We start from the raw sequence: 72,089 nt of genomic DNA on the forward strand, positions 1-72,089 counted from the left end.
ATATGTAATTCTCTGTGACTCAAAACTCAAAAGTGTTCTTTCCACGGTAGAAACTCAGAAGGTAGAGAGAAAAACCAGCTATTTTATGTGTATGTTGTTTTCAGTTATTATCACATTCTTAATGAATTTTCTGGAGGTCTACAATGACCCTAGATCCCATGAAATGATAAATTAAATGTGAAAGTGTGTCAAGTACTTGTATAAGATACTCCAATGTCTTCAGAATTTACAAAATTTTCTCTGAAGTTATCAAGGCAGAAAAGTGCAGCGATCATTGAGTCACGAGATATAAATTCTCTTCATAGCTGGTTCAACTAGCTGATTGATCCAATGAGTGTTGCTCTGCCTCCCCATTATCCATTCACCCTTATCCTGAGAGTCACTTCCTGATTTCCCTATCGGGAAAGATGCCTCAACTCTGAATTTTATAATTGTTATGCTTTATGTTGCAGATGGATGAATATACAAACCTACTTAAAAGAAGTGGGAATTTATTTTTTTATCTAGAGTCTTTGTTCAGGCAATCCTTCACCCAGAGTTCCAAAAATGGGAAAAAAGACCTAGCTTCTATATCAATTTTTTAGTTGCTTTTATTCCTGTGTTATCTTTACTTGATTTCCAGCTAGTAACCTAAAAACCCTTAACCAAACATACAAATCAAGATCAAAAAACAAAAATGTACAGACATAACATGAATGGCAGCTGAATTAGTTTCCTGTGGCTGCCATAACAAATTACTACAATCTGGGAGGCTTAAAAGAACAGAAATTTATCCTCTCACAATTCTTAAATCTACAAATCTAAAATGAAGGTGTCAGCAGGGCTGTGCTTCCCCTGAAGGCTCTAGAGAAGGATCTTTTCTTGCTTTTTCCAGCTTCTCTTTTTCCTATAAAGATGCCAGTCATTGGATTGAAGGTCCACTCTAGTCCAGTAAAATCTCATCTCAAATCTTACCTAATTACATCTGCAAAGACACTACTTCAAAATAAGGTCACATTCTGAGGTTCTGGATGGGCATGAATTTTGGGGGAACATTATTCAATCCACTATAGAGATAAATAACAATAAACACCAATTGCATTGTGTGACTCTCAGGACCTCATTAGATCTCTTTGGATGTTAGTTTTCTTTTCCTGTAAAATATTTGAAATGGGCCAAACAAGGGAATCTTTAAGGTTTATTCTATCCTTGCCTTCAATGAATCCTAGGATCAAAGGACAATGTCATCCAAGTGTTCAGGCTATGAGCACAAAAAATTGGGCTTTTCTAGTCATACATGTACTTATCTACAAGGTGCACATATTATGAGTTTGGCTTTGTAGGACATTTTTTCATTCTGGAGACATGAAAGATTTCTTATCAAGTCTAGCTGAATTTGGGCAATGTGTGACTCCTGACCATTTTTCAGTGATGTTCTTGGCCATGATATTCAGAAGACTGTGTGTGTGTGTGTGTGTGTGTGTGTGTGTGTGTGTGTGTATCCCAAGTAGCTGGAACTACAGGCGCCCGCCACCACGCCTGGCTATTTTTTTGTGCTGTTAGTAGAGATGGGGCTTCACCATGTTAGCCAGGATGGTCTCAATCTCCTGACCTCGTGATCCACCCGCCTGGGCCTCCCAAAGTGCTGGGATTACAGGTGTGAGCCACCATGCCTGGCCTATATTTTCTTTTCCAAAGATTTTTTAAGACCATTTGCTCTTGTCTTCTCCCTGTTAAGGATTATAGCTTTTTAAATAGCATAATGATCACTTAGCAACTAAAGAATTCCACACAGATTTATAAGATGAATCTGTTTACCAGATATATTAATCTAACTTGAAAACATTTTTTAGTACTTTATTTGCAGGATGCTTTTTAGCATAAATGTTGTTGGAATGAATTTGGCCATTTCAACAGTCTTTATTTAAATTTGTTTTATAACTAAAATAATGTTAATGAGACGGTGGTCTTTTCCTTCAAATAGAATGATAGGCAAGTGCAAGAATGTTAGAGATCAACTTGGTTGGTGATGTTTCTCTTTTGAGAACATGGACATGGGTTGTGAGTCTGCTTCATGTAATCCCAGGCACTAGGGAGGCTGAGGCAGGAGAATCGCTTGAACCCAGAAGGTGGAGGGTGCAGTGAGCTGCACTCCAGCCTGGGGGACAGAGCAAGACTCAGTCTCAAAAAAAAAAAAAGAAGAAGAAGAAAAAAGAAAAGAAATGTAACATTGTAAAATGATAGTCCCTATGGAAGGCAGTATGACAGCTCCTCAAAAAAGTAAACATAGAATTACCGTATTGATCCAGTAATTCCATTACTGGGTGTATACCAAAAAGAACTGAAAGCAAAGAATCAAGCATATATTTGTACTCCTATGTTTATAGCAGCATTATTCACAACAGCCAAAAAGTGGAAGCAACCTAAGTGTCCACTGAAAGGTCAATAAATAAACAAATGTATGATATACATACAATGGAACTTTAATCAGCCTCTGAAAAGGACATTCTGATACATGGTACAACATACATAAACCTCGAAGACATTATGCTAAGTGAAATAAGTCAATCACAAATTGACAAATATTTATTATTCCAGCTCTACGAGGTCTCTAGAATAATCAAATTTATAGAAACAGAAATTAGAATGATGGTTGTAATGGGCTAGAGAAATGGGAAAATGGGGAGTTAGTATTTAATGGGTACAGAGTTTCACTATGGGAAGAAGAAAAATCCTGGAGATGGATGGTGGTGATGGCTGCACAACGATGTGAACATACTTAATGACACTGAACTGTACACCTAAAAATGGTTAAAATTCTAAATATTAATTATGAAGTGAGCATTAACTAACATAGGCCATATTCTAGAGTATTAAAACTTAACTGGAACAGGAGGCCAGGCACAGTGGCTCACACCTGTAATCCCAGCACTTTGGGATGCTGAGGCGGATGGATCACCTGAGGCCAGGAGTTCGAGACCAGCCTGGCCAACATGGTGAAACTCTATCTCTACTAAAAATACAAAAAAATCTAGCTGGGCATGGTGGCACATGTCTATAATCCCACCTCCTTAGGAGGCTGAGTCAGGAGAATCACTTGAACCAGGGAGGCAGAGGTTACAGTGAGCCGAGATTGTGCCACTGCACTCCAGCCTGGGCAACAAGAGCGAAACTCCGTCTCAAAGAAAAAAAAAAAAAAACTTAATTAGAACATACTTAATGACACTGAACTGTACACTTAAAAATGGTTAAAATTCTAAATATTAAGTATGAAATGAGCATTAACTAAGACAGGCCATATTCTAGAGGATTAAAAAAGTCACAATAAATTTTAAATGGTATAATTCATATGAATTATTTTCTCTGACTATAATAGAATTAAATTAGGATTCTAGAACAATATCTAGAAAATCCCTCAAATATTTTGAAACTAAATACACAAGTCTTAGTATTTTATGCATCAAAGAAGAAATCATAAATGAAAATAAGAAAGCAAATTCATCTGGATGAAAATTAAAACATCTCAAAATCTTTGAGAAGTAGCTAGGGTAGTATTTAAATGGAAATTCATAGCCCTAAGTGTCAATATTATAAAAGAAGATAAATTGCAAGCCAATGGCCTCAGGTTCTACTTAAGAAAAAGAGAAACAAATTAAAACTGAAATAAAGTAAGGGAATATTAAACATTGGGGTAGAAATCAATAAAATATAAAGCAGGAAAACAATGAAGAAAAAAATGAAATCAAAAGCTGGTTCTCTGAGACATTCAATGAACTGTTAAACCTCTAGCTAGACTTATTAGGAAAAAAATAGAAAAGACACAAATTTCTAATGACAAGAATGAGAGAGGTGGTACAATTATGATAGCTCTATTGACATTTAAAAAAATAAGAGAATTCTATTTGCAAATTATGTAAAATATGTGACAACTCAGAAGAAATATATAAATTTCTTAAAAGACACAACAAACTAATGAAGTTCACTTAATAAGAAATAATAACCTGAATAACGAGATATCTATTAGGGAAATTGAATTTTAAACCTCCCCTTAAAGAAAATTCAAGGCCCACATGTCTTCACTGAGGAATTTGACTAAGCATTTAGTGGAGAAATAATACTAATTCTGTTCAAATACTTCTAAGAAAATGAAGAGAAAATTCATATCAACTCATTTTACAAGGCCAGCATATCCCTGCTACCAAGTGAAGACATTTGAAGAAAATTACAGACCAATATTCCTCAACGTGGAGGAAAACTTTCTTGTTTTATTAGTCCTGAGAGTTTATTTGAAGTAAGTCACAACAAAAAATAATAAATACTTGTGTTGTCTTGGTTTTACTTTCAGCCTGAAGTGTCTCAAGCAAAGAAAACCATGAGATAGAATAAAGCTGGATACATACGGACATAGAAACTGGTATTCTCCTTTACATCTTTCCCTTTCTTTCAATATCTTTTTCTCTCTTTATTTTAACTATTATTTTAAGTTCAGGGATACATGTGAAGGATGTGCAGGTTTGTTACATAGGTAAGCTTGTGTCATGGGGATTCATTGTACAGATTACTTCACCACCCAGGTATTAGGCCTAGTACCCATTAGTTATTTTTCCTGATCCTCTCCCTCCTCCCACCTTCCAACCTCCAATAGGACCCAGTGTGTGTTGCTCCCCTCTATGTGTCCATATGTTCTCATCGCTTAGCTCCCAGTTATAAGTAAGAACATGTGGCATTTTGTTTTCTGTTCCTGCGTTAGTTTGTTAAAGATAATGTCTTTCAGCTCCATCCATGTCGCTGCAAAGACATGATCTTGTTTTTCTTTATGACTGTATAGTATTCCATGGTATATATGTACCACATCTTCTTTATCCAGTCCATCATTGATGGGCATTTAGGTTGATTCCCTGTCTTTACTACTTTGAATAGTGCTGCAATGAACATAGACGTGCATGTGTCTGGAAGTTGAATCCCACAATATAGAAAAAGGTAACAAAAATAAAAGTGGGGTCTATCCCAGGAATGCAAGTTTAGTTGAAGATTCAAGAATCAATTAATGTAATTCATTATAATAATAGACTGAAGAAAAAAACATAATATCTTACCAATACACGCAGAAAAGTGGTTGACATATCCAACATCCATCCTTGATTTAAGTTAAAACTGAAAACTCTCAGCAAGCTTAAAATAGACGGGAACTTCCCTAACCTAACAAAAGGCATGTAGGTAAAACCTACAGCTGGCACACTTAGTAGTGAAAAATTAAATGCTTTCCCCTAAGTTCAGGAACCAGAAAAGGATACCCACTCTCATGATTTCTATTCAGCGTCGTATTAGATGTTCTAGCCAATGCACGAAGCTGAGTACAATAAATAAAAGACTTCCATATTAGAAGAAAAACTATGTTTATTCACAAATAACATGAGCATCTGTGTCGAAAAGTCAACGGAATAATAAAAGTTACTAGAACTAATAAGAGTTTTTCAGAGTCTAAAGATTTGAAACTAGTATATTAAAATTAATTGTATTTGTATATACATGCATAAATCTCAGAAATTGAAACTTAAAAAACAAGTATTTAAACTAGCAGCATAGAATGTAAAATACTTAGGGATAAATCTCATGAAAATGTGTAAGATCTATACAGTGAAAATTGCAATACATTTATTTTTTAATTATTTTATTTTATTATTATTATACTTTTAAGTTTTAGGGTACATGTGCACAATGTGCAGGTTTGTTACATATGTATACATGTGCCATGTTGGTGTGCTGCACCCATTAACTCGTCATTTAGCATTAGGTATATCTCCTATGGCTATCCCTCCCCCCTCCCCCACCCCACAACAGTCCCCGGAGTGTAATGGTCCCCTTCCGGTGTCCAAGTGTTCTCATTGTTCAATTCCCACCTATGAGTGAGAACATGCAGTGTTTGGTTTTTTGTCCTTGCAATAGTTTGCTGAGAATGATGGCTTCCAGTTTCATCCATGTCCCTACAAAGGACAAGAATTCATCATTTTTTATGGCTGCATAGTATTCCATGGTGTATATGTGCCACATTTTCTTAATCCAGTCTATCATTGTTGGACATTTGGGTTGGTTCCAAGTCTTTGCTGCAATACATTGTTAAGAGAGATTAAGTAAGACCTAAATCGATGGAAAGATACATCAGTTCCATGAGTTGGAAGAATTGTAATATGTCAATTCTGTGTACATTAACCACAAATTCAATGCAAACCAGGCAAAATCCAAGTAGGCAGATTGGTAGATATCAAAAACCTGAATCTAAAATTGGTGCAGAAATCCAAATGTCCTAATGCAGCCAAAACAACTTTGAAAAAGAAAAAGAAATTGGAAAGACCTCTAGTAAGAACAACATGAACAAATGTCAAAGTGAAAGAAACTAGAAACAAAAGACTACATGTTATAAGATTTCATTTATTTAACAGACTTTAAAAAAACAGAAACTATAGTCATATAAAGCAGGTCAGTGGTTGCACGGGGTCTAGGCATTTGGAGGAGAGAATTAATTGCAAAGGGACACAAATGTATGTTTAAAATTTTACATACAGTAATGGTGATGGTGGTTACACCACTGTCTATATTTGTCAAAGCTCATCAAATTATATATTTAAACTAATGAATTTTATTATACAGTATTATACTAGAGCTAACCAAAATAAAAGTGAAAATCTCTGTGGGGGAAACTATAGAGAAACATATACTCTTATATGTTGGTGGTAAGATTTCAGGACTGTTCAACCACTATGGAGAGAAGGTTAGTAATATCTAGTAAAATCACACATGCATATGTTCTCTGACTCAGAGTTTCTCCTTTTAGGAACCTATTCCAATGATACATTGACAAAAATATGAAATGGTGTAGACACACAGCTATTCATTGCCAACAGTCCTTTAATAGTATCTTATACCATAAATTAAAGAATAATGAATAAACAAAGAATAATACAGCCATAACAAAAAGACACAACAAAAAGTAGTCCATTCAGGTGGGTCATACTGGCCAAAGATGGAACAATCTGAGCATCGATTAAAATAACGGCTGCAGTGATTTGAAACCTATCAGTTTTGTTAAACTCCATGAGGTCAAAATGATACTTGAAATGTAGCTAACTGGTCATCTCAGAGAGATGCTATGGAGCCAACTCATTATTCTGAAAACTGATAAATAAAAGGAAAAGTACAGCATATTTCCCCCCAGTTCTGAATATACTATAACTTGAGGTAATTGAATAGTTGTGGAAAATTATTTTAGAAAAATTACACCTAAGAAATACAGAAAAGTATGATGGAATTATAATATGACTATTTTAAACCCCTCCTGAAAAAATAAATTTATTCAATTATCATTGTGGTTGCTAAAATAATTAGGTGGAGCCAGGCACAGTGGCAGGTGCCAGTCGTCCCAGTTACTCTGGAGACTGAGGCAGGAGGATCACTTGAGTCCAGGAGTTCAAATCCAACCTGGACAATATAGTAAGACCCCCATCTCTAAAAAGTAAAAATAAAATTATTATGGGAAATTCTGATGCAGATTATAACAATGGATAGACCATAGTGAAAACACCTAAATCCACTGATCAACCTGAGCATTATTAAAATAAGCAATCTGACATTGTGGGTCTCTTGTTATAATGCAGTAGGAGTATTTAGCATCACCTACAAAATATCCTTGCCAAATGTCAAACCTAAATCTCCTCAAGCCAATAGGTCTTACAAACTTTCACAAGATAATAAGAGAAACAGTAAATTATGTTAAACAAAACCATAGAGAAGTGGTCAGAAAACTGAGAATGGGAGAAATTCTATAGAAAAATGGTCAATTTTTAACAAACAAAAAATGCCGAGAGAGAGAAAGAGATGACCATAGGTTAAAAAGCTGAAGAAAACTTTAATTTCAAGTTAGGGTAGTTTGGAGCCGACCATTGCTCTTGCTGAGAAAAATCAAAACATTTGGATCACTCTCTCTCTCTTTTTTTTTTTTTTTTTTAATGTTTAAAACATCAGAGAACTGCTAAAGTAACCCAGACTGGAAGAAACAATGGTAGAGAAGTCAGAAAACATGTTTCAGCCATTAATTCCCTGGGGAAATTTAATGGTTCTGCGTATAGAGAAAGAGCCTTAGAATCTAGGTTACGCCCAGGCAAAGAGACACTGCGGAGATAAGAGAAACCAGCAGAGCATTTAACAGTTTTGTCAGGCTAGAGAGACAAAATTGCAGACATAAAGGGACAGGATCCAGGCAGGCAGTGGGTGAAGGATTAAACCTGAAACATGGCAAGTTTTTCTTTCAAGACATTTGGTGCATTCTAAATATGTACATGGTAGGAAATGAGAAGTTAGGCAGAAAATCTCTGAAAAGCAGAGTAGGTTTTCCAACAATCTCAGTAATGTAGGAATTACAGTTTAAAACCTACTAGATGGAGGGGGTCCCAACAAACACCACTGAACCTCAGTTGGAAACCTGGGAGGCCTTTATACTACAATCAAGGGTGACTGAGAGGTAAAAAAAAAACACCCAAACTGAAACCCAGTATTGACTCATCTCACACTTTGAATTAATGTGATCAGGCCCACATTGTCAGCCAAGCAGAGAAAAGACTAAATTCTTTCTGGAAGAAAATAACATCATCTGGAGTCTATAACATTACTAGGCTCACCAAAAGAAAAGAGAGTGTAAATAAAAGTCAAGAAAAATAACATGATAGAAATACACCAACAAGTGATCCCAACATTGGAGTTATTAGTAAATTACTTTAAAATGACCTTGAATGATATCTTTAAGAAAATATACATAAATTTACCAGAGCTTTTGGAATCTATTTTTTAAAAAACAAAGGTAAATTCTAAAACTGAAAAATAATAATAACTAACATTAGGAACTCAATACGTGGTCTGAGCAGATCAGACACAGAAGATGAAATTCTGAAACTAGAAGAAAGAGCAATAGAAAACAGGTGACATGATTTTTTTTGTTCTTGTTGTTGTTTTGATAGAGACAGGGTTTCTGCATGTTGCCCAGGCTGGTCTTGAACTTATGGACTCAAGCAATCCTCCCACTTTGGCCTCCCAAAGTGCTGGGATTACAGGCGTGAGCCACCACACCTCGTCCAGAAAACAGGTGACGTGAAAGAGGAAACAACTAACAGAAAATAGAGAAAACTATAAGATGGGTACAGGATGAAGTGAAATGGCAAAATATAAATTTTCTTAGAATCACAGAAGCAGAGAACAGAAAGAAGCGCAAAAGCAAAACTCGAAAAGATATTAGCCAACTCTGATACATAGAAGGAAAACCATACTGTATTTAGGCACATCATAGTAAAACTGCTTAAAACCAAGGACAAAAAGGGAAATATTAAATTTACTTAGAGAAAGAAAGAAATGTTAACCACAAAGCAATAACAATAAGACTGAGCTATTACTCTCGACAGAAATTGTGAAATTTAAAGCACAATGATACAACTGCTAAAAGAAAATGATGGCCACCTTAGAATTCTATCCCCAGTGAGAATAGCATTACTTTTTTTTTTTGAGACGGAGTATCTCTTTGTCACCCAGGCTAGAGTGCAGTGGCACGATCTCATCTCACTGCAACCTCCTTCTCCTGGGTTCAAGCAATTCTCCTGCAACAGCCTCCTGAGTAGCTGGGATTACAGGCATCCACTACCATGCCTGGCTAATTTTTGTATTTTTCTTTAGCAGAGATGGGGTTTCCCCATGTACCTTTTTTTTTTTTTAGTAGAGACAGGGTTTCCCCATGTTGGCCATGCTGGTCTCAAACACCTGACCTCAGGTGATCCGCCTGCCTGGGCCTCCCAAAGTTTATAGGCGTGGGCAATCGCACCTGGCCGAAAATAACGTTTTTTAAACTGTAAAATAAAGGCACGACACTTTCTGACAAATACTGAGGTAATTTGTCGCCAGCAGACCTTTACTAAATAAACGGTATTGTTCAACCAGAAGAAAATGATCCCATATGGAAACACACATGTGTGGAAAAGAATGAAAAACACAGAATATGTAAATACATTAGTATATGTAAAGTAATATTGACAGTACAAATAGTGGCAATAATATTTTGTGAAACTTAAAATATTTATAGAATTAAAATCCATGGTGGCAGAAATGGAAAGACGGTAGGAGGTAAATGGGGTTAAAATGTGCAAAGGTTTTAACATTAGAGAAGTGGAAAATAGTAATTTGCATTAAACTAGGGTAAGTGAAGGATGCCAGCTATAATGTCTAATAACCACTAAAAGACTATTAAAAGAAGTAATTAAGTAAATGTAGCAAACATATTTGATTACTTCAAAAGAAATCAAGACAGAGAAAAAGCAAAACAAAGCAGGTATGCCAAATAGAAAATAAGACTACAGACATAAAAGCAAGTATACCAATAATTACATTAAATGCCATGAACTAAATGATTCTATTTAACAACAGTACTTGTTAGGTTGAATTGAAAACAAAATACAACTCTATGTTGCTAAGAAGAAATATACTATAAAAACATAAATTCGAAAAAGTTAAAAGTAAAAAGATACAGCAAGAAAACAGGACTTCACTCCTACAACTTGCAAGGAACTGAATTTTGCCAACAACCATGTAAACTTCAAAAAGAACTCCAAGTATCTGATGAGAATATAGCTCTGGCCACACCTTGATCTCACCCTGCACAGAGGACACCATGCCTGGACTCCTAACCTACACAACTGTGAGCTAATACATGAGTGTCATTTTTAGCTGCTGTATTTGTGGCAATTTGTTACACAGCAATAGAAAACTAATACGTAACATGAATGTCCATCCAAAAATTAATTAATTAGTTGTGATATATTCATAATATGAAGTTCTGCACAGCAATGAGAATAAATGCATTATTGCTATATGCATTACCATGGAAGAGTCTCAGTAACATAATGCAGAACAAAATAAATTAGACACAAAAGAGTACCTGCATGAATCTATGCATTTCTAGAAAGTGCGTTTGTTGGGTTGTAGTAAAATCTCATATTTTCTTTGATAAAACTCTATATCTTTCATAAGATTCTCAAGCAAATCATGACCCCAAAAAGGCAAGGGTCACTGATGTAGATTATGTTAACTATGTACTTAAAAAAAATTAAATCAGCATAATTGCCTCAATTTTTATTGTTGATGTAGCATGAGGACAGAATGCAATTTGTATTGTTTGGTATCTTTTAAGTTTTTCTTCTGCTAATTATCATCCTTAAATTCATAAAAAAGCAACAAAGAAACTTAATGCTATGGAATTACAAACTGAGTGCAAGTGTAAATCTTTTGCAGGTTTTATCATTTTTGTCTTCAAGAAAGGAATCCAAGGCTAGGCATTGTGGCTCAGGCCTGTAATCCCAGCACTTTGAGAGGTCAAGGTGGGAAGAACACTTGAGATCAGGAATTCAGGCCCAGCCGGGGCAACATAGCAAGACTACATCTCTAAATAAAACAAACAATTAGCAGGGCAGAGTGATGTGTACATGCAGTCCCAGCCTCTAGGAAGGCTGAGGCAGGATGATCACTCGGACTCAGAAATTCAAGTCTGCAGTCAGCTATGATCACACCACTGCACCCCAGCCTGAACAACAGAGTAAGATCCTGTGTCTTGAAAAGAAAAGGGAAAGCAAGAAAGAAATCCAATGTTCTGCAATTCTTTCTTATTCCCTCCCAGTCCAATCATGAATGTGCTGTCTGGGGTTGGTCAGATTCGAGGACACCAACTAGGCCTTCTCACTGATGGGTAGAACCAATGCAAGTGGTAAGAGCTTGAGCTTTTCCTCTCACTCCCTTTGCTCTCTCTTTTCCCATGTGACAGCAACCAAGGATTGGGTCATTTCAGGAGAATTATTTCTAGCAGAGGTCAGTATCAGACATCGCGAACAAATATATTCTCATTATGTACTATCTTTCTCTCTGGTATCCTCTCTCTGATATTGACAGATGTCACCAGTTACTAGCTAGCTCAAAAAGGGATGTTCTATATAACATGCCCTGGGTTACTAACATATACTGCACCAAAATTTGTGCCTTCAATCCAGAAGTTAATAAAGTGTTACCTTGGTTTTCTTCATTCATTGTTTCTTGCTCATGCATTTTCCTCCAGAGCCTTGTCAGAGAACATGGGGATGGTCAGGTACAGGATTTTGGTATTTCTGGATCCCAGGTTATAAAACTGTCTTCATACTGTAAGAAAATTTCACCCTATTTTCTGAAAGCTGTAGGTAATACCCAACCTTTGCGTATTAAGACATACAGTCTTGACTTAAAACATATTTATTTAGGGATTGATTTCTCACTCAAATAGTTTAGGAACATTCTCACGAATTCACTTTTGGAATGAGAATATCATATTTATGTTACACTCTCTCTGAAGAAATTGCATATATTCACATAGTGCTAACATGACACAGGAACTATGTTTGAATGTGTTTGTAGAAAATAGCTTTGACATCAAAACTTGCTCTTTAAAGCCAGGAAATTCATATTCATACTTAGAACATCATAGATGGATATAAGGACAGGTGGATAGAAAATGCTAAAAAGTGCTTTACAGAGAGCAGAGAGTGTGTTTGAGAAATGTGAATCATTTTTTTAAATGTAAAAACCAAATGACCATTGCCTTAGTTTCAACTTTAGCCTCTGGGCAATTATCAAGCCTTTTCATTTTCCTGAGTTCCTTTTACTTTGCAGGGTTTCACATTCCATTTACTGCCCCAAACACATCAGCGAACTGTTTAATTCAATGATATAAGTTGTATTTTTGTATTAAAATAAACACCTTTGTCATTGATGACTAATTCAGGTAAGAAAAGCTTTTTGGTTTGGGATAAAACTCATTAATTACCTAATGACAATGAAATTCAGTCATTAGCAGGGAAAGGAAATATTTCTAGGTGTTAGAGAAATTCATTTTAAATAACTTATGCTGTTTTTTTAGGTATACTACCTTTCCTATTCTGTAATACACACAAAAAATGGATTTTTTCCTGTTACACACCATTCAACACAAAACCACACACCAAAGCAATCACTTCTTCAACAAACATGAATGCTGGGTGTCCTTTGATTCCATTCAATTCTGACTCATCTACCTGGAGATAGCAGTTTGAGGGCTCAGTCCCACAGGACTGCCGTTTCAGATGCCAAATGCAAGTAATAGGTTATCACCTGTAGTTCTAACCACTCAGCTGTGAATCAGAGTTTTTATGACCCCTTCCTCATGTTTGATTAATTTGCTAGAGTGGATCACAGAAGTCAGAGAAATATTTATGTTTACCCGTTTATTATAAAGAACAATGGAAAGGTTACAGATAAAAGTCCAGATTGAAGAGATGCATAGGGTGAGGTAAGGGAGAAGGGATACAGAGCTTCAAAGCCATCTCCAGGAACCTCCACATAGTCAGCTCTCCAGAAGCTCCCCAAACCAAGATATTTTTAGTTTTTAGGAAGGCTTCATTACACAAGCGTGATGGATAGAATTATTGGCCACTGGCGATCAATTCAACCTTTAGCTCTTCTCCCCTCCCCAGAGGTTGAGATGTGGGGCTCAAAGTTCCAACTGTCTAATCATGCCCTGGTCTTTCTGGTCACCAGCCCCAATCCTGAAGCTACCTAGGGGTTCCCAAACCTAGTCATCTCATTAGCATGACTAAAGGCACTCTTAGACACTCTGCCAGGGCCAGGCACAGTGGCTCACATCTGTAATCCCAGCACTTTGGGAGGCCGAGGCGGATGGATCACTTGAGGTCAGGAGTTTGGGACTAGCCTTGCCAGCATGGTGAAACCCCATCTCTACTAAAACTGCAAAAATTAGCCAGGCGTGGTAGTGCACACCTGTAATCCCAGCTACTCAGGAGGCGGAGGCAGGAGAATGGCTTGAACCCAGGAGTCGGAGGTTGCAGTAAGCCAAGATCATGCCACTACACTCCAGCCTGGGTGACAGAGACTCTGCCTGAAAAAAAAAAAAGAAGCAGTATGCCAGGAAACTAAACACCAAATATATACTTCACAATATCGCACCTACAAGATGGTAGATATTATGGTTTACCATTCAAAAAATAAAAATAAGCTTCAAATTGAAAACCAGGCTTATATACAATTTTGAAAAAGCAAATATCTCCCCATGAATTTTTATGGGGTGAGTGTATTAGAATTGCTGTTTCCCCTCTGATATGAATTAAATGGCTCCCATTTCAAATCCATTTTTGTGATTGAGGCATACTGGTAATGTTTTTTCTGACTCTAAATATAGTTTTATTTCAGCGAAGGCCTTGAAGTAACTCCTCCAGTCACAAAGCATACTGGAAATTTGAGTGTGACTCAAGCTCATTGTGAAATGATGTTTACCAAGTTATGATTATAAGCAAAGTTAGTTACTCTGTTATAAAGAGAATGTTGCAAAGGCTAACAAGATTTTAAAGTATAGGTTGAGTATCCTTTATCTGAAATTTTTGGAGCCAAAAGTTTTCAGAGTTCAGATTTGGTTGCATTTTGGAATATTTGCATATACCTAAGGAGATATCTTGAAGATGGGACCCAAGTATAAACACAAAATGCATTATGATTCATACATACCTTGTACACATAGGCTGCAGGTAATTTTATAAAATACTTTAAATAATTTTATTAAACATGAAACAGAGTTTGTGTTAAGCACTTTGGTATGGAATTCTCCACCTCTGGTATCATGTCAGGGCTCAAAAAAATTTTAGATTTTGTGATTTTGGATTATGATTGGATGCTCAACCTGTATATATGTATATACAGGTATATATATATATATATATATATATATATATATATATACACCTTCATAAAAATATTTTTCACAAATGTAATATAAATCAAGCTCTCTCAGGTTTTCTTATAAAACATTTTTAAACGTAGCTATCAAATGCTTCTCTGGATTAAGTAACATTATCTGAAATTTGTTTTACTCTACTACATTATTGCTGGTAAATTATGATTTTAAGTACAATGATGTTGGCCAAAATTAAGGAGCTTTATAAGAAACTGGCATATGAAATTTATTTTATTTATTCTGGACATACTGTTGAGGGTAATTCTGACTCCATTAACTCCATTAAATAGTCTTTTGTTTTTGTTTTTGTTTTGTTTTTGAGACCGGGTGGTGCTTGTTGCCCAGGCTGGAGTGCAGTGACAAAATCATAGCTCATTGTAACCTTGGAGTCCTGGGCTCAAGCTATCCTCCTGCCTCAGCCTCTGGGACTTACAGCCATATGCCACTGCACTGGACTTTTTTTTTTTTTTAATTTTTGTAGACATGGGGCCTGGCTATGTTACCCAGGCTGGTCTTGGACTCCTAGCCTTACACAATCCTCCTGCTTTAACCTCCCAAAGTGCTGGGATTACAGATTTGAACCACCACACCTGGCTTAGTCTTGTATTGTTGACATCCGCCAAAACTCACCAATCAATTGATATCAAAAAAACACCTATAATCACACAACATACACAGTTTTTTTATTTAGCTTGCTATGGCAACGGAGAACATACCCAGGGAACCATTAGGAGCATCTTAGTAAAGTGAAACTAGAAGGGGCTTCTTATGGACTCTGGACAAGTGTTGGAGGGCTCTGAGAACAGATTATGAAAGTAAGTTGGGTGCTATCAGAGAAGAGAGGCAATTCGATAATGGGTATCTCAATGATGTCCCCCAGAAGCAGGGACAATGAAAACTAAAATCACATTGTCATTGCAAGGAAGCAGAGATCACTCAGAAAAGGGGATGTGAGTCATTTTATGGTTGCAGCACAGCCTTGCCTTTGTTTAGCTAGAAACACTGTTGTTACTGGAAGCATCACTAAATTTCCTCTGACCATGTCTGCATCCATCGAAAAGAGTGGTTGGTTTTGGTTAGAACCATCACTGATTGCAAGCAGGGCACATTTTTGTTTCCTCACGAATCCAACAGAACAGAAAATTATTAGTTTCTACTACCAGAGGTGCTGGTGCTTCTCCTCAACCACTGGTTTGTTTTCATCTTATTAAGGCTAGAAATTGTAAAAAAGAGAAAAAGACTGACTCCATCCTCTAAGTGACTGCTAGAACCTCCCAAGGCAACACAGCTACAGTGCATCTATTTGACACCAACGGAATCAGTAGCATCATCTTAATTTTCCTAACTTCTTTTCCCTTTACCCAATTTTATGGCTTATTTCCATTTTTTACTTTACATGTTTTGAAAATCACACCAATTTTTTTTTAGGCTAAAGCAGAGAGTAAATAAAAAATAACTGTCAAGCTTGGATTGTCTTTTATTTGTGAGCTCAGAATCAGGATGAGAAGAAGGTAGGAAGTTGTTATGAATGTGGATGGAAGTTACGGACAATGCTGGGAAACAAGCCAGTATTAAGGACTGTACCCATTTCTAAACTGGGCTCCATCGTTAACTGCCCTTGTGACCTACAGCAAGCATTGAACTTTCTTAAGCTTTATTTTCCTCATGTTTAAAGTAGAATAATATTGTACCAATATAGTTAGGATAAAATAAGAATTAGCATGTGAAAGACTTCTCGTAATTTTACATGACAATGTATGAATATTTTGTTAAAAATTTAGTGCCAAACTCTTTGTGCACAAAAGGCATACTGTTTAAACAAACTGGTATCTACCTATCTTAGAAATTTTTATTATTAACAGATTTAAAGCCAAATATAACAATATACGCAAAAGTAGGAGAATGGGTTTCTAAATTTTTGGAAAACAATAATAGGAGTTCTTAAGATGCATGAAAGGCAACTGAATTTCATGACAGAAATAGTAAGAAAGAAGGAATAAGAAAATGTTTCTTGGCCGGGCGCAGTGGATCATGCCTGTAATCCCAGCTCTTTGGGATTACAAGGCAGGTGGGTCACCTGTCAGAAGTTCAAGACCAGCCTAGCCAATATGATGAAACCTCGTCTCTACTAAAAATACAAAAATTAGCTGGGCATGATGGCCAGTGCCTGTAATCCCAGCTACTTGGGAGGTTGAGGCAGGAGAATCGCTTGAACCTGAGAGGTGGAGGTTGCAGTGAGCCGAGATCGCGCCACTGCACTCCAGCCTGAGCGACTGAGCGAATCTCTGTCTCAAAAAAAAAAAAAAAAAAAAAGAAAAGAAAATGTTTCTTTCCTTGAAGGTGACTATAATGAAATCTTTCACTTTTCTTTCATCGTAGAAAGCAAGAATCACAATTATACAGCAATTATGCAAAACCTCCCATGCTCATAAATACTAATCTAATGAGCCCTGATTCAGATTCTAAATCATCCAATTAAATGCTAATTGGCTTATTCTCTTTAAAATGAGTTTACACTGATTCTATTCATTTCCTGATCTTTGGACGTATGAGTCTAGTTTCCTTGATTAAAAAGGACCATGGCTGGATGGTACTAATAAGAAAGCAAGCACATAAAGTATCACAGAGCCCCATGGCCAACATAGCATAAAAGTATCTATGAAGACGCAAAATATACTTTTACCATATATGCCTGGATTTTACACTAACATAAGTATTGTATCCTACAAAGAGTCATAGAGACACATTGTGCTCATTTCTATACTGTCATACTTATCAAAATTTATATGCAGTTCATCTTTGCAAATTGTCTTCAGAGACGGTTTAGAGGCAACATACGATAACCATTTTTGCATCAGACTCTCATCTACATATCAACCACACATAGCCTTCTTTTCCACAGTCACCTCTCATTCAATTAAAATGGCTCTGAATGAATGACCTTTGGTTGTTTACAAATACCAAGTCTGCCTGTAAGAGCTTAAGCTTTGCTGCCATTGAAGACATGCAGACATCAGCTCCAGAATGTGCTATGGTTGAGTTCTGCATAAGTCTCACCTGATGGGAGTATCCTCAGAGAAGAGCTGGCTGTTGCACAGGAGGCAATGCTCCCTGGAAAGGAACCCAGCTCCTATGCCTGGGAAACAGTCACATTGCTTCAGGGTCACGTTTTGAAAATACTGTGTATAGCCTATGCATAAAACTCTTGTAAAACATTTGCAAAGACACCTGATACTTTCTATTCTTAGCTCAAGAGTTCAACTCATTTTATTTAAAAGATATTAAAATATTAAGTTTGCAGAAGGCTGGTATTACAAAAACCTGATATTCAACAGAAGTAGAGTGAATTAAGATGGTAGAAGTTTGCTTCCATTCACATTCTCCATGAAGCCAAGAGACCACAAGTCTACCTAGAAGATTTCGTATCTTCCCAGGTAATCACTTTAAAAGGTGACTCAGACCAGTGTGTAGGTCTATGTTTATCTTTCTGTCCATCCTAAACCACCCCTGTGAGCAGGATACAGATAAGGAAAAGGGAAGATTGTTTCACTAGTCTGGCAGGCAAAGTCTAGATAACTGATTGAAAGATGCCATTATGGGACATAGGCTGTGTTCAGCCTACCTAGTTGTAAGGCACACGATAAGATAAAAATCCCAGGAAAGATACATTTTGGAAATCCTGCTTTTGACTCAGTTTTTCAACAGGCATTGTCATGGTGATGAGAAGAGAAAAACTTGGGAGAAAACGCTAGAAGAAATTAAAATGATGTGACATGATATCTACATAAGGTTTTCCCTGACATAGACCTTGTCAGGGGCCTTGCCAGATATTTATGACACTGTGGATGCCATGTGGTTAGTGGAACTTCCAGAGTTCCTGTAAGCCACACCAGCATCTGATCTCTGAGTTTCTATAGGGCCATGGCTAGTAGGTTGATAGATCTTGGTGATACTGAAACGTTAATACAGCCAAGGCCATTTTGGGTGTACATGTAGGTGTGTGCCTATGTGGGTGAAATTGCTGATTTTATCTCCCACAATATGCTGAGTGATCATGAAAGTAACATTTTAAATGTGAGTCCAGAGTATCAACTGGTTTTATCAAAACCTAATTGGAAAAAGTATATATATATATATATATATATATATATATATATATATATATATTTATATATATTCCACCTCTCTAGGATATTTTTGGTGTTTTTTATAATTGTTATTTTCATTGTAGTAAGAGTATTTAAATGAGATCTACCCTTTTAACAAATTTTAAGTGTACAATAGAGTATCATTGATGAATATAAATACATTATTAAAAAGATACATGTTGGTGAGGTTATGTAGAAACTGGAACCCTTGTACATTGTTGGTGGGAATGTAACATAGTGCTGCCACTACGGAAAATAGTATAGAGTTTCCTCAAAAACTTAAAAATAGAACTGCTGTATGATCCAGCAATCCCACTGATTGGTATTTATCTAAAAGAATTGAAACTCAGATTTTGAAGAGATAGTATTTGCACCCCTATTTTCATTGCAACATTATTTACAGCAGCCAGGATGTGGAAAAGTGTCCATTGATGGATAAATGTGTAAAGAAAATGTGGTATATACAGACAAGGAATTTTATTCAGCCTTTAAAAAAAGGAAATTCTGCAATGCAACAACATGAAGGAACACGGAGGACATTATACTAAGTTAAATAAATGAGACACAGAAGGGCCAGTTCTAAGCTCTCCCGGGCCTGAAAGCTTAAGTAGATGAAAAACTCCTCCCTTCTCAGGCCCAGCCGGAAGACGCAAGGCCACTTGCGTCAGCAGCGTGCGTCAGCAAGGTAGCAGAAGCAGGAAGAGAGCCAGCAAGAAGACACCTACCCTGGCAGGAAGACACGTACCCGTGAAGATAGAGAAAGAGGCCATCCAGGTACAACGTAGCAGTTACCTCAGAATAGGACACCTCCTGTTTCCAGGAGACTATAAAACCTTTGCCCCCTCCTCACTTGGGGGCTGACGCCATTAGGCCTCAGCCCGCCTGCACCCAGGCGCTCATTAAAACAGCATGTTGCCCGGCGCGGTGGTTCATGCCTGTAATCCCAGCACTTTGGGAGGCCTAGGCGGGCGGATCTCGAGGTCAGGAGATCTAGACCATCCTGGCTAACAGGGGGAAACCCTGTCTCTACTAACAATACAAAAAATTAGCCGGGCATGATGGCGGGAGCCTGTAGTCCCAGCTACTGGGGAAGCTGAGGCAGGAGAATGGCGCGAACCCGGGAGGCGGAGCTTGCAGTGAGGGGAGATGGCGCTACTGCACTCCAGCCTGGGCGGCAGAGCGAGACTCCGTCTCAAAACAAAAAAAAAACAGCATGTTGCTCCACACTGCCTTGTGTTGTCTGCTGGCGCACTCTTGGTGTTCGAACTGATACAAGAACCTTACACCAATACTGTATGATTCTTTTATATGATGAATGTAAAACAGTAAAACTCTTAAATGCAGAGAGTAGAATGGTAGTTACTAGGGACTAAAAAGAGGGGGTAACTGGGAATTACTATTCAGCAGGTACAAAATTTCAGTTAACCAAAATGAATTAGTTCTAGAGATCTGCTGCACAACACTATGCCTATTGCCATTGTCGTTTTCTTGTTTTGGTTTGGTTTGGTTTTATGCTTAATTTCTTCTTAAAAAAAATTATTGACTCAAGCCCTATTTAGCTGTCCAGGAAATCTATGGGGGAACAAAGAACTATAACACACCAGTCACCCAGTCTGTCCCCTTTCCACTCTGTTAGAGTGAGATGTCTTAGATAGATTTGATCTCAGGCTCCAATCCTGTCACTCAGTTATGCTTAGCATTCCAAGATCCTTAGCAAGACATAAACGTCCTGTCACTGTGGCTGCTACCAACCACTCTAGCTGCAACTCTTGCCTCTTCCCTATATGCAGTCTAGGTTCCAACAGTACTGAACCACTGAATTCCTTGAATTTGAATACGATTTAACACTTCCTTGCCTCATGTGACATTCTTTGGTCAGAATCCATTTCCTGGCTCTCTTTTTTGCCTTGATAATAGTAGCTGTATTCCTAGGCTGCTTATTTACATATATCTTCTGGGAAGCCTTTCTTTTTAAAATTTGTACAAATTTATGGGGTATGTGTGACTTTTTTTATGTGTTTATAGCATGGAGTGATTTCAAGTCAGGGTATTCAGGGTGTCCATTACCCCAGTACAATACGTTTTTGTTAACTATAGTCACTCTGCTATCAAACATTGGATTTATTCCTTCTATTTAACTGTATGTTTGTACCATTTAACCAGTCCTTTTCATCTTTCCCCGTCTCCCTGACTCACCTTTCCCATTCTCTGTTGTCTGTCTTTACTCTCTACTTTTAGGTGACCAAACTTTTTAGCTCCCACATATCAGTGAGAAAATACAATAATTGCCTTTTTGTATCTGGCTTATTTCATTTAAGATAATGACTCCAGTTTGATGTTTATGCAAATGACATTACTTCATTCTATTTTATGGCTGAATAGTTTTCCATTTTGTTTATGTATGCCACATTTTTGTGAGCCATTCATCATTGATGGACATTTAGGTTGATTTTATATCTTTGCTATTCTGAGTAGTGCTGCAATAAACATGTTAGTGCAGGTATCTCTTTGATATACAGATTTCTTTCTGTGAAGCCTTTTGTGATTTAACCTCCAGTTTCATCTATTAGACATCTATTATTTACTGACCAGTATCTATTCTAACAACATTATCATGGACATCCTTAAATAAATGTCTCCTACTACAGGTTTCAAGTTTGCCTGGGATTGAAGGGTTGGAGGATGTGGGACTTCCAATGCAAAAACTGGGACAGTGAAAACCAGGATAGTTGGTCACCCTACCATGGATGGGACCTGACCTTCTGTCTAGTCACTTTTGTTTAAAATATATTTCCCCCATTAAGCTTTGATGTTCTTTGAAGGCAATGTCCTCCCGTTGGTCCTTGGCATATAATACTTTTCTTGATGCTTAATAAATATTCAGTGAATGATTTTCTATTTTCAAAGGGCTTAAAATAGCTCTTGGGGTATGAACATATTTATTTTATGGGTTGTTTCCTTCCTGTTAATAGTAGCACTGTGATATGGTTTGGCTGTGTCCCCACCCAAATCTTATCTTGAATTCCCATGTCTTTCCCTTGCTGTTCTCATGATAGAGAGTAAGTCTCACAAGATCTGATGGTTATTATAAGGGGGAATTTTCCTGCACAAGCTCTCTTTTTGTGTGCTGCCATCCATGTAAGACATGACTGGCTGCTCCTTGCCTTCCACCGTGATTGTGAAGCCTCACCAGCCGTGTGGAACTGTAAGTCCAATAAACTTCTTTCTTTTGTAAATTGCCCGGTCTCAGGTGTGTCTTTATCAGCAGCATGAAAATGGACTATTACAGTAAATTGGTACAAGTAGAGTGGGGTGCTGCTGAAAAGATACGTGAAAATGTGGAAGCAACTTTGGAACTGGGTTATAGGCAGAAGTTGGAACAGTTTGGAGGGCTCAGAAGAAGACAGGAAAATGTGGGAAAGTTTGGAACCGTAGAGACTTGTTGAATGGCTCTGATCAAAATCCTGATAGCCATATGGACAATAAGGTCCAGGCTGAGGTGGTCTAAGATGGAGATGAGGAACTTCTTGGGAACTGGAGCGAAGGTGACTCTTGCTATGTTTTAGCAAACACACTGGTGGCATTTTTCCCCTGCTTTAGAGATTTGTGGAACTTTGAACATGAAAGAGATAATTTAGCGTATCTGGTGAAAGAAATTTCTAAACAGCAAAGCATTCAAGAGGCGACTTGGGTCCTGTTAAAGGCATTCAATTTTATAGGGAAGCAGAGCATAAAAGTTCAGAAAATTTGAAGCCTGACAATGTGATAGAAAACAAAAGCCCATTTTCTGAGGAGAAATTGAAGCTGGCTGCAGATATTTGCATAAGTAATGAGGAGCCTAATGTTCATCCCCAAGACAGTAAAGAAAATGTCTCCAGGGCATGTCAGAGGTCTTCTTGTCAGCCCCTCCCATCACAGACTAGGAGGCCTAGGAGAAAATGGTTTCATGGGCCAGGCCCAGGGTTCCTGTGCTGTGTGCAATCTATGAAGTTGGTGGCCTGCATCCTGGCCACTCCAGCCATGACTAACAGGGGCCAAGGTACAGCTCAAGCTGTTGCTTCAGAGGATGGAAGCCCGAAGCCTTGGCAGCTTACATGTGGTGTTGAGCCTGTGGGTGCCCAGAAATCAAGAATTGAGGTTTGGGAACCTCTGTCTAGATTTCAGAAGAGTTATAGAAATGCCTGGATGCCCAGACAAAAGTTTGCTGCAGGGATGGGGCCCTCATGGAGAACCTCTGCTAGGGCAGTGTGGAAGGGAAATGTGGGGTTGGAGTCCCAACACAGAGTCGCTACTGGGGCACTGCCTAGCAGAGCTTGAGAAGAGGGCCACCATCCTCCAGACCTCAGAATGGTAGATCCACCGACAGCTTGCACTGTGCACCTGGAAAAGCTACAGACACTCAACACCAGCCCGTGAAAGCAGCTGGGAGGGAGGCTGTACCCTGCAAAGCCACAGGGGTGGAGCTGCCCAAGACCATGGCAGCACACTTCTTGCATCAGCGTGACCTGCGTGTGACACATGGAGTCAAAGGAGATCATTTGGAGTTTTAAGATTTGACTGCCCCGGGCCGGGCGCGGTGGCTCACGCCTGTAATCCCAGCACTTTGGGAGGCCGAGGCGGGTGGATCATGAGGTCAGGAGATCGAGACCATCCTGGCTAACAAGGTGAAACCCCGTCTCTACTAAAAATACAAAAAATTAGCCGGGCGCGGTGGCGGGCGCCTGTAGTCCCAGCTACTCGGGAGGCTGAGGCAGGAGAATGGCGTGAACCCGGGAGGCGGAGCTTGCAGTGAGCTGAGATTGCGCCACTGCAGTCCGCAGTCCGGCCTGGGCGACAGAGCGAGATTCCGTCTCAAAAAAAAAAAAAAAAAAGATTTGACTGCCCCACAGGATTTCAGACTTGCATGGGGCCTGTAGCCCTTTTGTTTTGGCCAATGTCTCCCATTTTGGATGGCTGTATTTACCCAATGGCTGTACCCCCATTGTATCTAGGAGGTAACTAACTTGCTTTTGATTTTATAGGCTCATAGGTGGAAGTGATTTGCTTTGTCTTGGATGAGATTTTGGACTGTGGACTTTTGAGTTAATGCTGAAATGAGTTAAGACCTTGGGGAACTGTTGAGAAGGCATGATTGGTTTTGAAATGTGAGAACATGATATTTGAGAGGGACCAGGCTGGAATGATATGGTTTGTCTGTGTCTCCACTCAAATCTCATCTTGAATTCCCATGTTTTGTGGGAGGGACTTGGAGGGAGGTAATTTAATCATGGGGGCAGATCTTTCCCATGCTGTTCTTGTGATAGAAAGTAAGTCTCATAGGATCCGATGGTTACTGTAAGGGGGAGTTTTCCTGCACAAGCTCTCTTTTTGCCTGCTGCTATCCACGTAAGACATGACTGGCTGCTCCTTGCCTTCTGCCATGATTGTGAAGCCTCCTCTGCCATGTGGAACTGTAAGTCCAATAAACTTCTTTCTTTTGTAAATTTCCCAGTCTTGGGTATGTCTTTATCAGCAGCATGAAAACTGACTAATACACACTGTTAATAAGAGTTTAATTAAAAACCCCCAGAAACAGTCTAAATGTCCATTAACCAAATAATGTATAAGTACATGTTGAATAAATATACTATGGTCCAGTCACTGGAATAGTATACAGAAACAAAAATTAGTTGACTACCAATGTACAAAGCAGATTGATGAATCTTGAAATTATAATTTGTATTATATTTGGAAGATACAAAAGAATACATAATAAAATACGTATCAAATATATTTTAATATCTGCTAAAGGGGAAAAGAAAAAAGACTTCCATTATCAATCAATATGTGTGGGATTTTATTATTTTCATCAATACTATTACTTTTAGAAGCAGCTACTACTATTGAACATTCATTCCATGCCACACATTTAGCCCTTAATATACATTATCTTATTTGATTTTACTTTTTCAATAACTCTGCACTCTATAGGTGAAGAAACCAAGATACTGAGGTAGTAAATGCCTTACCAAGATATTGAGGTAGTAAATGCCTTACCTTGCCTTGCCAAACCAAGATACTGAGGTAATAAATGCCATATAAATATGCTGTTAGTGTTAAAGCCAGATTTCAATGCTGGTCCTACCTGGATTCAAAACTAACATTTGTTCAATGTACTATATTAATAATCCATCTAATGATCTCAATTATCTGTTAATGTGAATGCTCTTTGTGGTAAACACACTGCAGGGGTCCCCCTCCTCCTATCTCCATGATCCTTGCCTCCCAGTATTTATGTCTTTGTATAATCTTTTCTGCTTGAGTTGAGGCAGGACCTGTTACTTGCTTCTAACCAGTAGAATATGGCAAAGGTGATAGATGTCACTTCTGTGATTACATTACATTATATAGGATTCCATCTTGCTATCAGAATTATTCTGGAGACTGTCTCCTTAGGCCCATATGACAGCCCTCAGCTCAAGATAGTCTCCAGCTAATTTCCAGCAAGAAGCCAGGGCTCTGAGTCCTAGAGGCACATGGAAATGAATTCTGCCAACAGTCAGCTTGAAAGAGGATGCTTCTCTAGTTGAGCCTCCACATGAGAACCCAGCCCAGCTGACGGCTTGAGTACAGCTTTATAAGACCCTAAGCAGAGGACCCCCGCTTAATTTGTGCCTTAATTCCTGCCCTAAAACACAATTAGGTAATAAATGGGTGCTGTTCTCAGTTGCTATGCTTGTGATAGTTTGTTATGCTACAAAAGAAAATGAATACACTATCTTTTTTAAAAAATCATTTTTTCCCTCAAAGACAAGTTATGCACTTATTATGGGAGATTATTCTACATGTTTATAGAAGGCCTTAACCAGAGTTTGGAACTGGACTGCCTGCCTGATGATGTAATTATAGGAATTATATCCCAAAAATTAGTAATATTATGAAACTTGTAAGAGTACAAAATAATATCTTTGTGCATACTGCCCACTTTGAAGCTCAGTTAGTGCTACTTTGACTAGGTATGGTGTCATGCTGAGGGTCAGGTTCCAGCCCCAGCTGAGGGTTGAGGGGAGTGGGTGGACATGGGGCAGGGAGCTGGAAGAACACTTGAGAGACAGCAGGTAAATGAGACATGGCTTTATTCAGAAGCCTCTTCTCAGGGTCAGTGTTACATTTATACACTACACAAACAATAGTGGCTGAGAGCCAGATTGGGTGCTTTTCTATGTTATGTCAACATGGCTATGATTATATAAGGCATGGGACTATGCGCCTGTGCTACAAACTCGCTGAGTCATCCAGGCTGTTTACCTTGGCCTATGCCTGCTGCCCTATGCCTGCTTGGCTGCAGCACAGCCATGTTCCTTACATATGGCATTGTTGAAATTGAAATGTCATAGCCACACTGCAGAAGAGAGACATCCACCAGTCCTCATTAGACAACATAGCTGTATTAAATCCTGCTCTCTTCAGAAGCCAAGACCTATGCATTCCTTCATGAATAGCTTTTAAAGGTTAATTAAAAGCAGTGAGTAATAAAAATTTATAAGCTTCTGCTTATAATTTTTAATGGTACCATTTCTGACCTTTTGATTGTGATCCCATGATGTACTATCCAGATGCCAGTTGTTCACTGTTCCCAACAACTTAAAGGAGAACTCAACAGAACATAGAGTCCTTGCTTTTCCAGGAAAGTTTCTTCAAGGTTTGTTCTGGTGATGACAAATTCCTATGGCTGTTAGGTTTTCTGTTGTGAATGGGATATTCTTTTCTTGGAGATTCACAATCTACATTAGCATTTAATAAATATCAAAAAGTTTCAACTAAGAAAAATAATTAACAATTTCTTTACTAGCATTACATGTACTTATTTGTCCTCAGAAAGCTTTCTCAAAAACACCTTAAAAACTTAATAACTCCTGCTTGAGAAAGAGTGTGTGAAAAGAATGAACTCATCAATTTGGAATCTTTATTTTAAAAAATATTTACAGTAGCCTTCACACTTGAAATTTGAAGCATCAAATCTATTAAATAACAAAACAATATCAGAGCAAGTAAAACTAAAAGTTCACATGGAAAAATTTAACAATAAAACATTATTAGAAACTAAGTAGTAATATGTGACCAAGACTGGTCAAGAGATAAACTTGCACATATTAATGCTGTTATGCTCAGCTTTTATGTCCCAGATAAGACTAATAAAGAATGATGTCAATGTTAGGAAGGAAGATTAACTACATAGCAATATATTTGTATTGTCAATTTGAATATTTTACTGAAATATCAGCAAATGGTATATATTTGAATTTTCTAACACAGAAGTAAATTGTCTTCTGTCTTCAAATTTTATTTGTATTCACCAACACCAATAAGGCAGGGGTATGTTCCCACATGCCAACTTAGCTACAGTGATCTCTTTGCAGTTTCATAAACACAGCACCATCTCCCACCTTAGCACTTACTGTCTTTCTGCCTGAAATTCTCTTCCTCCAAATGTCTGAATGGCTTACTCCCTTGTTTTATCCAGGTATTTGCTCAAATATCTCATCAGCTCTTTCCTGGCTACCTTCCAAAAAGGGGCACATCACCAGCCTCACTTCCTCATCCCTTTACTCTTTATATTTTTCTTAATTGAAATAATCTATACTTGAGATAGTTTCTGTTGGCTTACTTGCTTATTGACTATTTACCCTAGATACCCAACTGCAATATAGGTTTCTTGACAGCAGAGATTTTGTTCAGTTGTGGATCCCCAGCATGTAGCATAGAGCATAATTCTCAGGAAGTATGAAATAAATAGCACATGAATTAATGGAATAGCAGAAGTTCATCCTTCAGAAGAGACTTATGGGCAGTCGTTTAAGGTAAGTTTAACATAGGAAAAGCAGTGAAATTCACCATATTAAGACTAAAAAAGAAATATGCAATCATCTCAATGCATATAAAAACACATTTAACAAAATCTGACATATATTTTTAATGAAAACTGTGCACACACTAGAAATAGAAGGGAACCCTCTCAACCTGATAATCATAACTACAAGAAAAGCTACAGCTAACATCACAATGGTAAAAGACTAGATGCTAGATGCTTTCTTCTAATATTGGAAACAAGGCAAGGATGTCCACTGCCAGCACTTATATTCAACATTACACTAGAGGTCCTAGTCAGTAAAATAAGGTGAGAAAAAAATTAATAAAAGCCCTCCAGAAAGGAAAAAGAGCAAATGAAACAAGTCTATTTACAGATGACATAATTGTCTATATAGAGCATTATATGGAGTCTATTAAAATGTTACTAGATCCAATATGTGAATTTAGCAAGATGGCAGAGTAAGAAATGAAACATACAAAATTTATTGTGTTTCTATAAACTAGTGATGAATAATTGGAAAATGAAATTTTAAAACATTATCATTGCTACCATGAGCCAATAAATTGAAAAATTTAAGATAAATGGATAAATTCCTAGATACTATCAAGATTGAACCAGGAAGAAATTCAAAACCTGAACAGACCAAAAACAAGCAATGAGTTCAAAGCCATAATAAAAAGTCTACTAGTAGAGGCTGGGTGCGGTGGCTGATGCCTGTAATCCCAGCACTTTGGGAGGCTGAGGTGGGCAGATCACAAGGTCAGGAGATCGAGACCATCCTGGCTAACACAGTGAAACCCTGTCTCTACTAAAAATACAAAAAAAAAAAAAAATTAGGCATGGTGGCAGGTGCCTGTAGTCCCAGCTACTCGGGAGGCTGAGTCAGGAGAATGGCATGAACCCAGGAGACGGAGCTTGCAGTGAGCTGAGATCGTGCCACTGCACTCCAGCCTGAGTGACAGAGTGAGACTCCATCTCAAAAAATAAAAAATAAAAAAAGTCTACTAGTAGAGAAAAGCCCAGGACCTGATGACTTCACTGCTGAATTCCACCAAATATTTAAAGAAGAACTAATACAAATCCTATTCCAACTATCATGAAAAATAGAGGAAGAGGGAATACTTCCAAACTCATTTTACTAAGACAGTATTACCCTAATATCAAAACCAGAAAAAGACAAATCAAAACCAGAAAAAAAAATCCCAAAAATCCTAAAATTTATATGGAACCACAAAAGACCCAGAATAGCCAAAGCTATCTTAAGTAAAAATAAGAAAACAGGAGGAAGCATATTAACTGCCTTCAAATTATACTACAGAGCTGTAGTAACCAAAACAGCATGGTACTGGCAAAAACAGACATAGACTAATGACCCAGAATAGAGAGCCTACAAATAAATCTACACATCTATGGTGAACTTGTTTTTGACAAAGATGCCAAGAACATACACTGGGGAAAAGAGTCTCTTCAATCAATGGTGCTGGGAAAACTGGATATTCATAAGCAGAAGAATAAAACTAGATGCCTATCTCTCACCATATACAAAAAAATAAAATCCAAATGAATTAAAGACTTAAATCTAAGTCATCAGACTGAAACTACTACAAGAAAACATTGGGCAAAATCCCCAGGCATTGGTCTGGGCAAAGATTTCTTGAAAAATACCCCACAAGTACAGGCAACCAAAGAAAACATGGACAAATGGGATCACATCAAGTTAAAAAGCTTCTGGACAGCAAAGGATACAATCAACAAAGTGAGGAGACAACCCACAGAATGGAAGTAAATATTTGCAAACTACCCCTCTGACAAGGGACTAATGTCCAAAATACATGAGGAACTCAGACAACTCCACAGGAAAAAAATCTAATAATCCAATCAAAAATGGGCAAAAGATTTTAATAGTTATTTCTCGGAGGAAAACATACAAATATCAAACAGACATTCAAAAGGTGTTCAACATCATTGATCATCAGAGAAATGCAAATCAAAACTACAATGAGATATCATCTCACTCCAGTTAAAATGTTATAGACAGGCAATAACAAATGCTGGAAAGGATTTGGCCTTGTACGCTGTTGGCGGGAATGTAAATTAGTACAACTAAGATGAAGAAGAGTTTGGAGGTTCCTCAAAAAACTGAAAATTGAACTACCATATGATCCATCAATCCAACTTCTGGGTATACACCTAAAAGAAGCAAAAATTGTATATTGAAGATATATCTGCACTCTTATTTTTGTTGCAGCCCTATTGATTATAGGCAAGATTTAGAAGCAACCTAAATGTTCATCAACGGATGAATGGAAAAATAAAATGTAGTACATATACACAATGGCGTACTATTTAACCATTAAAAAAAATGAGATCCTGTCATTTGCAACAACATGAATGGAACTGGAAAATATGTTAAGTGAAATAATAAATAAGCCAGGCATAAAAAGGCCAACATCACATGTTCTCACTTATTTGTAGAATCTAAAAATCAAATCAATTGATCTCATGGACATAGAGAGTTGAAAGATGGTTACCAGAGGCTGGGAAGGGGAGTAGGGTGAGGGCAAGGGTGGGGATGGTTAATGGGTACTAAAAAATATAGAAAAAAATGAATAAGACAAACTAATAGCACAATCAGGTAATTATAGTCAATAATAATTGTATATTTTAAAATAACTTAATATAATTGGATTGTTTTTAACTCAAGGGATAAATGCTTGAGGGGATGGATACCCCATTCTTCATGATGTGCTTATTTCACGTTGCATGCCTGTATCAAAACACCTCATGTACCTCATGGATATTTACACCTACTACGTACCCAAAAAATTCTAAAAATAACTTTTTTTAAATATTGTCATTTATAACAGCACCAAATTTATCAAATATTTAGAAACATTTTTGATAACATTTTAAAGTGTGTACACTCAAAACTGCAAAAATTGCTGAGAGAAAATTTTAAAAATACCTAAATAGAGTGATACTGTGTTAATGGATTGGAAGAGCTAAAAATTATTAAGATGTTGGTTCTCTTCAAACTGACTTTTTAATTTTTTTTTATTATACTTTAAGTTCTAGGGTACATGTGCACAATGTGCAGGTTTGTTACATATGTACATGTTGGTGTGCTGCACCCATAAACTCGTCATTTACATTAGGTATATCTCCTAATGCTATGCCTCCCCCCTCCCCCCACCCCACAACAGGCCCCGGTGTGTGATGTTCCCCTTCCTGTGTCCAAGTGTTCTCTTTGTTCAATTCCCACCTATCAGTGAGAACATGTGGTGTTTGGTTTTTAGATTTAATTAAATCCCAATAAAAATAATAGCAGGCTTTACTGTAGAACTTGGCAAGCTGATTCAAAGTTTACATGTAAACAAAGGACCTAGAATAGTCAAGATAGCTTTAAAAAGAGGAAAGTCTGAACACATGCAACACCTAAGTTTCAAGACATATTATGAAGCTATAATAATCGAGAGAGAGTGGTAATGGCATAAAAGCAGATGTATAGATCAATAAAAGAGAAAATAAAGTCCAAAAATAGAGTTTCACTTACATGGTCAAGATATTTTCACAAAGGTACCAAGGGAATTCAGTAGGGAAAATAATGGCTTTTCAACAAATGGTTCTAAAATTGTTAGATATTTACATGTAAAAAAAATGAGACCTGATTCATATATTGTACCCTTATAAAAATTAACTCAAAATGTATCACAGAATAAATACAAAACTAAAATATAAGACTTGTAGGAGAAAATATTTATGACCCAGGTTTAAGCAGAGATTTCTTAGATGTAACTTGAAGAGAATAATCCATAAAATTAAAACATGAAAAAAATAGTTGGGCTTAATCTATGTTAAACATTTCTCCTCCTTGGAAGACATTGATAAGAGAATAAACAAACAAGTCAAAGACTGGAATAAATATTTGAAAATCGCATATTGGAATTGTAACCAATTAAGGAATTGTGACCAAAATATACAAAAATCTCTCAAAACACAACAAAATGAACACAGAGAACTCAATCTAAAAACTGGGTAAGAAATTTAAACAGTTACTTCACTAGAGAAAATACATGGATGGAAAATAAATGAATAAAAAGATACTCAATATTATTTATAATTAGGGAAATAAAATTAAAACCACAATTAGATACCACTATTTTTCCATCAGAATGCTTAAAATTAAAAAGATTAATCAAAGTGTTGGCAAAGCTGTGGAGCAACTGGAACTTTCACACAGTGCTATTTGTAATGAAATATGGTACAGCCACTTTGGAAAACAGTTTATTAATTTATTCAAAAGTTAAACATATATCTTTCCTATGACTCAGCTATTCCACTGGGCATTTATGCAAGAGAGATAAAAGCATATGTTCAAACAAATATTTGTATATGAATGTTCATAGCAGCTTTATTTTAAACAGCTGAAACCTAGAAGCAATCCAAATGTTCTTCAACAGGTGAGTGGATTAAAAAAATGTGGAATATTTATGCAATAGAATGTTTTTCAACCATATAAAAGAAGGAACTGTTGACACATCTAATTACCTGAATAAATATCAAATTATTTTGAATAAAGTGAGCCAGGTAAAAAAGAAGGCATATGATTTTATTTTATTTACATAATATTCTAGAAAATGCAAACTAATCTATTGTGACAGAATGTGGTTTGTATTTGCATGATGTAAGACAAGAAAGGGTGGGGAAAGGGATGGCAAAGAATCACAAGGACACTTTTAGAAGTAATAAATACACTTACTATTTTCATCATAGTGGTAGTTTCACAGTTGTGTGACATATGCCAAAACATCAAATTGAGCACTTGAAATATATGCCATTTATTTTATATCTGTTACACTTCCACAAGCCTTTAAAAGAGGAAGAGAGAGAGCAAATTTGAAGTGACAGAGATAGAATGAAATTGCTTTCTGCTTGTTTCTACCATGATGCCCTCATTCAATAAGCTGGTTACATTTCCTCATGGGTTTGTAGGACATATAATGAGAATATATATATATATATATACACACGCTATATATTATATATAGACTATGTATGTGTTATATATACATATATGTATTTATACATATATACATTTAATCGTATACATATAAACATTTAATAATACTTCTTTAAAAAGGCCTCTGAGAGACCCCTTGTTCCTTCCACCATGTGAGGGTATAGCAAGAAGGTGACATCTGTGAGGAAGTGGGCCCTCACCAGTCACCAAATTTGTCAACACCTTGATCTTGGATTTCTCAGCCTCCAGAACTGAGAGAGTGAGTGAGAGAGAGAGAGAGAGAGAGAGAGAAGTGGTTAGCACATGCCTCCATTTTATTACTTTGTTGACTGATTCAAAATCATGAAGTTGAATCTTTAAACTATTCGTAGCCTGAAATGGTTTGTGGTTTTAGAATTTCTTAACCTCAACTATCCCTTCCTCAGAAAAACTCACTTGGAAATTTGTTTAAATTATTAAAAGTAATCCCAAAGGAGAGTGGCCTAGTCAGGTCAATCATGATTCCCGTTTCTAAGGCAATGCATCTAGATTCAAAAAATAGGAGTAGATATTTCCAACTTACAGTTATCTTAATCATTGGACTGTGCCCAGAGTCTATTCATAGTGCTGTTGCTTCCAGCATATATTTCACTATGGATCGAACTCCAATTATGCTTTCTATAATTTTCTTTAAGTGCTAACAAGCAATGATACTCAAATATGTATATTGAGATTCTCATTTTCAACTGCTTTCTGAACATATGTGCCAAGATATCTTCTGAAATTGAAGATGCTTTAAAAACATTTATGACATTCCCCTTCCAATTATTATTTTTGTTATTATTGAGGCAGAGTCTCACTCTGTCATCCAGGCTAAAGTGCAGCGGTGCGATCTCGGCTCACTGCAACTTCCACCTCCTGGGCTCAAGCGATTCTCCTGCCTCAGTCTCCTGGGTAGCTGGGATTACAGTCATGCGCCACCAAACCTGACTAATTTTTGTATTTTTAGTAGAGACGGGGTTTTGCCATGTTGACCAGGCTGGTCTTAAACTCCTGACCTGAAGTGATCCGCCTGCCTCTCTTGCAATATTTTATTCCCGTCTTACTTTCCTATTTTTTCGTGATCATTAAAAATCCAGAAGCATATATTAGGTACAGTGTGGCAAAAAATAGAAATGATCAAATCATTTTGAGGGCATCAATGAAAGCTTTCAGTGAAGTTGGTTGAACTGCGCCTTGCAGGAAGAGGAAGAAGAATTCTCTAAGTAAACAGAAAGTTGCATTGCTATGGTCTGCGTGCTTGTGTCTCCCCAAAATATACAAAATATATATGTTAAAATCCTGCCTCCAAAGGTGATTGTATTAGAAAGTGGGACTTTTGGGAGGTATTTAGGTCATAAAGGCAGATTCCTAATGAATGGGATTAGCACATTTATAAAAAGGTCCCTGAGAAACCCTTTGTCCCTTCCACTATGTGAGTACACAGCAAAAAGGTGTCATCTGTGAAGAAGTGGGCTCTCACCAGACACCAAATTTGCCAGCACCTTGATCTTGAGCTTCCCAGCCTCCAGAACTCTTAAATATAAATTTGTGTTGTTTATAAACTATCCAGGTTATGGTATTTTGTTATAGCAGCTCAGATGAACTAAGACATGCATTCAAAAACAAAGAAAACTGCATAAACCAATGCATGAACTAGAAGCAGTGGCATGTGCCTTGGGGATCTGCAAGAAGTTCTATATGGCTATTGCACAGCATAGAGACTGTATGTAGAAGGAAGGTACACAGACAGGAAGAGGGTCCCAGAGAGGAGTAATGGTATATTTTTGTAATTTAAAATAATTCAGTACAGACAGAGGGATATATGTGTTTATCTACAACTTATTATAAATCTACACATCTACACCCTTGAGTAATTGGTTAACATTTGAGAGGAATTTTCCTAATATTGCAGTTCCCCAGGAAACACTCCTGAGTCCTAAGATTCCATGTAGGAGGTTACTGTGGAGCGTTCTCAAGAACCACAGGTGAGAGAAGGGAAGAAAGCCCTATCTGATGCAGTGGCAACAGATAAGTCAGCTAAGGAAGAGAGCTCCGGGGCTGGAATGACTCTTCAGAGTTATGTTAATTAAAGCAAGTGGGCTGGACCAGACCTTTGTGCTGTCCACATCAAGCAATCATTGGCTTCCAGCTGCCTCCAAGAGGAGGCTGGTCTTTTGTCCTGTTATATTATTGAGCTATGCTGCAGCTTGGTTTCTCCAGAAGACAAAAACTGAAACAGAGTTAGGAGTGCAGGTTAATTTTGCCATGTGGCAGACACTGAGACCTACTTAGGAGTGCACACATCCATTAGGGAATCAAATCTGTGAGAGAAATGAGGCAGAAGCTGGCTTAGGCAAGGGGAGGAACAGACCACCATGTGGAGCTGACAAAGTCTCTCTTAGCCCAGTAGGGAGTTCCAGAGCAAAGATTATTGATTACAGGAGTCCCGTGATGGGTGGAAATTACTAGGCCATTGTAGCACCACTTTGTTCAGTCTCTGGCCCAAGGCCACCATGAGAAGAGTGTTACCTTGGTTCAAAAATGGAGGGAAGAGCAAACTAAAAAAGCCAAAAGCTGGAGGATGTCAGCGAACCACACTCCTCGCATCTAGACAGTAAGGGCTTTCTTGAAGAAAGATCTGAGCTGCACACCTCCTATGTTTACCATGTCTGCCTCATGACTTCATGATCTTCTTCTTCTTCTTCCTTTTTTTTTTTTTTGAGACGGAGTTTCACTCTTGTCACCCAGGCTGGAGTGCATTGGTGCAATCTCAGCTCACTGCAACCTCCACCTCCCAGATTCAATCGATTCTCCTGCCTCAGGCTCCCGAGTAGCTGGGATGCCTCGTGATCGTCTAAGATCTATGGTGTAGTTATGGTGCTCTGCCCTTTTGTGGAATCTCTCTGTCCGGTTCGTGAGAACCTACAAAAATATCTGTTATTTGACTAACCATTCCTTGAAGTTTCTTCCAGGGCTGGGATTTTATTCTTTTTAAGTTTCCCTGAGATATTGCAAATACAAATGGCAAATGAACATATAATGAAGTCACTATTTTAGATGTACAAATACCACACACACTGGTACCTCTGAGGTTATTTGAACTGCTGAATAGAGTAACTTTTATGTTTCCAATTCTTGCTAATGGAGAGAGAAGATTGCCTCTGTGTTAATGTTGGATTTTAAAATATATCCTTTTTAAGCACTATTAAGCATGTTTTAGGTTACAAAGTATATTTTATTCATCTTTTCCATTATAACAGAAAAAATATTATAAGGAAATGTCTCAAACTTTTCTTTCTTACAGTTCAGTCTCATTGAAAAGAAAGATGTCTACATCATTGAGAAGAAAAAGAAGCCCAATGTGGATTCAGCACAATTAACACGGAGTACTTGTCAAGGCACAGACACTGCAGGAATAAATTGTAGGCTGCATTTCTGGTCTTAGGACTCAGTCAAATGGGACATACAAGCCATGCAAGCCAACAGCATAATTGAAGACAAGGTGTTGGAAAAACAATATGAACAAGTTTTTATAGGATCAAAGGAAAGAAAGAATTCGACTGGATCTGAGGAGTACAAGAATATTCCAGAATTGGGGAATAAATAGGAGAGATCAACAGAAAGGCCATTTGAATCAGAACCAGCAGGCAGGAAGTATGAAACCATCTAGCAGCCTGTTCTGTAAGGACAAAAGATCATTAAATAGGCAAATTGCAGAAAGCCAGGGATAGTATGGTTTAGCTTTCTTTAATTCCTCTTTGTTGAGTTTCCCATTGTCTTAGAAATTATTCAGGAGGTAAGACCTACTGGTGTATGGCACAGCAGGAATATCAGGCCTATTAATCACAATCAAGTCTCTAATGCTTGTATTAATAAATCATGTTTAATGTAGAATAATTTCTGAAAATAATGCCACAGATCAATAAATAAATCTCTAAGAAAAGCTGAAGTTCCCAGGGTCATATCTGAGAACTTGAGGCCAGGGGAGTTTAGACACTCTAAGTAGAAGACACCCAGGCAAGACTTTTGTGGATAAGGACAATTATACAAGTTCATAGCCTTCTGAAATAAGCTTAGTTCTAATAATCTCAGGAAAAACACAAAATAATTTAGCTATACTGATGGTTTTTGGAGAACAATTTTCCCCAGATTTAAAAAAGATGATGGATGTGGCTAAATCACTGTCCCTAACCTCTTTATAGAACCCAGAGGTTCCAGCCTTAAGATTTAATTTCCAGGGTTAGGATGCAAGAAGTGACTTACTTTTGAGTTCTACCAGGAAGCAAAATGGCACACATCAAAAATAACTCGTTTGGCGATTTCATGAGTTTCCAAGCACTTTATAAAATGTACAGTCATCAGCTTTTTTCTTATTGCAATAAGAAACTATTTAAATGCTAGAAAATTGTATATTTCCAGCTTCAAAATGAAATATGTCATCCAACAGAATTAAAGCAGTAACTACAGAAAGAGTAATCAATAAATAGGCTCTTCCTCTTACTACCCTAGAGAATGGGGAGATGTTATTTGATCAATTGTTTTTCTAAAATTTATGACTGTTAGAAGCCAAGTCTAAATTTATATAGAAAAAGTTCAAGGAAATGATGTAACTATTCTCTAAGAAGGTGATTTAAGCCTCTGGATTACAGGAGGTTTAAGATGTTGCCCTTGTGGTAATGCAGTGTTTTAACTTAAGGGCCATCGTGAACATCAATTTTCCCTCATGAAACAAATCACCAGCCAACCAAAACCTCTATTACTTCTATATTTCCTGAAGGACTCTTCCATTCCCAAATTGAGTGTATGAATTGCAGCCTCATAAAGGTACCACCGAAATGTGGCAGTCTCATTTGGAGACACACATTACAAAAGAGTTTCAGCCAAAATAGTTTGAATCAGAAAGTGGTCTTTGAATAGTGATTCAGCCTAATACATCACTAAGAAGGAGAAACAAATGAGGCATTGGAGACCTTTCATCCAAGTGTCAAATAGGAAAAGTCGTTCATGTACCATGGCATGTACAGGAAAGCAGTGATGTTTCAAGAACTAACTGGCAAAGACTATCAGATTTTAGAAACAAAGTCTGCATTTCATGATGCCCCAAAATCTAGTTGAAAACATAATATTCAATATTTGTTACCTCTTTTTTTGTATATTTATTTGTTATACTGAACTGAATTATTCACTTATTATTTGAAGTTATGTTCTTATAGGAAGCTAGGCACCAACCAGCAGTTGCTAATAATATACTATAATTTAGTAAGTAATTCAATTGAATAAAATTTATGACAAATTTAACAAACATGTTAATTAAAATGCATACTCACGCTGCAGCGTCACATTAATCTTTGTGCCACCAGTGCCTATGCCATGCTTAGTATGCATCAAATATTTGAGCAGTACACAAGTGAGTACTCTGAGAGCTCCCCCCACCAAAAATATGATGATTAAATACAGTTATGATCAGATCCCCAGAGTGTGGCTCTAAACTGTATGGGGGCCAAGTTTGAATACTGTTGTGTCTTACACTGTTATTACCTATCCAGTATCTATTTCCCCATATTCCTTATAAATAAAACCTAGATTTTGATTGGGACAGTAAGGTGTCCCACTGAAAACTCATTTCTCTAACCAATGTGATGCCAGTGCTTGCCCAAAAAGAGGGCATCCCTTCGAAATAAAAAGGCAAAGCTTCTTTTGCTTTTTATTTTTACTTCTTTCTGCTTGATAGCTAGGTATAATATCTAGTTTTGGTGCAGCCATGAGGATAACAGTTGCACATTTAGGATGGTGGAGAAAGTTAGAAAGAGGCTAAATCCTTGATAACACTGCAGAGCTATTGCTTCTATCATTAGCTTAATTCTAGGCTTCTCACTGAGTGAGAAAAATAGACTAATTGTTGAAACTATTGCTTTCATTTGCTTGAAGTCAAATATATTCCTTCTCTGTGTGTCCTTTTGACAATATCTTTAAAGTTATAAATACATAGAAATATCACTTTTCACCTTTATTCTTTTACAAGTATTACCTTGGTTCCAGAACATTGATTTGAGTGAACAAATGGTTAATGTTTGAAAACTTTCCTGAAATTTCTTGCCTCTAACAAGAGCCAGAAGGAAGACTGTTCACATATTCTTTATATCTTGAGCCAGATTGTCAATTCCTCCAGGCCTAATCCATTACTTTGTGATTATTGATTATTCAGTTTATGAAAATGAGTATGACACAAGTTCCTTCTTGCAAATCAGATGTCAATACCTCAGAAGGTCCTTCACCCAAATTATGGCAGCCACCCAGTCATTCACAACCACGGCATCTTGTTTTAATTTTTGGTATAGCCCTGATAAACCTCTGATACTTTTCTAATTTACTTATGTATGTATTCACGCATGTGTGCCTTTGTTTACTTTTAGTATCCTCCCCCAAGTGCTAGGATATGAGCAGAGAATTTGTCTGCTTTATCTAGAAATATATCCTTGGCTTATAGGAGACAAGTAGGCATATTTGTTGAATGACTGAATGACTGAATCAGTAAGTATGAGAATCAAAGAATTGTTAGATATAGTCACTGACCTGAGGAAATTTCAAAGACAAATAAGGAAATGAGAGACTTACTAGAAAATATGAAAAAATGAAGTTATAAGAATGCTTTAAAAAAAAGGCCAAGTGTGGTGGCTCACATCTGTAATCCCAGCACTTTGGGAGGCCAAGGCAGGAGGATCATTTGAGGTCAGGAGTTTGAGACCAGCCTGGCCAACCTGGCGAAACCCCATATCTACTAAAAATACAAAAATTAGCCAGACGTGGTTGTGGGTGCCTGTAATCCCAGCTACTCAGGAGTCTGAGACAGGAGAACTGCTTGAACCCAGGAGGTGGAGGTTGCAGTGAGCCAAGATCGTACCACTGCACTCCAGCCTGGGCAACAAGCAAGACTCTGTCTCTAAAAACCAAAAAAAGGATATTAAAAGGACAGAGGTACAGTCAGAACCCAATGAAGATAAGCCACAACTTGGATTTTTTAGTAGCTCAGAGGACCAAGACTTTCATATGGATTCAGGCAGCAGAGAGAGCAAAGCCATAGTGAAAGGAGGAGGGCTGGAGCAAAGCATGTTGTAGCATAACATATCTGTGAGTTTAACCAGTAAAAAAGGCTTGGTGTCTCTTTGAGAACATTTGTGATGTGGTTGGAAAAATGGGAGACTCTGCTCAAAGATTGTGGTTTTAGGATTGGCTATGCTGAGTTATTAGGTGAGTGCAAAAGTAATTGCAGTTTTTGCATTGTTGGAATTTGCCATTTGATATTGGAATATACTCTTAAATAAATGTGCTTATGTTATACATCATTTAATGGGCACTTCTCACTTTCTATTTTTTCACTAATGACATTACTTGCTGTTTATTTTGTGTTTATTTTAGACAACGGAAACAATGTTAGATAAAAAGCAAATTCTAGCGACTTTCTTATTTGAGTTCAAAATGGGTCGTAAAGTAAGCAGCAAAGACAATTCACATCATTAACAAAGCATTTGGCCCAGGAACTGCTAACGAACGTACAGTGCAGTGGTGGTTCAAGAAGTTTTGCAAAGGAGACGAGAGCCTTGAAGATGAGGAGCGTAGTGGCCGGCCATCAGAAGTTGACAGTGACCAATTGAGAGCAATCATCAAAGCTGATGCTCTTACAACTGCATGAAAAGTTGCTGAAGGAGTCAATGTCGACCATTCTACGGTTGTTCAGCATTTGAAGCAAATCAGAAAGGTGAAAAAGCTCGATAAGTGGGTGTCTGATAAGCTGACCAAAAATGAAAAAAATTGTCGTTTTGAAGTGTCCTCTTCTCTTATTCTACACAACAATAACGAACCATTTCTCAGTTGGATTCTGATGTGCAAGGAAAAGTAGATGTTATATGATAAATGGCAATGACCAGCTCAGTGGTTGGGCCGAGAAGACACTCCAAGGCACTTCCCAAAGCCAAACTTGCACCAATAAAGGTCATGGTCACTGTTTGATGGTCTGCTGCCGGTCTGATTCACTACAGCTTTCTGAATCCCAGTAAAACCATTACTTCTGAGAAGTACGCTCAGCGCATCAATGAGATGCACCAAAAACTGCAACACCTGCAGTTGGCATTAGTCAACAGAAAGGGCCCAATTCTCTACAACAGCCAACTGCACGTCACACCACCAATACTTCAAAAGTTGAACAAATTGAGGTGGGAAGTTTTTGCTTTATCCACCATATTCACCTGACCCCTTGCCAACCAACTACCACTTCTTCAAGCATCTCAACAACTTTTTGCAGGGAAAATGCTTCCACAACCAGCAGGATGCAGAAAATGCTTTCCAAGGGTTCGTCGGATCCCAAAGCATGGATTTTTATGCTACAGGAATAAACAAACTTATTTCTCCTTGGCAAAACTGTGTTGATTGTAGTGGTTCCTATTTTGATTAATAAAGATGTATTTGAGCCTACTTATAATGAATTAAAATTCACAGTTCAAAACTGCAATTACTTTTACACCAACCTAATAGTTTATACCTAGCTTTGCTGAGCCTCAAGTTCCTTATTTGATAAATGGGGATGAGAATGCTTACCTCACTGAATTGTAATCAGGATTAAAAGAGACAGTATGAAAGCAATTTGAGAAGCATGAGTAATTATGAAAATGGCTAACAGCTCTTGAGTTCTTATTATGTGTCAGGCACTGGAGTCATCACTTCACACAGATGATCTCTTTTAATCCTCAGAACAACCCAGAGGAAAAGACAATATCCAGGTTTCAACGTCAAAGGGAGAGAGCCAGCTAGGAGCAGAACTGGGCTGGGGAGGGGTTTGGGGTTTGGTTGATGGAAGAACAGCTCTTGGGAAAACATTCCTTTCTTTGACCACCTCATCTAACAATTGCTCTGATGATCCACAGTTCCACGACTTATTTCACACTTAAACTAGGAGGATGATATCCAAACGTGGCCACCAGGTGAGACATATATATACATCCCATTTTCACCAAGCATCCAAGGATCTACTTTGGCAAAATACATTCAACAACTTGGGGTAATTCTGTAACTTCCTTGGAGAGGAAAGTGAGCCTCTTCAAATTTACTTTTTGCATCCAATTGTTCACAAGCCAAGTGTATTTTTAAAGATACATTTCTTTAACTGCCATCACATGCAAATTTCTAAGGAAATTAGAATGCTGCCAAACATCTTCCAGAAATGGAGGTAGTAACTCTTGCACAGAAAGAACATGTACCATAAGTTAGAAAATCCTGAATAGAATTCCAAATATTCCAGTCATGATTTACCCAAGCAGAATGGCATAAGAATTAGGAGCATAGTCTCCAGGCTGACAAATCTGTTTACTGCCTGGCTGTCACATATTGTTCTGTAAACTTGGGGATGTTTATTTATTCACCATGTAAAATCATTTTTCTCAAGTGTAAAATGGAAACAAAAAAACGTATTACTCCAGTGCTACTGTGACAATTAAATGAGATGATATATATGAAGCAAAGGATTGTGTGGTTCTCAGGGACAGTACTGAAAATGGTAAATTTTTTTCTTTTTACTACTAATTTGTTAAGTCTTTCAGATTTCTCACTTGGTACTTTAGCTATCTTTATTATGTGCTACTCATGACAAAATTTAGGTTTTGATGTAATTTAAGTATTGGAAAATACAATAAGCATATTACCTCTTTGATAATTATCCTTTTAGCACAAGTTAGCATTCAGTCCAGCCAAAATTACATAATGCTAAATGCTGAAATTAGTTTACATAAAAGTTAGTGGGCCGGGCGCAGTGGCTCACCCCTGTAATCCAAGCACTTTGGGAGGCCGAGGTGGGCGGATCACCAGATCAGGAGATCGAGACCATCCTGGCTAACACGGTGAAACTCCAACTCTACTAAAAATACAAAAAATTAGCCAGGCGAGGTGGCGGGCGCCTGTAGCCCCAGCTGCTAGGGAGGCTGGGGCAGGAGAATGGCGTGAACCCGGGAGGCGGAGCTTGCAGTGAGCTGAGATCGTGCCACTGCACTAGAGCCTGGGCGACAGAGCTAGACTCCATCTCAAAAAAAAAAAAAATTAGTGTTCTGCAGACTCTGTGATATTTGTGGTTTAGTATCAGTTCTCAAAATGGAGATAGTACATGTGATATCACCCAGAAAACTCCAGCCAAACCTACTATTTAATACTAAATAGTAAAATAGTCAATATGTACACTCAGTACATTTACATAGTTCTAATCAGCATGGGATCATTAAGTGTTGATGTTCTGTTATTCTTTATGGAGATTTTGTTTTAGTTCTCAAGAAGGATTTTCAAAATCATCTAAGGGATTCATTTACTCATGTTTCTGAATCAATATATGCCAAAAGATTTTCTCTCTTTACCAGAAAATTTACATAATATATTATTCCTCTAATTTGTGATTCTCTATGCCTGTGGGAAAATATAAAAGAAATCTTAATATAATTGTTATTCTATGGAAATGATATTCATGTACATTTCTTGTGCTTCCCTATGCGTAATTTTAAGAGTGGAATTGGCCCCTTATTTAAACTCTGAGATTTATTTGCTCTCTCTTAAAGAGACAGAAGACTCCTAATTGGAAATAAAAATTGTAGCCTAGATACTTATTCAAATATTTAATAGGACCTGCGTTGTTAAGTTCGAAATTTCACTCCAGCATTACCAGTGAATTTTATATTTTATTCTATTTAGAATCTATGTTGTTATATTTTTGGTAGTTGTAATCATGCCTGTTTCCCCAGCTAGAATGCAAACTCTTTTGAGTTTGGACCATTTAATTAAGCTTTGGAACATTCACCCCCAACTCACAGGTCATCTGTAACATAACAGATCTCGCCGTCCACTTAAAGTGGGTGAATGAACTTCGTAGGGGGTAAATTATGCCTCAAGAAGGTTGGGATTACAGGCCTCAGCCACCACACCAGGCCTTTGTTGTCGTATTTGATTGTTCCTTCCATGTGCTTGAGGCTCCACTGGCTCTCTGGGTCATTGTCTGCGTCTTTACTCATTTTATGCCAGAGAAGGTAAAGAGAGATATCTGGTAAATTTGGAAAAAAATTATCTGGGCCTGTGTATTAGTTCATTCTCACACTGCTGTAAAGAAATACTTGAGACTGGGTAATTGATAAAGAAAAGAGGTTTAATGGCTCACGGTTCTGCAGGCTGTACAGGAAGCATAGCAGCTTCTGCTTCCGGGGAGGCCTCAGGGAGCTTTTACTCATGGCGGAAGGCAAAGCGAGAGCATGGCTGGAGCAGGAGGAGGAGAGAGAGAGTGGGGAGGTGCTACACCCTTTGTTTTTGAGACGGAATTTCGAAGTTTCACTCTTTTCCCAGGCTGGAGGGCAATGGCGCTATCTCGGCTCACTACAACCTCTGCCTCCCAGCTTCAAGTGATTCTCCTACCTCAGCCTCCCCAGTAGCTGGGATTACAGGCCCCCACCACCACGCCTGGCTAATTTTTGTATTTTTAGTAGAGATGGGGTTTCACCATGTTGGCTAGGCTGGTCTCAAACTGCTGACCTCAGGAGATCCATCCACCTCAGCCTCCCAAAGTGCTGGGATTACTGGCGTGAGTACACACTTTTAAACAAGCAGATCTCTTGAGAACTCCATCATGAGAACAGCACTAGGGGGATGGTGCTAAACCATTCCTGAGGGACCACCCCCAGGACCCAATCACCTCCCACCAGGCCCCATTTCCAATATTGGGGATTACAATTCAACATGAGATTTGGACAGGCACAGAGATCCAAACCATGTCAGCCTAGTTCTACTAATCCTGCCCTTCTTTTATTGGAATTCTCCAGGTCTCTGCTGCTCTCTGCAGCGAGGAAAGACCTGTTCTACAATAATCCAGCACTGCAGGCTGGACTAATCATCTTTCCAACACGTGGTTCACTTAGCAAGCCTATTTGGCCTCACACATCCTACACTTAGCTCTTACTAGTAACTGAAATGGCACTTTGCCTTCTGCTTGCCACTCCTTATTTTTCACAAATGTTCACAAATCCAGGTGAAGAAAAGAGGTGCTCTTTGTTGAGCTTCCTTGGAAACACTGATTCTATACTTTTATTTCTCATCTTGGTAATTCTTATGGTGTGGAGGTTCATGTACCTTCAGAGTTTATATGCTGAAATCCTAACCCCCAGGGTGATGATGTAAGGAGGAGGGGTCTTTGGAAGGTGATGAGATCATGGGAGTAAATTTCTGTCTTTAAAAGCTATCAGTTTATGGCATTTTGTTATAGCTTCCCAAATAATGAAACCCAATAGCTACTGTGAATTAAGTAGTATACTTAACCTCCATTTTATTCCAATAAATGTAATCATTTGACTCCCTTCTATTAAGCCCTCACCTCTACGTGCACATTTTATCTCTCCCCATTACCTCTCACCTTCCATCAGTAGCGTCTCTAATTTTACATTATAATGCCTATTAACGTTTATGTTCTGTTCTATAATCATAATTAAATATTTATGCTATCTCTGTGGAGGTATTCTAAGAGCTGAAAACTAGTAAACAGCAGTTACAGTATAATGACTACATAAATATTCAATGAAGGGCCAACTCACGTGCTACTATTCTATTTCCTTCACTTTATTCCCATATCACCCACTCCCATAGCAATCAACGTGTAATGATCCTAAGCATCCTGGTCAAATGATTCTCCATAATTATACTTCAATATTTGCTCAAAATCATGCCTTATTTAATGTATCTCACACTTGGACACTAACTTTATAGACAGGGTTAGCTGTTATTTTTCCTAGAGTTCATATTTGTCTTCCAGGCATTTGTATTTATCCTTACTGAGAGAAGAAGCATATTATTTCTTCACTGTGTCACTACTGTAAACCTGCTCATTTGTCATTCGATTTATTAATTGGAATGCCCATTCATCTTTCTGAGAACCTCCTTGCAGCCTACTAACTTCAAGTTCCAATTTCCCATTTGTTACTTTCTGGGCCCACTGTCCACTTGTTATGCTGAGATTTCTTTTGACTGACTTCCTAGGTCAGCTCAGCTGGTTTTTCTACCTTGTATTCTCTGCCACTCAAACACTGTCATTTGATCAGTCTCTATGCATTTACCAAGTATTTACTATGTACAAGGCATAGTATTATATACTATGAAAATTCAAGGCAAATCAAAGTTTGTTCTGCACCAAAAGAGTTAATAGGTTAAGTCTTGAACACACATATAAATAATCATAACATAAAAACTACAAGGAAGATAACAGAGAAATAGAATTTGACAAAGAAATTAGAATGAAAGAAATAGAAATATGCCATAGATGAAAAATTTAGGAGAGCATCAGATGTGAAGGGGTGAAGGGGAGATAGGGCATGGTGAGAGAGAGTCAAGGAAGGTCAGAGAATGCATGAGAAAGAAAGAAGCAATCTCACCTTGTTAAGCAACGGTTGTGCAAAAACATAGACACTTTCATAGTGAACAAAATGTTACACTGCTATTCTACATAGTATTGGAAGATCTGGCCAGGGCAATCAGGCAAGAGAAAGAAATAAAGGGTATTCGAATAGGAAGATAGGAAGTCAAATTATCTCTGTTTGCAGATTACATGATTGTATATTTAGAAAACCCCATTGTCTTAGCCCAAAAACTTGTTAAGCTGAGAAGAAACTTCAGCTAAGTCTCAGGATACAAAATCAATGTGCAAAAATCACAAGCATTCCTATACGCCAATAATAGACAAACAGCCAAATCATGAGCAAACTCCCATTCACAATTGCTACAAAGAGAATAAAATACCTAGGAATACAACTTGCAAGGGATGTGAAGGACCTCTTCAAGGACAACTACAAACCATTGCTTAGGGAAGTAAGAGAGGACACAAACAAATGGAAGAACATTCCATGCTCATGGATAGGAAGAATCAATATCGGGAAAATGGCCATGCTGCCCAAAGTAATTTATAGATTAAATGCTATTTCCATCAAGCTACCATTGACTTTCTTCAGAGAATTAGAAAAAAAAAAAACTACTTTGAATTTCATATGGAACAACAACAAAAAAAAGAGCTCGTACAGCCAAGACAATCCTAAGCAAAAAGAACAAAGCTGGAGGCATCACACTACCTGACTTCCAACCAAAAGAGCATGGTACTGGTACCAAAACAGATATATAGACCAATGGAATAGAACAGAGGTCTCAGAAATAACACCACACATCTACAACCATCTGATCTTTGACAAACCTGACAAAAACAAACAATGGGGAAACAATTCCCTATTTAATAAATGGTGTTGGGAAAACTGGCTAGCCGTATTCAGAAAACTGAAACTGGACCCCTTCCTTACACCTTATACGAAAATTAATTCAAGATGGATTAAAGATTTAAACATAAGACCTAAAACCATAAAAACCCTAGAAGAAAACCTGGGCAATACCATTCAGGACATAGGCATGGGCAAGGACTTCATGACTAAAACACCAAAAGCAATTGCAACAAAAGCAAAAATTGACAAATACAATCTAATTAAAGAGCTTCTGGACAGCAAAAGAAACTATCATCAGAGTGAACAGGCAAGCTACAGAATGGGAGAAAATTTTTGCAATGCATCTTTCTGACAAAGGGCTAATATCTAGAACCTACAAGGAACTTAAACAAGTTTAGAAGAAAAAAACAAACAACCCCATCAAAAAGTGGGTGAAGGATATGAGCAGACACTTTTCAAAAGAAGACATTTATGTGACCAACAAACACTTGAAAAAAAGCTCATCATCACTGGTCATTAAAGAAATGCAAATCAAAACCACAGTGAGATATCATCTCATGCCAGTTAGAATGGCAATCATTAAAAAGTCAGGAAACAACAGATGCTGGAGAGGATGTGGAGAAATAGGAACACTTTTACACTGTTGGTGGGAGTGTAAATTAGTTCAACCATTGTGGAACACAGTGTGGCGATTCCTCAAGGATCTAGAGCTAGAAATACCATTTGACCCAGCAATCCCATTACTGGGTATATACCCAAAGGATTATAAATCATTCTACTATAAAGACACATGCACACGTATGTTTATTGCGGCACTGTTCACAATAGCAAAGACTTGGAACCAACCCAGATGCCCATCAGTGTTAGACTGGATAAAGAAAATGTGGCAGGTATACATCGTGGAATGCTATGCAGCCATAAAAAAGAATGAGTTCGTGTCCTTTGCAGGAACACGAGTGAAGCTGGAAACCATCATTCTCAGCAAACTAACACAGGAACAGAAAATAAAACACCGCATGTTCTCACTCACAAGTGAGAGTTGAACAATGAGAACATATGGGCACAGGGAGGGGAACATCACACACTGGAGCCCGTCAGGGGGTGGGGGCCAAGGGGAGGGATAGCATTAGGAGAAATACCTAATGTAGATGACAGGTTGATGGGTGTAGCAAACCATTATGGCACATGTATACCTATGTAACAAACCTGCACATTCTGCACATGTATCCTAGAACTTAAAGTATTATAATAATAATAAAAAAATCCCTTTGCCTTCTGCCATGATTGTGAGGCCTCCCCAGACATGTGGAATTGTAAGTCCATTAAACTTCTTTTTCTTTATAAATTAAAAAAAAAGTTACAGTACTCTTAGTCTAAAGAGAAACTAAAACCAATTTCATCCATTTAGAAAATAACAAAACTGAATATTGAAACCCATGGGACACTGCCAAGATCATTCTCAGAAGAAAATCCATAGCAATAAATGTTGTATTATTACGGAGCAATAAAACCTGGGAGAAAAAAATGAACTAAGCACTAACCACAAGCACACTGAAAAATATCTAAAAAATAAATCTGATCTGTGAGACATATAAATTGATGAATATAAACTTTAAATATAATGAGTTAGACATCTAATTAAAAAGTTGAATTCAAACATAAAACCAAGAGTGGTTTTTTAGGAAAGTTAATGGAATAGATAGATTTTGTGGCACTTTTTTTTTAAGAACAAGAAAAGTCATTATATGGTGAAAGATACAGTTACTATAACACATATAATATTATAAGAAAGTAGTGTATATAAATATCACATAGAAAACTTGAAACCTCGATAAAATGATTGAATTGTTTGATATTATATATTATTAAAGTTGCTTATATATCAGAATAAACTAATAACTACAAAATAAATGTTTTTAGTGTCAAGGAACACCCTCTGCCCCTCCAAAAAGGGCAAGAAATTCAAGTATTTCTATATAAAGAATATTGCTTTAAATGTCTTAGGATTCAGGTAATGATGATGCAGACAGAAGAGGTGCAGACTAATCTAACTTCCTACTAAAACCCAAAATCTAAAATAAAAAATACAGATAAATCAAATCTAATGGAGCAGGAGGCCTGTTAAATTTTATTCTAAGAATGAAATTTATTTATTTGACAGGGATAATAAAAGGAGAAAGGGAGATAAAGGAATACAAGATGATTATCTGGATGTTAATTTGGGATACATAATGAAGAGTAACATTATTCATTGAGATAAGAAAGACAGCTTCGTGTAGATTGAAATATGTTGCTTGAATTTAGATATAAAGTTTGGGATATATATACAAATTTGGAGATATAATTACAGTATAAATCCGAGAGTCACAAGCATTAGCAAAATCAACTAGAGAGAGCCTTCAGAATTCTAACAGAACAGAATAAGATAATTAACTTTACCAAACATATTTTGAATATTGCATTAACCATCTATTGCTATATATATAGACAAATTACCTCAAAATTCATTCAGCAGTTTAAAACTCAAGAATAAACTATAATTATTCCTTGCATAGTTTCTGAGGGTCAGGCACCTGGGAGAATCTTAGCTGTGCTATTTTGGCCCAGATTCTCTCATGATATTGCAGCCAGGTTGTTGGCCAGGACTGCTTTAGCCATCGCAAATATTTTCCGGGGCCAGGGTATCTACTTCCAAGCTCACTCGTGGCTTTTCTTGCAGGCTTCAGTTCCTCACCAAATGGACCTCGTCATAGTGCCGCTCACAAAATTTAAGTTTGTTATCCCCAGCATAAAGGAACTAAGAGAAGGTGAGAGAGATATACACAAAGTGGAAGTAAAATCTTATAACCTAATATTGGAAGTGATACCCAATCATTTCTTCTATATTCTATTTCTTAGAGGCAAGTTACTAAATTCAGCCACTCAACCAGTAGGAAATTTAAGCTCTTACTGCTCAAAAAGAGTATCAACAAATATGCCAACGTATCTTTAAAACCCTCACAAATCCCAACCACTTGGAAGAGCTAAGAATTTGTGATGAGAACCAAGACAAAACTATTAGGAATCTACATAAACATGAAGGCGTTAGTGATGTCCTGGAAGTCAGTTGATTTGAATGAGCCACTGTGTGTTAAGATAGTGGAAAGAACTATTATTTTCTGAGTGCCCACTATATACCTGGCACTGTACTAGGTGTGTTATGCGAATCATCTCTTTTTCTTGCCATTAATAACAACCATGTACTTCCAGTGCCTTCACCACCTGGAATCCCAAGGTTCCTGAATCAGATAGGATAAATTTTGGTTTTGAAGGACAGAGTCTCAAGATAGTAGGAATTAAAACACAATGGAACTTATCTTTCTCACACATAAAAATCTGGAAGTAGGCAGACTAACGTAATGGGAGCAGTGGCTCTGCTCCATGAAATCTTGGGGCATTCCAGCCCATGTTTCCATCATTGATAGCCCACAGTGTCATGATGCAGAACACGTCTAGAGCTCCATCTTTCAAGAAGCACAATGGAGGGAAGATTAAGACGAAAGGAGCAAAGGACAGGTGCCAGCTGTCTTTTAGGAGGCTCAACAGGAAATTACCAAACACTTCTACTTACCTGTCACAACTTTTCCATGGACTGAGAGATTTCTTTACTCTGGTAGTAATAAAGCCCAGATAAAATTCAGGGGCTTTATTACTATGGAAGAATAGATATATGGGGGTAAATAGTAGTCTTTATGACAGTATCATATGGAATTACCAGAAGCATTCTAAAGTACAGGACCTCTGAAAAAATTATTAGCCTTTTGATTCCTCCAGGCATTGTGAAATCTGTTAGTTTCTCAAGCTCAAGTCCTTGGACTAATTTTGACCAAGTTTTATATAGTTTATATTCTTAGTTGAAGTACACAATTCTATTTCATTTCTACCCTAACAGCTCACATTATCATGAATGAGAAGAAATGTGCACCTGTATTTTAAAATTTTTTGCCCAATTTAGCAGTCTTGGTTCTCAGATGTCCCATCTAGTAATAATATCTTCTTATTGGCTTTTGCTATTTTGTGGGCTAGAGAAACCACTTGGAAGGACCATAAAAGTTCCCAGTTTTATGTTGGTACTAAATATATTCTTTGCATCCATTAATGTCCTCACCAAATTTTTTATCATCAATACAATGTACAAAATTATGTATGGTGTGATTATCTGTGATGTTCTCAAATCCCACAAATAATTATTAGTAAACAAGGACTAGAGCCCAGGTTGGAGAATTGTAATTATTTATTACTAATATTCTTAGACAAAAGGGAATGCCATTTTTCACTACTCACACATAAAAAAATGCAGTATATAAGTAAATGTTTAAGCGCTGTCCAAAAACCACTATGAGTTTTGGGGCTCAGAAAATTATACCCCAAAGTGAAGGCCTCAGAAGTAGACTCAGAAGCAAAGTTTCTCTGAACTTCTGCCCGCCTGTCTCTCGCACCTCATTCTTCCCCCCAATGCAAGTCATAGAAACTTGAATTCTTCCTTTCCAAGGTGGGTCATAGAAACCGAACCCCTTTTCCCCAAAGCCAGCCATAAAACCTGAAAACATTACCCTAACCTTCCCCCTCCTTTCTGTGTAAAAGATGGCCATAAAGAAATTCTCTGACCTGACTTGTTTGACTGTAGGTCGTAAGACCCCCTGAGTCCAGAAAACACTTCATATCCCGGAGGAAGGAATGCTGTACTGAGAGGCCAAGAAGCATCTGAACAGACAGACCATGCTGAGTTTCCCCAATTAGTCTATTCCCATCAGGTCATACCCTTTTGTCCAACCATATTTCTACACGGTTTTTCATTCTTCATCAAATCTAAGCATAAAAATAGACAGTTGTCACTGTATCTTTGAGTCTCCATTTTTAAGGCTCCCATGACACATAAAACTATAATTAAATAAATTTGTTATGCTTTTCTCTTGTTAATTTGTCTTTTGTTATAGGAGTGTCAGCTGTGACCCTTATGATAGGGAGGAAAGGGATCACCTCCTTTGTGCCCCTACAAGAGAAAAACACAGGTCAAAGTAGGCTGAGAGCATATTTCTGACTCTTAAGCTCAGACTTATGGTTACCACCAATTCTATTTGTTCCCATTTTTAAACCCATCTCAAAAATATTTTATCCTCACTGAGCCTCAGAAAGATTAAATATCATGTCCACACTTACATACCTAATAAATACCAGGATTGGGATTGTAAATTCATGTCTTCTTAACGTCAAAACACATCTTCATATTGTTTCCAACACAAGGAGACTTGAATGCAATTACTTTTTTTTTCTGTTTTCTTTGGTATATATAATTTAAGAGCATTGTCATTGATCTTAGGTGTATTTTTTCTTATAAAGTATTTGTTAAATTTCATTTTATTGACATTTGAATAAATTGATGCCAAAGTATTGCATTCAACATTTGCTTTAAAAAGTATATTGTTTGTTGTTGTTTGGTCATTTTTAAATGTAATTGCAACATATTAAAATGGGGATTATCTAGATAATTAACTGGAATCTCTGTAATGTGACATACGTGTGTCCCCACATATAGCTATCCTCAATTCCAAAGAAGAGAGGGAATTAAGGACACTGAATTATTCTGCCAGCTGACTCCGCATCCCTTGGTGACTGATAATTTTCTATAAGTTGCACTTGGCAGTGCTAGCAAGTAAGGATTAATACATTTTAATCCTCCCTGATTTGGTCCTTTTTTTTTTTTGTAGCTTAACTATTTTCCAGTCTTCAAGACTTTCTATTGTCTATGGTTAATTTAAACAAATCATATTTTCACAGATCCTATGGATCTTTCTAGAGTTTTTTTAAGTGTCTCACTGTAGTTTATTTTCAAATATATTTTAACATGGTGACAGTTCTTTCACTTGTCTTTCCCTTTCATTGCATTTGCTTCCAGGCTAATCTCCTGAAGTACAATTTGATCATGTTTTCCGATATAACGTTGAAAGAGCTGTAAGTCATATCAGACCTTTTAGTAATCTATACAGTTCCAGAATCATTAAGGCAAGTGAGTTAGAAAAAAACATTTTCAATGGGATATTTATGTTTCATGACTTTAGAGAGAATTTTAAAACAAGAAAATTTCACTTTTTATCAAACCCTCTCAATATTGTTTTTTATCTCATAGATAACTTTTCACTTATTTTAATTCAATTTTTAAATTTTATTATTTTCATAGGAATTTTAGGAGTACTGTAGAACACACTGAAGTTCCTGACTTCTTTTTACAGGTGTAATTACTGAGATTTAGGTTCTATGGTTGGCCCAAGTTTCATAAATAATAAATGGAAAATAAGGACCTAAAGCCTATAGAGTCCAATTTCTATGTACAGAATCTCTCTGTAATCTTTGTCCTCTTTGTACACATTAAGGGATCAGGAGATGCTAAGATTGCTAAATACACAGTAGTTTTCTAATATAAATAATGATTAGATATACATAGAAATATTTTTAAGCAATTCAGATCCTGCCCAATCTCTCTACTCCCTGTTGCTACCATCTAAGATATATCTACTGCCTTTGAATCTGTCAGAGTGAGACTCAGCAATTCATAACTAGGGCACTCTGAGACAGCTGGAACTTCCCTAGAGAACCAGCTCGATCCACTGAACCATTGGCAAGATGAATTTTCCTACAGCATCATACGTTAGTGTTATTCGTGTTCCCAACCCCACATCCCTAGGCCAGGGGTCATATTTCTAAATGCCCCTGTTTATCTAATAATGTATTATAAACTTGAAATTTGCTAAGTATAGATCTTAAGTGTTCTCACCACACATACACACACAAAAGTGTAAATATGTGTGATATGCTGTATTAGCCTGTTTTTACGCTGCTGATAAAGACATACCTGAGATGGCAATTTGCAAAAGAAAGAGGTTTAATGGACTCACAGTTCCACGTGGCTAAGGAGGCCTCACAATAATGGCAGAAGGTGAAAGGCACTTCTCACATGGTGGCAGACAAGAGAAGAGAGCTTGTGCAAGGGAACCCCTCTTTATAAAACCATCAGATCTCATGAGGCTTATTCACTATTACAAGAACAGCACAGGAAAGACCTGCCCCCATGATTCAATTACCTCCCACTGGGTCCCTCCCATGACATGTGGGAATTGTGGAAGCCACAATTCAAGGTGACATTTGGGTGGGGACAGAGCCAAGCCATATCATTCCACCCTGCCCCCTCCCAAATTTCATGTCCTTACATTTCAAAATTAATCATGCCTTCCCACACTCCCCTAAAGTCTTAACTCATTTCAACACTAACTCAAAAACCCAGAATCCAAAGTCTCATTTGAGACAAGGCAACTCCCTTCCACCTATGAGCCTGTAAAATCAAAAGAAAGCTAATTACTTCCTAGATATATAATATCTATATATCTATATAGATACATAATATCTATATATCTGTATAGATACATAATATCTATATATCTGTATAGATACATAATATCTATATATCTGTATAGATACATAATATCTATATATCTGTATAGATACATAATATCTATATATCTGTATAGATACATAATATCTATATATCTGTATAGATACATAATATCTATATATCTGTATAGATACATAATATCTATATATCTGTATAGATACATAATATCTATATATCTGTATAGATACATAATATCTATATATCTGTATAGATACATAATATCTATATATCTGTATAGATACATAATATCTATATATCTGTATAGATACATAATATCTATATATCTGTATAGATACATAATATCTATATATCTGTATAGATACATAATATCTATATATCTGTATAGATACATAATATCTATATATCTGTATAGATACATAATATCTATATATCTGTATAGATACATAATATATAATTTATAAATTATATATTATATTTAATTAAATTATAATTTAATTATAATTTAATTAAATATAATATATAATTTATAAATTATATATTATAAATTATCACCTGATAATTTATAAAGCCATCAGATCTCATGAGACTTTTTCACTATTACAACAACAGCATGGGAAAGACCTGCCCCCACGATTCAATTACCTCCCACTGGGTCCCTCCCATAACACGTCAGAATTGTGGGAGTTACAATTCAAGGTGACATTTGGGTGGGGATACAGCCAAACCATATCACATGTTAATTAGCTTGATTCTTATAATTATTTCACTATACATATACATAGTGAATATATATATATATGTATACACACACACACACAAACACACACAATTTTATCTGAATCATACCTCAATAAAGCTGGAAAATAGATCCCAACCAAGGGCCAGGTATAGAAGCATGTGCTTATAACAATAAAGTTTCTAAAAGAAATAGCCCCGCTTAGGTAAATGTTACCAATTTCTCTAATACCCCAAAAATTCAGATTTTTGTGTTAAAAATCCTGATTTTTAATATTGGTAAAACTTTTAATAACATAGATAAGCAATTATATGTCTTTATGGATATAGGGTCCCATGGGCTATAGCTTACAATATGTGGTCTCAATCTCAGATATTCTATAGTCTTCAGAGTCTCTCATGTTTAGACCTGAATCATGTCTCCAGTTTCTCTAAAATTGAGTTAGTTTAAGATGTGATCCCAAAGCTCACCCTAGGTTGCCAGGTACCAGGTTCCAATAGGTGAATGTAGAGTTCTACGGATGAGGGAGCTGTTTGATTTATGCATACTCATGTCAGTATTTTGATTATGCCAAATCTGAATTCAGTAGTTTGGTATACATTCGCAAGAAAAAATGAAACTCATATGAAAGATTTGTCAATTATAAAGCCTCAAAAGTGGGGCATAATTAATCCATGTTAGGGCTTTTGGATTTGTTTCATTCTGGAATAAGGTATAACACATGTTGTCTTGGAGATTTTTCTTTTCCTTTCAAACATAAAAGTAAAGTTGGTATTGGTTTAGTAATAGCACAGACACTTAAAAAGTTAGGCTTTTATTATTCTTTTTGTGAGTTTAAAATAGGAAATTCTCAGTCCAAAAAAATGGGCATCATCTCTTCTGCCAAGTACAAACTGTTTGGTAGATTGATATATGATAGCTCAATACAGAGAAGCAAACCAGTCTCTTCCCTAAATCTGTGTGATCAGAGGTTGAACCTAAATCACCACCTCTGTTATTTGCCAGATATCAGCACAATGGCACAATGGACATTTCACACATACCATGAACCCAAGCTCATTGCAATTATTTACTATCAAATGACCATTACATATGTTTCCAAAGATCCGTTCCCAAAATATGTTTTTCATAAACTAGTCTCCAATTATATACATGTTACTTTCTAGTTATTTTTTCCATTTTTTATTTTTGATTTTTGTGTGTACATAGTAGGTTTATACATTTTTGAGGCACATGTGATGTTCTGATACAGGCATGCAATGTGAAATAATCGCATTATGGAGACTGTGGTATTCATCCCCTCATGCATTTACCCTTTGTGCTACAAACAATTAAATTACACTCTTTTTGTTATTTTTAAATGTACAATTAAGTTACTATTGATTATAGTCAGTGTGTTGTGCTATCAAACAGTATGTCTTATTCGTTCTTTCTAATTTTTTGTACCACTAACAAACTCCACTTCCCTCTCAATCTCCCACTACTTTTTCCAGCCTCTGGTAATGATCCTTCTGCTCCCTGTGTCTATGAGTTCAATTGTTTTGATTTTTAGATCCCACAAATAAGTGAGAACATGCAACGTTTGTCTTTCTGTGCCTGGATTATTTCATTTAACATAATGATCTTCAGTTCCATCCATGTGTCTAGTTACTTTAATAAACACAAACACCAACACAAAGAAGCAAATGGAAAACATCAGTACAAATAATCTTCCCTGGCCTTCATAATACACTCAAACACTGATGAAAGCCAGATAGCTTTTTTCCATATAATTCAAAATAAGAAGTAAAAGACATTTTTAAATGAAACTAAATATATGCATTTTTTTTTCAAAATTTTACTTGTCAGTCTCTTCTCAATAACTAGAATGTAAATTTCCTAAATGTTTTTCTTTATGATAGCATCCTCTAAAATATTTTGCCTATCGCAGAAGTTCAACAAAGATTTGTGAATTGATCAGTCATTAGGTCTAACAGGATAAATAACTCTGACTTAAAGCCAATTTAAGCCCTAAGGCAATATGGTTTTTGGTTCATTACAAAAGCTTTTTCAAAAAATGCATGCAAACTCTTTCTAAAAAATTTTCTAATTTGACATATCCAGAGGGGCACCATCCTTTTGCCATGGATTTTATGCCAATGTGTCTTCCTGAAGTGGACAATGATTTATACTTCACATATCTACAAGTTTTCAAATAGCTATAGATTCTCAAGACAAGGTCTGAAAGAAGAATATAATCAGTTTAAAAATGTTCAAAATTTAGAAGATAAAATAAAAGCTCCAGAGGATAAAGAGATCAAAAGTAAGAAGGGTAAATTGCTTATAGTCGAACAATTAAAGAAAGGGGCTGTTAAAAAGTTTGTTGCACAGGCCGGGTGCGATGGCTGACTCCTGTAATCTCAGCACCTTGAGAGGCCATGGTGGGCCGATCACCTGAGGTCAAGAGTTCAAGACCAGGCTGGCAAAACCCCATCTCTACTAAAAATACAAAAATTAGCAGGGTGTGGTGGCATGTGTCTGTAATCCTAGCTACTTGGGAAGCTGAGGCAGGAGAATCGCTTGGACCCAGGAGGCAAAGGTTACAGTGAGCCAAGGTCATGCCATTGCACTCCAGCCTGGGTGACAAAGCAAGACTCTGTCTCAAAAAAAAGAAAAAAAATGTTTGTTTCACAGAGGTCACCATGCAAGAAGATTGGGAGGAGGTCAGGGTTGAAAGGAATAACACATCAGCTAGGACAGCACGTTAAGTAAGGTTTCCACATATGTGGTAAGCTCACTCAGGATGGTGGCAGCATTGAACTTAGAGATGATAATTGTGAACCATGTGCACCTTCCATAAATGAAGGGAAAATACCAATAACTTGATAGATGGCATCTAATGAAGGCACAGAAGCATGAAAGAGATGTTGAGTACGCTGCAGACTCCAGTCTCTTGGCTAAATGATGTCTTCTAAGCAGTGATGTTAAGGCTGGAAGATCTAAAGAGTGTTCAAAGAATAGATTGATAACATAAATGAGTTAACTTCAGAGAGTGCAAGAATTAGAAGGTGGAGAGAGAGAAACTAGAGATGGGGGCAGGGATTATATGCAGTAAAGAGGAAGAAGTGAGGGGGTCGATGAAGAACAAGATGGAACACCTAAAGCCTCAGACAAGTGAAGTGAATTATTTTATACCATGAAGGTAATTCAGAACAGAATCCATACAAAAATGCACGTTTTCTGCTTTCTTAGGCCCAACTGTTTTTGGCCAAATATATAGCAAAGTTGGTGGTGGAAAAGCGATAGTCTCAGAAAATTAAGCTAATAATTGCTTTGTTATGGTGGTTGATTTTTAATGTGAGATTAAAGTAAAATCCAAAATATACTTAAGTATTAAGATTATGTAACTAGAAATATTTCCTTCTCTCTTATAATCTAAACTCTTAAACAATTTCAGCATCTGACTACAGCCTGAATAAATGCCAATGGAACATAAACAAATTAACAAAGAGTAACTGGGAAATGTCAACATTCCCAGATGCTGATGGTCAGACTAATGACGCCAATTAAGAAAATTGATCTTGAAAATAAAACAGATGTCCTAATACAGAGTGGAAGCACAATTCATGAAGATTTGGAGCGCCAGGAGTAGAGGAAGGGAATGGTACAGTTAAGTAAGTGTTTGGTGAGTCCATCCAGCCTCACATAATTCAGTGTAGATAAAGTGCGATGTGCTAAGAATTAGAATGGAAATGTACAGAAAATGTTAACAGGACAGAGGAGAAGGAGCTCCCAACTCTGCACTGAGGAGACAGAAGAAGAGTTGATTCAACAGATATTTATTGCACACCTATTATAACCAGGTACCATGCTGGGCACTAGTGAACAGTGAGCAATAGATTCAAAACTTCCTGCCTTTGTGAGCTGACATTCTATAAGGGAGATACAGAGAAAATATATAATATGTCACATGGTAACAAGTAATATGCAGAATAAAAAATTAGAGTAAGGAAATAAGAATATGCATTAAACAGGGTGGTTAGGAAATGTCCTCTGCTAAGGTGACACTTAAGCAGAATCTGACATTTGAGGTGACATATGACTTGGTTCTAAAAGCGTGTATTAAGAGACTGCCAGAAAGACAAGAGGGGAATTTCCAGACAGAGAAAGTAAAAAATGGAAAAACCCAGGGACTCAAAAAAAAAAATTGGGGGAAATAAGTTGTTTTTGACCCCCTACCATCTATTCCTCCTTCTAATGGTGGTATTAGATGAGTAGACAAACCCTACTTCCTTCCTCTTAGAGTCCCAGCTAGCTCTGAGAATGAAATTAATATAGCATAGATTAACAGGAGGAAAGCGTACTCTACAAGTTTTACATGGCATGAGAGCCCTCATAGAGAAATGAAGACTCGAAGGAGCAGTTGGAGTCAGTTACTTACATACTGAATTGGACAAAGAGCAGTAAACTTGAAAATGTGACTACATTATATTGGGAGGCTTAAAAGATAAGAGTTATTCTAATGAAAATTGTACAGAATTCTTTCAGTCTCAACTTCTTGTTCTTGAAGATAAGGATGTCACCTTTCTTTCTAGTAAAGAGAGTCTTTCATGGGAATTTCACCCTTTTAAGAAAAAGCCCAAAGGTCAAAGTGATCTTGCACTTGCTGTCTTTCAAGTGTCTTCAACTTAAATTGTCAATATGCGCCAAAATAGCATATTTTAGCCACCTCGGTACCATGAAATTCCTTTAGAAAACTGTCTCCTTCTTCTCAGTCCATGTGTTTTAGAAGAGTAAAACACGTACCTAGGCCTGACTAATTAAAGCATCAAATTCCTGTACAATGATGAGTAACTCAACATTGTTCAAACATGGTAAATCCCTGGGCTTGTATGAAGGTTGTCAGAAATCTCTACTGGGATCGCCAGTGGTTTCCATGATATAAGTCTGGAGCTTCTGGAAGCTGTCATCCTAGAACCAGGGTATGAAAATAAGACACCACAACATAGAGCTAAAATACAAAAAGAAGTAAGTCTGATCTTCACTTTTGTTTTTTTTTTATTTATTTATTTCTGAGACAGGGTCTCCCTCCTCTGTTGTCCAGGCTGGAGTGCTGTAGTGCATTCTCAACTCACTGCAAACTCCACCTCCCCATTCAAATAATTCTCCTGCCTCAGCCTCTGGACTAGCTGGGACTACAGGCACGCCACTATGTCCAGCTAATGTTTGTATTTTTAGTAGAGACAGGGTTTTACCATGTTGCCCAGCCTGGTCTCGAACTCTTGGCTTCAAGTGATCCAGTCAGTCACCTTGGCTTCCCAAAGTGCTGGGATTACCAGCGTGAGCCACTGCACCCGGCCTGATCTTTATTTTCGAAATCCTAGATAAAACCATGTTTGCAGGTAAACTTGGCCAGTATTTTTTAAATCTGTGGGCCAATAAACTCCTCTCTTTAACATTAGACTGGATATCCTATTATTTGGCAATCAGAGTCTTGATAGAATGAATATATTGTGTTGGTCTTAGTCAGTTTGGGTTTCTACAACAAATTATTGTAGATGGTGGCGGGAGGGGGGGTGCTCAAATAATTAACATTTATTGTTTAGTCAGATGCTTGGTGAGGGCCCTCTTCCTGGTCGTGTCTTCATGTGGCCTTTCCTTGGCGCATGCACAGAGAGAGAACGACAGAGAGAGATGCTGTGTCTCCTCCTCCCATTATTGCAAGGGCACTTGCAATATGGGAGTCCTTGCATAAGGACTCCTTCTTCATAACTTAATTGAGTCCCAAAGGCCCTATCTCCAAATATCATCACATTGGGGATTAGAGTTTCAACGTATTAATTTCGGGGAACACAGGCATTCTATAGCAACGTTCAAGAAAAGAAGTGTCAAATGTTATTTTAGAAATTTTGATGGCACTTGGTTGAGTATCCCACAAAGACCTCTAGGAAAACTTTATTCTTGCCATTTAAAGAAAGTGAGATTGTAGAAGCACTGAGAAAGTGGGGGAGGTAGTTTCAGAATATAGAGTAAAATGTTGTGAGGAGTTTAGAATGCCCACACACAGAACCTTGAGAAATCACCTTCTCTGGATTGCTTACTCATAAAAATGTGCACATGTGTTAAGCACAGTAGGTACTGTGGTGAGCAGCAATCTGTGGGTGCAAAAATAGATTTAACATTTATACATTGTTAAAGAGAACCAGAGCCTAACAGTAGTTAAATCAGTAAAAACAGATTAGCGGGAAAGAGATCTCAGTATAGAACTGGGCTCAATTTTGAATACGAAAAGGAAAAATAGGGATTTATAGCCAAGGAGCAGGTTGGGGTATGGGTGGATGGAAAGTTACTAAAAGGTGACATCACAGGTAAGGGAAATTCTTGCTAAATTGACCTAACAGGATTCTTGCTAAATGTAGGCCAGGATGACTGGATATCAAGGGTGAGAAATGAGGAATTTCATCAGATCTGAAAGGTTTGGGATTCCAGCTACCACTGGGCTATGGAGGCCCAGCAAGGATGGAGGCCCAGCAAGGATGGAGGCCAAGGTTGAGATCTAGTGAAGAAGAGGATTCAAGGGGTCTGACTAAAGTGTGGGCAAAGAAAGAATCTTTGTCAGTGTGACCACAAATTTTAATGTGTTTACAATCACTTCTTGGTAAGCTAGTATTGCCATGTTTAAATAACATGAGAGCTTAGGGGACATTGCTCACGGGAAAAATGACTGTGCACTTCAGAATCTTGAAACTTTGTTGTTTTGAACTCAACTAAACCCACACTTTTTCTTTTTCCTATGGATTTACTATTATCATCACCAAATACTAACCTATGTAAAATTATAAATATTTAATACATTGCACCATATGCTTTACATCTACAAGTCTACTTAAATGGTTCTCAGGTATTGCTGTACTTAAAGTATGGTCAAAAAGCACCTCATCAGAATCACATAGGAGGCTTGTTAAAAGTCAGATTTCTGGACCTTATAAACAAACTGGATCAAAATTTCTGATAGTGGTGCTCCAGTATAGGCACCACTCTAGAATATTTTAATAAAAATTCAAGTCTAGTCTTATGCACACTGAAGTTTGAGAACTATTCAACTATGGAGCAGAGTAAATATTGGTTAGATTTAGACAAAACAATGAGACTGGTATTTATTGATACCCACTATGCTCTTTACATGCTTTATACACCTAGTCTCATTTAATTATCAAAACAGGACAGTGAGATAATATTTTCCCTATTTTACAGATGCTGAGATTAAATGAGAAATGGTTACATCATGCACTCAAATCCACACATCTGGGCACTGCCCAAGCTGATAGGGAATTCAGGTCTATCTGATGCTTATGTAATAGTCCAATGGGTTCACCTTGCCCGCTGCCTAGACAGAGCTAATTTATCAAGTCAAGGGAATTGTAATGGAGAAAGAGTAATTCACACAGAGCCTGCTGCGCAGGAGACAGAGTTTTATTATTACTCAAATCAGTCTCCATAAGCATTCAGGGATCAGAGTTTTTAAAGATAATTTGGCAGGTAGAGGCTTGGGAAGTGGGAAGTGCTGATTGGTCAGGTTGGAGATGGAATCATAGGGTGTCAAGTGAGGTTTTCTTGCTATCTTCTGTTCCCGGGTGCGATGGCAGAACTGGCTGAGCCAGATACGGGTCTGGGTGGCGTCAGCTGATTCATCCAGTGCAGGGTCTGCAAGCTATCTCAAGCACTGATCTTAAATTTTACAATAGTGATGTTATCCCCAGGAGCAATTTTGGGAGGTTCAGACTCTTGGAGCCAGAGGCTGCATGACCCCTAAACCGTAATTTCTAATCTTGTAGCTAATTTGTTAGTCTTCCAAAGGCCAACTGGTCCCCAGGCAAGAAACGGATATTTTCAGGAAAGGGCTACTATCAGTTTTGTTTTAGAGTCAAACCATGAACTGAATTCCTTCCCAAAGCTAGTTTGGCCTACACCCAGGAATGAAAAAGGACAGCTTAAAGGTTAGAAGCAAGATGGAGTAGGTTAGGTCTTATCTCTTTCACTGTCATAATTTCCTGAGTTATAATTTTTGCAAAGGTGGGCCAGGCTACCTTCTGCCTCTCATTTCTTGGATATTCCATGAAAATTTTCCATTCACAAAAGCATTTGCTAAAATATTAACAGTACTTATTTGCATTGGAACCACCACAATGCACACAGCTAGGCTGATCCAGGAAAATGTTAGATGTGTTTCCCCGATTATCATTTTTCACAAAAGGTGATTGATATTATACCTATCTCTTTCCCTGTGATTTCAGGAAGTCTCAAAATCTCAACCAGCCAAGTTAGCTGATCACTCCTACCCCTGCCTTATAATTCTAAAAAGGTTGATTAAGGTAAAGAATATTTAATTTCCTTAACATTTAATTTTATCCACATCCTTTTACCACTTGAGGAAAGTATGGTGGCTTGACTGATTTAATGTGTTGCATTAAACAACTATTCTAATGATAATAAGTCTTTTATTATGAATCTAACATTTCTGGCACAGAATCAGACACAAAGGACTTTTGAGGAACCTTACTATTCAAATGGTCTGAGAGATATTAAAAAAATAATTACAGTACAATGGATTGCATGTGCATATCTACAAAGAGATAAGTAAAAAGGAATGGGGAATTGGATGCACTAAATGCTACAGAGGACAGACATTTATGCTAAGAGATCACCAAGCAGAGAAATAATGGAAGTCATTCCAAGAAAAAGAATAGCATTATTCAGAGACCTCGAGTTGTATAGCACTTGCCCCTAAAATGTATGTCTCAGATCTTTTCCATCTTCTTTACCCAGTTCATCAGGTACCCAGATAAGTGACTTCACCTGCTGTCCTTTTCAGAGACCAAAGGGCAGGCTTGCTACTTACGCTCAGCTTATGAAACCCTGGCATGAGTTATTCAGATTTTAAATAAGCTATTCCTACAAAAGGCAGTAAATTCATATTACTTCTTCCATTGTCTTCAATTGCACCATAACATTTTGAATTAGAATCTGGGAAGGATTTCTAATGAGGCACTGGAAAAATACTTGATAAATATTTGAGAATTTCTTCCTAGTAATATTTTGAGAAAAAATTGTAAAAGTGTTGTTGAACCTAAAAACTAGAGCGTGAAAGCGTATGATCTCTTGAGAGTTTATTTATGCATACAGGGGTTATGAGCTTTATGTCAAACTGCCTTTGTTAAAGAAAGCATTAGGATAAGGACTCAAACATTTTCAGTTATTCTTGGTCAGACTTTAACATTGTGTCAGCATGCTTTGTTTACTATGAGCATTTACCAATTTTATATGAATTAATCACATTTCCATTTGCCATGGATACTCCTGTTCCTTTACCCACAAGTTTAATTACTGCTTCTTTTTTAAGACAATATTTTCTGAAAACAATACCGGTCTCATTATTTAATGTGGAAACATTTCTTAGTTTTAGCACTTCTACATGTTGATTTGTCATTTTCATGACTTATAAATGCTTAGACTATTACTCTATAACCATGGGAAGCTATTTCAAGTGAGGCCAGAAAATGGGAATACATATTCTCAAAAGAAAATAATTCAACAAGATGTTCCATTCATTCTTGCTTTGGACAAAACATTGTTATACCATATGACAAATTAAGAAACACTAAATTACAGTCTTGAAAATACATGTTTATCTATAAAATCTCTGACTTAAGTTCACATTACTTTTTCCCATAGCACAGATTTTAATGTAGCCTTAATGATATGAAGTGAGGCAGAACTTAGGCATTTAGGTGCTTTATTAAGAAAGCTAAGATTCAGGGAAATATTTTTAAACAACTTGGAATCTAATCAGTAAAAATATATTAAATTTTGAATCAAAAAATATATTTAAAAATATATTGAATGCAACAGTAGTGGTGCATATTTCTTAATTGACATATATTTGTTTCATCTAAATTTTCTCCTTTTGACATCCTAAAAGATGTTGGGCATCTATATAAAAAATTCATTCAAAGCCTTATCCTCACTGTTTTTCAACCTGGTAGTCACTGTGAGCTACCACTTTACTCCATTTCATTAATTCATTTCTTAACTCATGTCCTAGAACTTACCAACTAGGGCTACTGCTATGGTTTGAATATGTCCTCCAATGTTCATGTGTGGAAACTTAATTACCATTTTAATGGTATTAAGAAATGGGGGCCTTGAATAGGTGATTAGGTTATGAGGGCTCTTCTCTAAGTGGATTAATGCCATCATTGCAGGAGTGAGTTCTTCATAAAAAGGATGATTTTGGTTTTATTTCACTCTGTCTTGCATACTCACTTCTGCCTTCTGCCCTTCCTTCATCTTATGATCTTTGCCAGGTGCCAATGTCATTCCCTTGGACTTCCCAGCCTTCAGAACTGTGAAAAATAAATTTCCTTTTTAAATAAATTACTCTACCTGTGGTATTCCATTATAGTGCAGAAAATGGACTGATGGTTGCTGTAATATATTAAATAATAACACCCAAGTCTGTCATTCTCAAACCATTAGTTCTCATCTTTCATCTTTCTAGGCCCCTTATTTCCACAATTATCCTGTAGAAATGTTACGTCCCTTGACTCCACATTTGTTTCCATATCAATGAGCTCCTTTCTGACTCTACTTTCTTCCTGATGCATCATTTCAACAACTTTCTGCCAATACTCTGAACATGCTCATCTATTTGTCCTTCTGATGCAAAAGCCCTGAAAATCTTAAGCATTTTTCAACATACAAAGCCTTACTTTAGATTGATATTTCCAGAAAAGAATTGGGTCATAAGTTAGAGATTATCTGGTTTTGGTGCTTTACAGCTTCCTTTCAAATAAAACTCTGTCCTTCAGGTAGTCAAATATATGAATGAGTTAACATTTGTTAGTGGCAACAAGGGTCATATTCAATATATTTAACAACAGACCAAATGGAATAGGCACCATATTAAAAATGTCACCTGTTAAAAGCAGCCAATATCAGCTTTTATTGAAAGCAATGAGAAATAACTCCAGAAAGAGGTGGGGAGACGGAACAATAAAATAAAATTAAGGGAGGATACCCAGGTGGCTAACAGCCAAGAAAAATGCACTGAATGACAAAGCTTTTGAATGAACAAGAACAAAGTCAGATCTAGGAATATTAGCAGCAAAAGACTGTCAGGCTTCTTTCTGGGTGCTGCCATAAAATGACATAGCTATAACCACTTTCTGCCTTTGTATATTTTCTCTCAAGATCAAAATTCTTTAGGTGGTAGAATATGGTTGTCCCAGGCTAGGCATGCTCCTCCCACCCAAATATCATGAACCAATCACTATGGGCAGTGAGATGGGTTCCTTCCACTGGCTCAGCCAAGTTCCTAGGCCGCCCAAGCCATCAGAAAGGTGAGGGAATTTCTGGAAGATTGAAAAGGGATAAGTGGATGAAAGCAAGAGGCACTACAGCATCTTTTGCTGTCACTGAAAATTTCTTTTCTTGATGGCTTTTCAGGAGCCCTCTCCTTAGTATTATAGAGAGAAATCTTTGCTTCAGTTAGAGTTCAAGTTAAACTACAGACCAAAAAGCTCCTTGAAACTCTCCTTCAATTACTTTCCAGATTGACCACTTTCCACTGGCTATTTATCTATCTGTCTGTCTTCCTACTCAGCTTGGCGTGTAAATATTGGTACTTCCCAGAGCTTTGACCTTACTCCTTTTTTGTTTCTTACTCAGCAAACCTTTCCCTACAATCTCATCCACACCCTTGGCTTCAGCTTCCATGTATATGCTGACTCCTCAAACTGTAGCACAGATTAATCATTTGCGTTTTAGACTCTTAAATGCAACTGATCTATTGAACATTTCCCCTTCAGATAATGTGGGGGAATTTCCCACAGAAAATTCAAATTTAATGTTTCCAAATAAAATTCACCATCCTTCTCCCCTTCCATGTCATTCCTCTTCTCCTCTGTGTCATCGTAGCCTCATTCATGGCATCACCATCTGCTGAAAAATCCAATCTGAGAGCTTGGAATCTTCCTAGACTCAACCCCTCTCTCAAACTCCCTTGTGCAATCCACCAGCAAACGATGGCAGTTCTACTCACTGCTATTGCCCCAGTAAAAGCACTCGTCATTTCTCCTAACATATTCTTCTACCTCCTGCGTCAACTACCATCAATATGTTTTCAAAATCCTGCTAGAAAAAAACTAAAAGGCAAATTTGTCTATGTCCCTTAAAAGGCTGCCTACAAAATAACATCCAAACTCCTTGGTCTGGGAAGCAAGATCATCTGAAGTTTGTTATCTCCCCCTCTATCTAGTCCCAGCTCTTGCCATCCCTATAAACCACACTTAGAATGCCAGCTGCACCAAACAGTTCTGTTTGTGGAACATGGCTGGTCATGTGCTTCCCTAGACAAAGACAAATCATTCTCACTGAGGCTTGTCCAAATATCTGTTCTGTACAATCAAATATATGTTGTTTTACATTACAGTGGGTATTAGTCAGGATTCTCTAGAGAAACAGATCTCTAGAGAAAATAAGATACATACATACATATGAGACAAAGAGAAAGAGAAAGTGAGAGAGAGAGAGACTTATTGTGAAGTAAGATACTGGTTCACACAATTATGGAATCTGAGAAATCCCACAATCTGCCATCTGCAAGCTGGAAACTCAGGAAACCCAGTGAGAGCCAATGGGGTATATTCCAGCCTGGGTCTGATGGCCTGAGAACTAAGAGTGCTGAGGTCAGGAAAAGATCAGTAATCCAGCTAAAGCACTCAGGCAGTGAGCAAATTCAACATTCTCCATCTTTTTGTTCTATACACATCCTCACTGGATGATGCCCTCTCACAATGAGCAAAGCCATCTGCTTTACTCAGTTCGCTAATTCAAATGCTAGTGTCTTTCCCACACACCTTCATAGACACACTGAGAAATAATGTTTAACCAGATATCTGAGTATCCCATGGCCCAGTCAAGTTGACATACAAAATTAAGCATCACACTGAGTTTGAGGATATATATTACACAACAGTATATAACTGGAGCAGGTGTTTTTATAATTTACGATTTTCCCATGGTGAAAATCTCCAGCATTACCTGGAGAATAGATTTTTACCTTTTTACAGAATGTTACATTTTCTCCTTTCTGGATTATTATGTGGAGTGGTAGAAAATATATGAAATTTGAGAACAGATCTAAGTTCAAAAATATTCATTTCCCTTATTATCTTTTATGAACTTTGATAATTTCCTCTTAGTAAAATATGGATGATATCTACTTTGTACGTAGCTGTCGCGCTTAATTCAGCTAATAGGGATAATGCTCCTAACATCTCAGATGGAGTCAGAAGTTATAAACCAGGGACTATCTTTCTCCATGATGATTAGCAATGGAATGTCTAAAAAGAAATAAGAGAATAAAATATGAGACATAAATATTTAAAGAGTGTACATTGAATAGTTGGAAACCTGAGAGAATCAAGCAAAAATTTATTCAAAACAGTAAGAATGTTTAAGTGGTAGCTAGCTACAAAATTAAAATATAAGTCAACAACTGTCTTGTATTTGAAGAATAATTAATTTGAAAATATTACTAAAAAAGACCTCTATGAGAACTAAGTATAAAATATCCAAGAACATGTTTAAAAAGAAATGTGTATAATTATTTAAGAAAACAATGAAAGTCTGTCATATAAAATTTTAATATGTGGTGCCCAGCAGTGAGTAATTGTTTTGATGAATATCAGTTCCCTTCCTGCAGGCTTTAGGCATTACAGGGTACACTGAAGGCAACACTACAGCCCTTCTGCACAGCTACCTTAAGTCTTTTCTCATAAAGCAGATGAGGCAGATGTCATCAACTGAGAGACTGGAAAATGCCAACAATCTTATTTGTAGGGAAATGTCAATAAATAAAAATTTAATGTGGAAACCAGTTAAAAGGCCCATGAAAGTCATTTCTTACCAGGCAAGATCAAATCCTGAGATCAACTGCCTCAAATTGCCTAGAGTCGGTGATTAGAAGAGAAATATATAAAGCTTAGCTTTCAACAAATTAACTCTTCACATATTTAAAGACAGTTGAGGCTTACTTTTCTGAAAATGTGGGGTTTAAGAAAAAAAACAACCCAAGCAAATAGAAAATGGTAGTTCTTTAGACTTACAGAAGAAAAGCATGCACCTGTTTAGAAAGTGTTGGGTTCCTTTTTAATTTTTTCAAAGGTTTAGGTTTGGTTTGATGACATGATCTTGATATTATTATGGTAATAAGCTGCATTTGCTAACTATGTTGTATGAGATAATTATTGGTTGTTTTGAATCTAAAGTCTTTGAGAAAAATATTTAATCATAAGCTAAATTCATCATAATTATGCACTTTTTAGGAGGAGTTGTCATAAGATAGATTTGAATTTACATTGAGTTTTAGATTGGAATGATAATGATAAGCTTCCTAAAGGTGGCTGGAAATTTGTCCTCTTCATAGATCAATCACTTTTTACACTGCAGTGACAATTTCATTTTTGTTCAAAGGCTTTTGTAACAGAGTCTGTTATTTCTCTTGCAACGTATGTTATCTCTTTTTTCCCTAAACCCTAATTCTTAGCTGGCCTCACTCCCAATGGAAAAAAGATGTTTTCCAGCAACCGTTGAATTCAATGTGGACATATTATTAAGGTCAATCTGATGCCCTACAAATAAATGTCTTTTGTTTAACTTTCTAGAAGAGGGTTTATAGCCCTTTTGTCCCTTCTTTCCTTTCTGCTAGCTGAAAAAAAATTCTTTCACACATGACAGAGAAATAAACTGTTATTTTATTTAAGCCATTGTTATTTTGAGTTACTGTATCTCAAGATAACTTAGTTATCTAAGTTGTCTTAGTTTACTGTCACTCAAGATAACAGTTCCAATTACAACAACATTTATAAAATAAATTAAAAAAAACAAGAAGGCTACCTTCACGTTAGGTAAAAAAAAAATTACCCAGGAGCTAATGATTTTTTAAATCTTGCTGAGTGTTTTCTGGATCCTATGATTTCCTGTTTGGTTTATTATCTAAATTGTTTGCATTTATCAGTTACTGCTGCTATGACTCAATCATTATAATAACATGATCGAAAGCCTCCTATTTAATATCTACTGCAATGCACATTTGCTGCACTGATAATATTCAAGTCTGCCAAACAGGATAAGAAAAACAAATGGGATAGAAGAAACTCATAAGATATGCTAAGCACAGTTAATGAATAATTTAGCAGCTTGTGAAGAAAGGAAAAGCTCATAAAGATGTGTTAGGTAGAGGTGGACAAATAAGTTAATTACCTAAGAAACGTGTCAGCCATAGATACAGTAACTAAAATGTGTGTGTTAAGCTTATATAGAAAGGGCTGGAAGAAACAGGATAAAAGTAATATTATGATAGTTGAAGTCCTGAAAGGGTTGTAAGCATGTTATTCAGCCTTCTAGTTGCTCCTCATTTGCTACAACTAAGACTCAATAGCTTAGTTGAACTGACTTTTTATGTTACTCTTCTGAGAGAACACAGTAAAAAGCTCAAACACAGACAAAAGTAGGCATCCTGGAATCATTCTATGCATTGCCAGTTAGATGTCTGGGATGACCTTTGGGAATTACTCCTTTTGGAGAGCCTCCTTCATGTCTTCCAATACACACCCCTGTTCCTTGGTGGTTTATACTTTGGCTATGCCCAGTGATATACTGGACACTGTGTGTCAGTTCCACCTACTTGCTCAAAGATCTTACTTGTGAATTCTGTCACACAAACACTCCAATTTTCAACAGCTACATCTGTGCTCTCCCTCACCATGGCTCCCTACTACAAACTTCAAACTTCCAGAAGATAAGTGTCTGGGGAACTGACTGGTCCTTGAGCTTAAGGAAGCATTGTAGAATTAATAGCTTGCTTATAATAAAGGTGGCTGTCACCATCAAAAGAACAATGAAGTATTATAGCTCTGGATTCACTACTGAGCAAATAACAAAATGGATTAACTCTTCAGAAGAAAATAACAGTGACAGCCTGATATTTCATCATTTCATCATGGCATCAATTGAAATTGATAAGGGTCTAAAACCAAATTTATCAATAGCTGGGTAGAAGAGATTAACATCCTAGACATTAATGAATTAAAAATAAAAGTCAGCTGCTTTAATAATCCATGGACAGAAACAAAAAGAGATTTTTAAATGGGCCCAACACTCAGAAGAGTGTGAACAATGATTAATTTTTAAAAACATACATTTGTGTTTTTTTTTCACTTAGAAGAAATCTGCATTTGTCTAGCTCTCTAATTTTTTTTAATTATTATTATTATACTTTAAGTTTTAGGGTACTTGTGCACAATGTGCAGGTTAGTTACATATGTATACATGTGCCATGCTGGGGTGCTGCACCCATCAACTCATCATTTAGCATTAGGTATATCTCCTAATGCCATCCCTCCCCCCTCCCCCCACCCCACAACAGTCCCCAGACTGTGATGTTCCTCTTCCTGTGTCCATGTGCTCTCATTGTTCAATTCCCACCTGTGAGTGAGAACATGCGGTGCCTGGCCCTTTGTCCCTGCGATAGTTTACTGAGAATGATGATTTCCAATTTCATCCATGTCCCTACAAAGGACATGAACTCATCATTTTTTATGGCTGCATAGTATTCCATGGTGTATGTATGCCACATCTTTGACAAACCTGACAAAAACAAGCAATGGGGAAAGGATTCCCTATTTAATAAATGGTGCTGGGAAAACTGGCTAGCCATATGTAGAAAGCTGAAACTGGATCCCTTC

General features: G+C 37.1%; 1 long non-coding RNA gene across 1 annotated transcript; it reads left to right on the forward strand.

Annotated features, from left to right (window-relative positions):
* The first annotated feature begins 19,617 nt into the window (after window positions 1-19,617).
* Window positions 19,618-38,545, forward strand: LINC02616 (long intergenic non-protein coding RNA 2616). The gene is made up of 2 exons (NR_134669.2): window positions 19,618-19,734; window positions 36,157-38,545. It is a non-coding gene; the product is annotated as a long intergenic non-protein coding RNA 2616 (long non-coding RNA).
* Window positions 38,546-72,089: the final 33,544 nt, after the last annotated feature.

This window comes from Homo sapiens, chromosome 4, assembly GCF_000001405.40.
Source record: "Homo sapiens chromosome 4, GRCh38.p14 Primary Assembly".
Lineage (NCBI taxonomy): Eukaryota > Metazoa > Chordata > Mammalia > Primates > Hominidae > Homo > Homo sapiens.